At 31.4% G+C, this 72,089-nt stretch overlaps 2 protein-coding genes and 3 long non-coding RNA genes across 23 annotated transcripts in view; 3 read left to right on the top strand and 2 right to left on the bottom strand.

Moving 5' to 3' along the window:
* LOC139906805 (uncharacterized) overlaps positions 1–714 on the top strand; it is a 2,415-nt gene extending 1,701 nt beyond the window's left edge. For all 3 annotated transcript variants that reach the window (XR_011782755.1, XR_011782756.1, XR_011782754.1), the window contains 2 exons: positions 1–15; positions 75–714. The exon at positions 1–15 is cut by the window's left edge and continues 75 nt beyond it. This is a non-coding gene — a long non-coding RNA (uncharacterized lncRNA). The remainder of the gene's footprint in view (positions 16–74) is intronic.
* Positions 715–22,897: 22,183 nt separating this feature from the next.
* On the top strand, positions 22,898–25,452 carry LOC121127258 (uncharacterized). Of its 2 annotated transcripts, XR_011782717.1 has the most exons (4): positions 22,899–23,309; positions 23,367–23,501; positions 23,585–24,679; positions 24,743–25,452. It is a non-coding gene; the product is annotated as an uncharacterized lncRNA (long non-coding RNA). The 2 variants fall into 2 exon arrangements; XR_005867711.2 differs by having other exon boundaries at positions 22,898–23,309; positions 23,367–24,679.
* A 4,376-nt stretch (positions 25,453–29,828) lies between these two features.
* Positions 29,829–61,286, top strand: frc (fringe connection). 15 transcript variants are annotated; one of them, XR_011782716.1, is made up of 6 exons: positions 29,829–30,227; positions 30,282–30,870; positions 30,924–31,131; positions 32,206–32,317; positions 32,377–32,982; positions 33,064–33,830. XR_011782716.1 is itself a non-coding variant. In XM_071892144.1 (4 exons), exons 1-3 carry the CDS (start codon positions 30,003–30,005, stop codon positions 31,088–31,090), a joined length of 981 nt encoding a protein of 326 aa, XP_071748245.1. In that variant the 5' UTR covers positions 29,829–30,002; the 3' UTR covers positions 31,091–31,131; positions 46,782–48,920. The 15 variants fall into 15 exon arrangements, 5 of the variants coding, with proteins under 5 accessions (XP_071748245.1, XP_040578425.1, XP_071748244.1 ...); XR_011782714.1 differs by lacking the exon at positions 32,206–32,317; XR_011782715.1 differs by lacking the exon at positions 32,206–32,317 and having other exon boundaries at positions 32,318–32,982.
* On the bottom strand, positions 59,777–68,209 carry LOC121127114 (uncharacterized). Of its 2 annotated transcripts, none has more exons than XM_040722486.2 (10): positions 67,774–68,209; positions 67,596–67,631; positions 67,396–67,467; positions 67,292–67,342; positions 67,019–67,241; positions 66,839–66,969; positions 60,971–61,024; positions 60,889–60,915; positions 60,800–60,835; positions 59,777–60,742 (listed from the first exon to the last, which is right to left on the bottom strand). In XM_040722486.2, the coding sequence occupies exons 1-10, from the start codon at positions 68,095–68,097 to the stop codon at positions 60,269–60,271; spliced, it is 1,428 nt and encodes a 475-aa protein (XP_040578420.1). In that variant the 5' UTR covers positions 68,098–68,209; the 3' UTR covers positions 59,777–60,268. The 2 variants fall into 2 exon arrangements, with proteins under 2 accessions (XP_040578420.1, XP_040578421.1); XM_040722487.2 differs by having other exon boundaries at positions 66,839–66,960.
* A 1,537-nt stretch (positions 68,210–69,746) lies between these two features.
* On the bottom strand, positions 69,747–70,198 carry LOC139906783 (uncharacterized). The gene is made up of 3 exons (XR_011782718.1): positions 70,089–70,198; positions 69,896–70,035; positions 69,747–69,833 (listed from the first exon to the last, which is right to left on the bottom strand). It is a non-coding gene; the product is annotated as an uncharacterized lncRNA (long non-coding RNA).
* Positions 70,199–72,089: the final 1,891 nt, after the last annotated feature.

The raw sequence follows: 72,089 nt of genomic DNA, 5'->3' as shown, positions 1-72,089 counted from the left end.
GTCACAACAACGGAGGTATTTGTATTGGGTGTAGCATTATAATTAGTAATTGTGTGTATCCTTCATTATAATAGTATGTTGTTATACAAGCATAAATCACCAGGGGTCTTTTTTTGATGCTCTTAATAAGGAGTAATATCGCCGGATATTACTACATAATTTTTATATCTAAGATAAGTAATTAAGGTTTAAAATTTTACTGCATGGATTAACTTTTCTTTTCTTAGATAAACATGAAATAAATGAAAGTGGGATTCTAGAAGCTGTTCGTACTAAGATTGGAAGAAGATATGGATTTAAATCTAACATTATTTTATGATTTTGACATTTACTTTATTATTAATAATTAAGATCTTATCGGTAGAGACTTTTCTATCCTGTGCACAATTGTATATGCAACTTGCACATGAGGAAAAAAGGGTGATGATATTTTTTATTAAACCCCACGTCTGGCTTGTGTTTTGCAACCTAAAGTTATGACATATTGAACTGAATTCCGATGTTAGAACAAGAAAATATTATTTGGATCAATCTATTATTTCAATATTCTGTGTTTATAATTTATTGTTATTATTAGTTAGTATGAATCTAATTGTTTAATTTTGTATATTTAACTTAAATGTATGATGGTTTATTTTTTAGTATGTAGATTATATTTAATTTAAGCCTTCTATTTTAAACTTGGAACTTCAAATATATTTCGAAATACTCTTACTTTGTCGTTTTATTAGTTATTATTCTGAGAATATGGTTCATAATGAATTACAATTTCATAGAATGTGACGTTTTCAAATACACTGTAACGGATAAAAACCGTCTAAGTCAATTATACGTAGTATATTTTTATTAAACATTTTGCTAATAAATTCTTTCGTTATACCCTCAAAAATCATATAATAAAATAATTTATATAAATAATCATAATAGAGCAGGCAGATGATAATCTCATCAGTATTTAAACAATAATACCATATGTCTTCCCCCCTTCTCCTCGCACGCGTTATTCTCTACAATATTATCAACTATATTCATATCTTCCTCAATCTCACCTTTAATGATTTGACTATTAATTATATCATCAAAGTCTTAATAAAATTCAATGTTATCTTCTGAATCTACTAAGTATCTATTTCTTCAATATATGGCAAGGAAGCATGATAATTTTGTTATAAAATTTTCGTTAGCAGTTGATGCATTCTCCAAATACTTAGTAAATTGATATTTTTACATTGGAAGAAGATTCTCAAAGACTAACTAATAAATCTTTATTACAACATGTATTAATGAAGATAATGGAACCGTCTTTGGGCAAAGCAAGAAATGTTACGATAGATCATTTTTTTATGGTAATGTCTCTTGGGAAATGAATAAAAAAAAATAGGACGAGTATTTTTGAAACTATAAATCGTTCTGGCTAATAAATACTTCCTGAACAAAAGGCTAGCAAACAATCACTAAACTCAAGCAAATTTTGTAAATAGTTGCAAAAAATTGACTTCTTATGAAGGAAAAAAGAATAAAGTGTTTCAATTTTGAGCTCTGTTAACAAAAGTGTGAAAGTTTCAGATGAAAAAAAAAAAAGGTTACCTAAATCAATTCAGTATTATAATGAAATTAAGTATGGAGTTGATATTCTAAATCAAATAACAAGACGTTATTCTATTTAAATATATTTTGGCTGATATTTTTTACAAATTTTTCTTATAATAATTTGGATTATGATGGTATTAATGCTAAGTTATCTTGTACAGAGAAGTGACTGGTAAAAATTACTTTTAATTTTAGCAACCACTAAAAGTTACAAATATTAAAAAAAGTGGGTTCATTTTTTTTTTATCCACTGTCGTTTAAGGGGGGGTTGTAACCATCCGGTGTTCTATTGCTAAACCAATTAACGAAACGAGCACGAAAATAAATAAACAGGTGAAAAATGTCTTGGTTGGGTTTTACTTTTTTTTTATCCACCTGGAGCATTATTTGGCTATTATTTCTAAAATAACAACTCTAGCTATGAACCAGAATTTTTATGTGTATTAATAAAGATAGCTAGATTTGAGTCATAAGTGTAAAAAGTATAATACTGAATATATTCAAATTCTAGTATTAATAAATAAAAATTTACAATTGTTTAGTGATTTTAGTAATAAATTATTTGAGGTGATAAGATGAATGTATGGGAGTCGTCCGAGAATAGTAGGCATTGAAAGCTCTCCAACTTGTCCTTCAAGGGAGCAGATGAGCTTTAAACCATATCAAGAATAATTTTAGAGAAGAACTCTGCAAGATAATTGACCCCTACAAGTACTGTAATCCAGTGTAATCCAACTGCTAGAGGATACTTACTGGAACATTAGTCTGTATGGTCCCCATTCCAAAATTTATCATATTCCCCCAAAGTATGGAAACGAGAATGTTCGACGAAGTAGCCAACTTTCAGGAATATAGCCTTACAATCTTTGCAGTTGTAATTATACAAAAAGTTCGACGAAGCTTTTTCGTTCCCTTCAAAATGCATCTTCGCATGATCAAATGATCAAAAAGATCGCGTGCTCCATTGAAGGACACGTTGAAGACTTTACAAATTAAAACATCCGAAGATCCCAAATACGTTATTCTTGTCAGCTGACATAATTTAATTATAATTGAAAAGTAATATAATTAACTAAATAAATAGCTTTTTAAAGACTAGAATATGGTATAATAGAATACAATATAAGATATTGGTAAACAAAAAACGTGTTACCGTCTTCAGTGTAAACAAATGAATGAATTCATAGGAAAAGCAACATCAAGCTAAAAATTACAAAAAATACTGATCATACTATTTTCTTAGGCTAACGGATGCGGATGAGTGCTTGCGTGTTTTGCCAAAATCTGCCTTTCTTGACCAGCAATCAGTACGATACATCAATTTGAAAATTCTAGCAAACAGGATTTCATGATGTTGTAACGTTGTATTTCTGCTAACCTTGATTTCTACGAACGCAGGCCTAAATTAAAGTATTAATTATGAAAAGGGGGTGGATTTTTAGCTCAGGCGATTTTTCATTTATTTGTTAATTTGATGAATGATTTTTTCCCCCTAAGCTGTTGGCATTATTATTTAGTTCCCGAGCAGTAAACTTCCTTTTCTACTACGTTCAATTATATCCAAAACCTAATTGAATATTCGTATGTGCTCATAAAAAAACAGAGTGTAAATTGGACAATTAGTTGCAGAGTTATAATTGTAAGTGATTGTTGGACTCAGAGTCGAATTAAAGATCTACATTGGAGTAATTCTTGGCAATGTCCTTTTTTAGTTCCTCTTCCCCTTAATTGAAAATGGGTCAAGTTTACGGTCTTTAAATCTTCCTAAGAAATTTTAATTTATAAAACATACTTTTTTATACAATGGTAAAATAATTAATCGTTGACAATAGCATGCTCATGACTCCTGATCAATACTTGGATGTATTAGTGGAGGAGGTATAGACTGAGAACATCAATGATAAAATTTTAACTCCAACAAAAGACGAAGATGATAAATCAGAACCTTTGACCACAAAGGGTCAATATGTTCAAACTACTTGTAACAAAGAAGAACTCCTTCGACCTATGTTCTTGTTCCAAACCTTTGTTAATAATCTATCAGGTAGATGAATAAAATACTATGTATCGTTGGATATTCTATAGAAGGATACAAAAGTTGCATTTTAAATCAGCATCAATGATTTTGTAAAAGAAAAATATTGAAACGCATTTTTTTTCTTTTTTAACTATATTTATATTATTTTAAAGGAATATTTATCCATTTTTAAAATATTAATGATCTCTTCTATAGACTATTATGAATTTGACTGTAAAAACTTCAATTTATTTCAGCAATCGCATACTACAAAGGACTGAGTGACTACAGTCACTTCAAATGTTTGTATTTTTCTGTTGGATCGGCTGTTGATCATCTAAACTATAAAAATGAGTCCTTAACTTGAGAGGGCGAATTATTCCTCACATTGATGAAGTTACAACAAAACAAGGATGATATTGAGATTTGCATTATGTTTCGAATGCACCGTATATCTGTCAGAAAGGTTTTAGAAAATGGTTAAGCTTTATGTAATATCACTTTAAAGAAATTGATCGGTTCTTGCACAATTACATCGTAGACCTTTACATGCGAGAAGACTTGAAGTCAAAAACCCCAAATAAAAAAATGATCTAGGATGCCACTGGAGTCAAAATTAACCAACCAAATAATGTTGCAGATCAAAAAGCCACCTGGAGTTCCTACAAGAACATTAATACGAGACAAGACACTATCAGATCAGACTTCCTCCTACCTGTCCTTGTACCTCGTTTGTTCAGTTCTCTCCTGAGCTCCAATAAAGTTCATCTTGAATAATTAGGACAATCCATGGTTTAATAAACTACTTTTCGTCTTCTCGCTTTTATAACTAATAAGCAATAAATAAGCAAGTAGTCAATAACTAGTAATAACTAGTCGTTAACCTGTTTAAAAAAATGATACTTAAAAAAAATAATTTTCATAGCGCCTTCCATGTGATAAATGATAATCATTAATCTTACTTTCAATCGAAGGTTCAAAAATGGTCTTATGAATTTATAATAAAATATTTTAAAAACTGTTATAATCATCATTTTCACTTTCCTGAAGCGCTTCATCTTCCTAAATTATGAAATTGTATAAATAGTATGGAAGTCACTATTTTTTGTACTAATTATCAATAAGATTATAATATTCAAACAAGGGATCAAATAATTTGATATTAGCCTCCAACCAATGGATTCTAAAATTAATAATTACATTTAAACTCCTAACTTAATAAAAACAATTATAAGATAAATACAAAATAAATAAATTGAAATGATTTTGGGATACAAAAATATACTTAAAAGGACCATAAGGATATCATAATGTATGTGTTAAATATGAACAAAAAAAAAGTTGAAGTGAGTATTATCAGTTCTGAGTATCTAATTAAAAAATGCTAGAAAATTTACAACAAAATATTAACACATAGTTATTTTATTCGATTACATATGACACAAACATTTTTATGATTTTAGATTTTTATAAATTGTAGGAAAGTTATCTCGACTTTATGAGAATAAATTTTGTCCTCTTTCCTCAACTTCATGAGAATGAGAAATTCATAAATTGACTATAGTCGTATTATCTTGAAAGATCCTGTTCTAAAAGGATGATAGCTCTTCGTTATCTTTGTGAGTCAGCCCTGGCTTAAATAAATAGATTCCGAGGATTGATTTTATTTCACATTAGCATCAAAATGAGGATGAAGAGAGGTACTCCATACTCATTTAGAAACTCTTTCCGAAGAAAATATCAATTTTTTTGTTGCTTAACCTTGTAATAGTAACATTGACTAATAGATGAATTAGTTTTAATGGACTTACATCCAAATTGTAATTGTTTCTTATTTCTTGAAAAGAGTATATTCCTAAAATTAACTTCTTGAGTTATCCAACTCATCTTTAGAAGAACCACTTTGAGTCAATTATAATTTTAATTTAATTTTCACTTATAAAATCACTCAACATTGTCTGAAGTCTTTCTCTAGCTAGTAGCTAGTATTCGTTGGGCAGATAATCATAACTATTATTCAGGAAGATTTATTATTTTTCCACAATGTGGCGCTACTCTCTGGTGATGTATTTACAAACGAATATAAGTAAACAATACACATGCCCTATTGTCAGGGTTGCCTTGTTGATTTTTTTTATCATGACCAAAATTCACCTTACTTTCATCACGATACACTATTATATTTTGTTTCTTTAATTATCATAATGGTTGGTTGAGTTGTTAATAAGAATGTGGTTATCATTATAAATTATTATGTGCTGCAAAATTGGGAGATAACCCCAATCTGGAAGATCAAAGAAGAATTAAAATCAATTATATTTAACTAATTTGTAAGGATCAACATCGGGATTGTACGTAAGAAGAAAAGGAATCCCTTCTTCATGCATCAACATATTTTATTTTTCTACCAAACAACCGATGCGAACCTATTTAGAGTTTAAAATTTAAATTTAACTCCCTGACCTTTACTCAGGCCGGCGTTGGACATTTCTTTTCGTTTTTTTTTTTTTTTTTTTTGGGGGGTCAATTTTTCTGTAAGTACGGGGCTTAATAATATGATATTAATATGTTGTTATATAAATTCAGTACATTCAGGTTCTGAATCCTTTGTTGGCTCCACTTCCGCCAAAAAATATTTATTCAATTAAAATTGACATTTTTTTTTATCTTATAGCTAATTATTTAGTTTGAACCGGCCTATATAAGTACATGAAACTGTTTTTATTTAAAAGTATATTATTAAAAATTAAGGATCTTCATGACTTATCTTCAGTAAAAAACTATTTTCCTTTAATTAAAGTTGGTTCACTGATGGGCGTAAAGAAGTTTGCAGCTCTCCTCTTTGTTGCTAAGGTTTTTCACTCACCAATTTCTCTATATAATTAACGCAACCTTTCATTTTTATGTTATGTTTTATGACAGGCGCCAAATCAAGGAAATAAGAAAGACAATACATATCTCGTAATACACCGAGATGAGTATTTATATTAAGAAATTGTTTCACACTTCATTCAGTTTCTACATAATGTTGATAACAATCTGTAAAAAGGGTATTTTAAAAAGTAATACGCTCAAAAGAGGTGAGAAAATAATTCATCTTATGGATGAAGAGGATGAAGTTGCTTATTAATGAACAGAGGCATATTTTTCCTATAGTCTGGACAGACGCAAACACTAACATAAGTTTCATCAAAGTAACAATTGAAGATGCCTACTTGGAAGTGTCGTCATCTTTAAAGTTTCTCGTTGAATCATTTCCTTCAATGTAGAGATAACAACTTCCCGAAGTGCCAATGATATAGATAGTATGCTTATTTAGCATGTACTAACATTTTTCAAGATATGAAAGTCCACTTGACAAAACCTGCCCCAGCTGAATAGAACTTCTGTCACCATCACAATTCAATCTTGAATCTCGCTCTCATCCCCGCATTAGCATGATTTACAGTCTGACCATGAGACGCTTCAAAAATTTATGCAAATTCAGAATTTAAGTTGTCGACCTCACCACTATTTATCTCCAAAAAATTACAAGAATAAGATCTTCACACGATATATGTTAAAACAAATAAAATCAAGTTCAACGTTTTGAAAACCATTCAATGTAACAGTGACTAAGTACGAAAAAAATATGGGAATTTTTGCCACTCCAAAAACTTTGACAAATTTTCAGATTTCCCCACCAGGGGCTGTTGACAGATTTATGATATTAATGTCGGCGTCTAAGCCAAATAACCATGAAACAGGCGTAGGCACAATCAACTTGATCATGACATTTTGATAGACTAGACACCGTATAGCACGACAGAAGAATAGAGGAATTGTAAAAAATTTCTGAAATATTCAGCACTTTTGATAACTTCTTGTACCTGTGCAAATTCTTAGCACCTTAACCTTCCTATAAAAATACCGTATGAGGGAGATTTTCTCCATTTTACCAAGAGTATGCATCAGCAGAGTCCATAGATATACCAAGTCAAATTACTTCATTCAACATATGTAGACCTTTTCGAATGTAGTGTCATAGAGCTAATAAAATATCATAAGCTTAAGGTGAGCATTTAAAGCTATATCATCCTCGGAGAAGTTTGACATTTGAAACAGGTCAATTTATAAAAACACAACTGCTTCCTCAAGCACATTACAAACTCGTAGAAAGGATCATCAACACTTTGTTTGTGCTCATTCAAACGAAAACGTTCTCTAAGAATTAACTCAATTACATTAATGCTCCTCACCAAGGCTTAAAATGAATCATCACCCTTGGTGATGCTATTATTTAGGGAATTCTTGCCTTACTGTACATCGGATCCAGCACATTGTAAAATTAAGGACGCTTAAATCTGGGTTCAATGATGTACACGGAGTTTATATTTAAACACAAATCATCTTCCTTTTTTTTTGTAACTCCTCTGCCGTTCTTTACAATAACTACTCTTAGAAGTTGCCTGGAATTTTTAACGGAAGAATCATGAGGAAGTTGCTCAACTGTGAGTTTAAATTTGTACAAATAAATCTGGAAGTATAAATAAAAATATTCCGATTCCATATCCACAAAAACCGTATCATAAATTTTGAAACTGACATATTCAATTATAAACATTGGATAATTTTGGTATTCATGAATGATTGCCTTATTGTAGGGTTGGTCATCAGTCTTTTCATGGAGAGTTGCAAATAGTTCAAAGGAGTATTATGTCATAGGATATCAGTTTCATAAGTTAATTGAAGTAAATAATAATTATATATTATGTAGATTACAGAGCCAAATCCAACAGCAGTAATGAAATTATTTTGACTCGTACATTCTGTTTGTATTTTATACTTTTATCAATATTTGTTGAGATTTTTAAGATGAAGTCATTTTATTGAATATTGACCGGTTTTCTTTTAAATTTGAAAAACATAACAACAAGTTTGAAATGCAATATTTGATGGAAGGATTCGTCCACTTCTATTCATTTGCTCGGCCAAAGTTGTTTTTTCCTCATTACAGGTAAAAGAAATTAAATCTATATGAAATTCTCGTTATTTATAAATGGAAATATGAAACGATGAACAATGAAACTATTTACTAAATGAGTGACTTACATATCCTGAACAAAAATAAATAATAGATTCTTCTATTGATTTCTTAAGACATTAAGAGAAAATTATACTTTTTAATTAGGAAACCATGGGTAAGGAAATTGCTTCTGTGTTTGCATCCATTTTGTCAACATCAAAAGAAAAAATATTTTTTATAGCATTTAATGAAATATCTATTTTAATAACATTTTTTCAATTCTTATGCACTTTTCTGCATCTATGTACTACCTTACGCTCAAATTTATGTTGGTGCTCCATCTTCCTTTATAAAGGCCAAGTCGAGATTCAATGGGATCATAATTTATCCGTCCTAAAGACCACGGTTGATATTGACCTCATCCAGTAATTCTTGAGACATCACATATAGTCAAGTTCATGTTTGTTTAGCTGCTAAAAACGTATCCTTGGTGAGACTTGTTGCCTTGTCTCCGAGTATTTCCCGTTCTTCCAGCCAACATTATAAATTTTTTAAAAAGAGAAGCTGAGAGCAGTCCCTAGCAATTTGTTTTTTTCCATTAGTTTCTATTTTAACTTCCAATTCGTGGGAATCGTGTATTTACAATCATCCACCACGTCCCAAATACTTCCAATAAGTCTGCCGTTAAAAGCAAATCTGTTTATTATTTCTTTCTCCATAAGGTGTAAGTGCAGAGATCGTTGACTCATGAAGTAAACTATCCATAATCTTCAGATCCATTTCTTCGATTGATCTCGGCTTCAATACCCTTTCAATTAGTCTGTGGGCAATTTTAATGGAGTTTCCTAGGTCAAAATTGTAAAGATCTACAATATGCGAAACTTTTTCTTCCATTAATTTTCCTCTGAAGTTGGAGCACACAAAATGAGTTTGGGACATGAAGTTTAAAAAAATGTTCTTATTACCGGAACTGAGTCAAAAAGTAAAGATAGTTCAGATTTTGGAACAAGATTTCCATGACAAAGCACAGAGGAGTAAGTTTTTTCATTTATTTTGTGGGCAAAACAAATTGTAGCACAAAATTTGAATCCAATTTGAGAAACGAATGGGCAAAGTGATCAAAAACATTTTTTTTACAATTTTAGCATTCAATTTGGATATGGGCTGTATCACTATCATGTCTTTATAAGTAGATTGAGGGTTCTTTATCAAAACCCAAAATATTGTTTTCGATATCTCTTCAACTTGTCCTAGCACAATAAACGATCAAACGATTAGAGAAGTACTCTAATGTCTGGTGCAGTACGTTTCTTCCAACATAATACTAATTTTTTATCTTGATGATTTTGAACAGAGTTCAGGCGAGTCTTCAGATATTTAACGGTTGTCTCCGAAAGTCCTGTTTTTAAATTAAGTAACTTTAATTATTCTGAAAGATTAAAGCCTGTATATTCAATAAAATTTCATATTGATTAATAAAATTATTGTCAATGATGTTTTTCAGTAGTTGAAATGAAAGTTCCTTGTCTGTATACCTGAAAAATTGAAATATACCTAATTATTAGAGAGTGTACAATTTAACAGACTAAAATACTTACCACATTCTAATTGATAAGTCTAAATTAACTTTCGTACAAAATCCGATAAAAAAATCATGTGAATCCGAAAATTTAAGATTAAGAAATATCAAAGCCTGATCAATGGAGTCAAAGTGCTCATAGAACCCATCAAGTAAGCGAGTTCTGTCCAGTTTTTAGGTTAGTTATGATATCGAAGAAATATTATCGGTTATTTCGAAATATAAATTTTATTCCTAATATTTACATTTTCTTTTAACATCCGTGTCTGTCCTCTTTACTATTTTGGCTGGCTTTGAAAAGTAGGAGGGCATGTTTGGAAACTGGATTGGAATAGCATCGTTGTTTAATATTTTTATAGAGATATCCTTACGCAGATATTGGTTTGTATCCTCTGATTGAATTTTATTGTCTATTGATAAAAAAAATCAAAGTCACATATAGCAGAATATTTGAAGGCTCCTGCATGTTATAACAGAGAGGTTTGATCCAAAGACTTCGTCGAACATTATCCTTATAAAAAATATGTAAGCGTCTTTTGGCGGAAGAATTATCCTTCTTCTAAGACTTAGACGGTATCCAGGTGCGACACAGAGGTTTCCTATTACTTGGATGAACTTTTACCTTGACAGTGTTGTAAAATTTCTTGTGAAATGAAAACGAATCCTACTTAGTAGATTTGTTTTAAAAGGTTTCACGAGTGCTATTTTCCTTATATAAGAGTTCATTGATTGGAATATTATTTCACGTTCGACATATTTCCATCTATTTGTTTTGTACTTATTTAATTCATCCATTCTAATTAAAACATAATCATAATTGAGGTACTACTTTTATTAGTACTGATTAAACCAAAAGTCATTAAATTATTAACAGGGAAATTAACCATTATTCCTATAATAAACCATTACTCCGATAATAGCATCTGAAGGTTTATCAGTTATTATTATTTTTTTTTAAAGTTATATTCAATAGTTTCTATTACATAATTCGATAAGGACATTCATATTTATTTACTTATAAGTTTGTTTCAATATCGTCATTGCCTCTGTACAATAGATGAATCTTTTTATAAAGATAAATCTATTAAAACATTTCCTGGGAAGAAATTTCTGTGATTATATCTAAAAAAAATGTTATGCATATATTTAAAACTTTTAATTTCTCACTACAGACTAAATGCAATGTAGAAGGGGAAGATGGAGATACCTTTGAGACAAATTATTTAAAGACTAAAGAAAATTTAAATAACTGAAGAGAGGAATGAGGCCGAGCCATTCAGTGGATCTATTTATTTTCCCATTTATGTTTTTTAAAAAGCCAAATGAGACCCAACAAGTATGTAGCTGAGAATATAAGTAAATTTATATTTATTTCATTAAATTTTCTTAATGGTACTCAATTTTGCATTGAATACTTAAAAAAAATTAACTGCAATTTGACAAACAAGATCGAATAAGATCTGTTAATATAGGCTTACATTGTGGTTAATTTATTTGGATTAATAGTCAATTATTGTGATTAATATACATTTGTCGGTATCAAGGCCTTCTACATCAGGAGTTTATAGGAACCATGAGTTACCAATTTATTTTTTAAGGAAGTATTACTTAATCTAAATAAACAATCCATGATGATGTAATTTGATTAAGGGGCTTGGCAAGTAATCGAACGTCGTTTATAAATATTTGGTTCATTCTTCGTAAAAGCATATCAACTTCATAATTAAAAAGCAACTGAAGACAAGAGAAGAAAATTAAGTTTTCGCAATGAGTATCTGAAGATGTGCTGAAGGAAATGATCGTTAGATTTATTTCATCGATAGACCTAGATCTAATATTATCAAAGGAAATGTATACTTTTTGTGCTTCAATCTAGTCAATGGAGGAGAAGGTGAAGGTTATGGATTCAAGACTCATTTTCATCAAAGGTAGACTAGGTAATAATTTTACTCTTACTATCAATTACCTTATTTAGTTCTCTTTCTGTAAAATTTGATTTTAGTCTGCACTGAGAAAATGCAAATAGCGACTTTGCAAATTGTGCAAGAATAGCTCAGTATCCTTAGGGTTAGATTAATAAAACGATATAATTAATTGATGCATAAATATTTATCACTCGTCTGGCAGTACCAACAAGTTCCTGTAAGATTTTCATTTCTAGATATGATCGTCCTCTTTTGGGATGTAAGACCTTATTGCAATATTTACTTAATATTTTTAATATTTCTTCTAACGCATAACGTTTTACAGTTTTACTTAATAATTGATAACATAAATAACATTATGCTACATAATTTTGGGTTGAAGCACACCTGGAATTAAAATTAGACTACGCATATTTATGGATATAATGGAATAGTAATAACAGCCAAAATAGAATTAAACCCATTGACGCCGTAGATACAAAATTATATCAAAATATTAACAAATTTTACTATTCAACTCATTGAAGCAATAGGGTACGAGCAAACTAAAAAATATGGATCATCCGACAGAGGTGTGAATCACTCTCGCTTGAGCTAATATCAGTATGGATTGATTAAGAGCGCTTGTATTTCTTAAAACTACGTCAGTTGTTGTGTAACGCCATATATATTGTTTAGTTATTTTAATAATATTTCATCTTTACAAATTGCAATATTGCGGTTTTGTAAGTTGTAAGATAGTTATTGTTATAGTTAATAGATATAGCATCGTCTTGCGTTATCCCTGGGTGCTCGAGAGAATCATTTCAATACCCTTAAAATGAAGCTACATGTCTTAAATGGTGGATTGCTCTGAGAACAGGAGACGAGAATAGTTCACTCTGGAGGCCATCACCATTCTCTGTATTATGTGAGAATCACTTCAAGCCAGAATATTTCCAAGACCGAAGATCAACTCTAGTATCTTTGGGAGAAACAAATATCGGCATTTGAAACGAGATGCAGTCCCATCTCTTGTTTCTTTGGTCACAAGTAAGTAAAAATCCAATTGAGGAAAATCTTCAATTGATCAACATTGAAAATGGGGCAAGTTTAAGGTCTTTAAATATTCCTAAGAAATTTTAATGTATAAGCCCATACTTTTTAATAGAATGGTAAAATAATTAATATTGTTTACAACAGTATGATCATGACTCCTAATCAATATTTGGATGTGTTAGTGGAGGAGGTGCAGAATGAAAACATAATTGAGGGTATTTTAACTGCTACACAAGACGAAGATGATCCATCAGATCCGTTGACCATAAAGGATCAATATGTTCAAACTACTTGTAACAAAAGAATAACTCCTTCCACCTATATTCTTGATACAAAACTTTGTTAATTATCCCTCAGGTAGATGAATAAAATATTATATATCATGGGATATTCTATAAAAGGATACTAAAGTTGTATTTTAAATCAGCATCTATGGGTTTGAAAAAGTGAAGAAAGTAGTCTCAGACAAACTAGTTGCAAACCATCCAAAGCTACTACCCCCGTTGTTGTGACCATTTAAGCAGTTGTTTTTGCCCTTTACTGAGTTGTGTATCATAATTCTTGATATGTTTAGCTAAAATAGAATCATATTTTATGGTTAGATTTAAAAAAAAATTGAATACTTACTCTGAGATAGTACAAAATTCAGAGTTCCATTTCGATATTCGTAAATACTTTTTACTGATAACTTGATCGTCATTTGGTGTGGATGACTCAAAACATTTTTACATGTATTTCTATATATGACATCAGTAACAACATCCTCCATTAATTTAATGATGGTTTCTCGGGAAGGGATATGTTTACCCTTGTATTTCTCCATAAATTTTTTGAACGTAGATGATTATCAATGGATAAGGTTATATTACATGCAATAAGCATCGTTGTGAGATCAGAGTTAAAGTCTGACTTGATGTATTCATCGTGTTAAATTGATTTTATAGATGAATATCGATACCCTTATTATGAGATGAGGATAATGAGTGGCGTGTAATTCTAGACAGGGTACTAAAGGCACATTTATATCGACAAATCCGACAAACCATCTGTTTCTCATCCGGTAAGTATTTTCCAAATTCCTAGGCCTCCATTTTCAGAAATCCAGACAGAAGGCGACGTTATTTTAGGCATTTTATTCAGTTCTCTATTGACTATCCCCATCTAATATTATTATATTAATATTGAATAATAAAGGCGGGAATGATAACGTTCATGATTGATAGAAGAAGATGTATATTATTTAATCAATGATGCCATAAGTATTTCTTCTTTTCTCCTCGCACGATTTTCTATTCTTACCAAAATTATCACCCTTAATAATCAGTGATGTGTTTCTTTATACCTATTGCATGTAATGTAACCTTATCCATTGCTGATCATCCTACGTTCAAAAAATTTATGGAGAAATACACGGGTAAATTAGTCCCTTCCCGAGGAGCCATAATTAATTAATGGAGGATATCATTTATACAAATACTCCCATTGTAAATTGTGAAGTTAAGTTAATTTTCAGCATGTTTAGGGGTAATCTACACCAAATTAAGAAATGGAACTCTGAATTTTTTACCATCTATCAGTTAAATCTAATCATAAAAATATGATTTTATTTTATATAAAAATATCAAGAATTATGATGCACAACTCATTAAATGGCAAAACCAACTGCTTAAATGGTCACAACAAGGGGGGTAGTTAGATTGGGTGTAGCATTATAATTAGCAATTGTGCGTATCCTTCATGATAATAGTTTGCTATTATACATGCATAAATAATGGGAGGGGGGGAATCTTTTTTTATGCTCATAGTAAGGAGTAATATCGCCGGACATTACTACATAATTAGCTTTTGCACCTAATCTTTAGAATGGATTTAATTCTAACATTTTTTTTATTATTATATTTAGTGTCTAATTTTATGATTTTGACATTTACTTTATTGTTTATAATTATTTAGATCTCATAGGTAGAGATATATCTAACCTGTGCACAATTTTGATTAAACACCAAGCCTTGCTTGTGCTTTTTTTGTGGATTCCAATGTCAGAACAAGAAAATATTATTTGGATCAATCTATTATTTCAATATTCTGTATTTATAATTTATTATAATTATTAGTTATCCGATTCTAACTGTTAAATTTTGTATATTTAATATAAATGGATGATGGTTTATTTTTTAGTATGTAGATTATATTTAATTTAAGCCTTCTTTTTTAAAATAGGAACTATAGACTAGACTAGACTAATAGACTAGCATGAATTTTACTGTAAGCATATCACTTTATTTTAGTAATCACCTACTATACAGGACTGAGTAACTACAGTCCTTCAAATGTTTGTATTTTTCTCTTGGACCGGCTATTGATCATCTAAACTATAAAAATGAGTCCATAACTCAAGAGGGCGAGTTATTCCTCACATTGAGGAAGTACACCAAAACAAGGATGATATTGAAATTGGCATTATGTTTATAATGCACTGTACATCAGTCGGAAAAGTCTTTGGAATACGGTTAAACTTTAATATTATCAATTTCAAGAAATTGATCTGTTCTTGCACAATGACATTTTAGACTTTGACATGCCGGATGACTTTAAGTCGAAATTTTCAAATATGAGAATGATCTTGGATCTTATCAAGTTACAATCAAATATTTAAAAGAACTGTTGTAATCCTCATCGTCACTTTCCTGATTCAGTTGGTCTTCCTATATTATATAATTGTATGCGTAGGATGAAAATCACGCTTTTTTTTACTAATTTGCGATAATATTATAATATTCAAACAAGGGACTAAATAAACTTAAATCAAATAATTTGGTATTAGCCACCACCAATTGACTCTAAATTAAATAGTTACATTTAAACTCCTAACTTAATAAAAACAATTATAAGATAAGTAGTAAATAAATAAATTGAAATGGATTTCAGGATACAAAATATATTTATAAGGCTATCATTATGTATGTATTAAATATTAATATATAAAAGAAAATTTGATGTTTTAATTATCAGTCCTGAGTATCTAATTTAAGAATGCTAGTAAATTTACAACAAAATATAAAAACATAGTTTTTTTCTTTCCATTGCATAAGAGATCACAGGGCTCCGATAAACATACTACTATTTAGATTTTTATAAATTGTATGAAGATAAATTCTTTATAGATGCTGAGTGTTGTTTATTTATTGAAGGAACTAAAAAGTAATCACTCCTTAATAAAAATTATCTTCACTTGCATGAGAAGAACTTTATGAGAATGAGTAATTCATGGATGGACTATATTCGTATTATCTCATATGCATTGTCACACTGATGTTTACAGGGTAATGGTGCCAAGTATTTATTTTCTACATTTCGCTGAGGACTAGGATTATCTAATCTTATAATAGGTGAAGGAGTTATTCTTGGTGTCTCATATTTTACATAACTACGCTTAGGGATTTTGCATCATTTTGTAAGCAAAGATTTAACATACCCGTAATTACAGATGAATCAATAACGAGCTCTGAAGGTATTGAATGTTTACTTTTGTGAGGAATGAAAGAGTCGTTGATGTATATAAAGGAGGAATCTCTCAGCCAAAGTTCCGGAATAATTACGGGACCAGTATTATCAAAAGCTATAGTGGAAGACATATGCAATTGGCTCCGAAGTCTAATAACTTCTAACTTTATATCATAAAAACAGGAAGATGCCTTAGAGGTGATCCAGGAACAATCCTTCGTTTTGCAGACTCTGAGCAACTGTCTTTGAGATTTCGATTTTTGAGTGCAAAATCCAAAACTGAATTAAGTTTTTCTTTGGGTGGCCAGGTTTAAGAAATATTTGAGATTTTTTTTAATACGAGACTATTATCGTTGATAGACATTTTTTATCATTAAGACAATCACCAAATTGAAGTACGATGAATAGAACTGATGTAAAAAAGTATTTTACCATTATAAAAGTATTTTTATTGACTCTGTATTCCCCTCTGAACTCGAAATATTTCCATTTTTATTGTGAAAAATGATGAAAAACGACACTCTTCTTGAGACCATTATAACTTATTCATCATTCATAAGGTAGGTTCACTGAAGTATTTACGCACTTATATAGAACGCATAATTTCTCGCTTTTTCTTATTATTATCCTTGAGTCCATCTTTACTACAATAGCTCAAGGAATACTAAAGCTTTAAACCAAGTAGCGAAACGAGGGCCCACGTGATGAAAAGCTGAAAAATGTCATGGTGGTCATGGTTTTTTTGTCCACTAGAGGGACTGTTTAGTTATTGTTTGGAAAGATAATTAGGGGGGAGTTAATAGGATGTGGAATAGATTTTACTTTTTAGAATATGATCATTGAAGGTTCGGAAGACGGAAATTGAATTGACCTTAATGAGAATGCTTCCTTTTTGGGGAGCTCAAATTGAAGTATCAAGAATTCCTTAACTCGTTTAGTGTTTCATGGTAAGAATGAGCCACTTAGTCTTATCCCTTACTGAAAACGAACTTAGAATTCAAAGAAGTTATTAATGGATCAGTTTCATCAGATTCCTTTATTTATGGGAAGATACTCAAATCACACATCATACATCGCAGGGCCGTACGTCAGTATTGCGCTTTGTCCGCTTCAGTGGACCAAAAAAAAAAAAAAAAACCTTACTCAACCGTCCATTAATCATATAGGTATGTAAATATAGATGAATTAAGTCATAATTAATTATTAAAATCTATTATATATATGTAACTTATGACCAACTCATAATAGTACTGAGTCATTATAATAAAATTACATATTTGTAGCACGTCCACCCCAAAAGGGAGCTAGATAATTTTTCTCAAAATTGAACATGGAACACATTTTCCAACAAATTATAGTTCATTGAAATGAAAAAATGGTTCTGATTAATCCTTTGGAGGCACCACAAATTATACTTAAAGTAGCCAAAGTTCACCGGCACATTTATAGAATTAGTAAATTAATAAATTATATCTCTAAGACAATATTGGGGCCAAATTAAGTCAGATAGATAAAACGGAGGTTTTAAACTACAGTTAACACTCTCGGGTATCTCAATTCATCGCAGAAATTTGAATTCAAATCCTGTAATTTACCGTAATATATCTTTCAAATATTGCCTGTCATTTTATAAATATAAATGATTGAACCTTTGAATATAAAACGCGTTTTCCGCTTCCCGTGATACATTTCTGATAATTAATAAATTACTGCAACAATCCACTCTAAAAAGTACATAACTATTATTTATGTCCCTTTTAAGCGGTAATAATTTAATTTATCTTGTATTCAATGAAACAAATTCTCACGCTCTTAAATATTTCAAGAGTACTCCATACGAAAAATGTTGTGTGCGTCTTTGTTTTTTATTTTTGGCTGTAAAGTACTCTTGAAATAATTGCAGTAATTTATTAATTATCAGAAATGTATCACGGGAAGCGGAAAACGCATTTTAACAGAGAGTTGGTGATTTGTTCTATCTGTCAGAAGGAAATACAGAAGGACAACTTTAATGATCACAAAGTTAAACTCCATAAGAAAGACCCCAGCTGCAAGTATCAAGTGAAAATTGATCATAAGAAGCAGAAAACATTGAACTTTGCTGTTAAGAAAACTTCCTCTGCTACATCCTCATCCTCAGTCACTGCCTCCTTCTTTCCCGATGACCCTGCTCCAGTTGAGGCCTTACTGCCTGAACCAAGATCTGAAAAGTCCGTTTCTGCTGAAGAGAAAGTTACTGCAGACACAGAAAATAATGGCGACTCATCAAATTACCCCAGCGGACGGATTTCTCATGGAATAAGACTTCCTAATCTCGATATCGGACCAATCTTCTCTCCCGAGCAGCTCTCTGTAGTCAACAACAACAATATTCCCTCTGCAGAGGACTCTGAGACTAGCAACAATGTCCAGGGAGGTGAGAAGAGCAAGACTGAGGAGATGGAGTTTGTGAACGGAGGCCCAGAGTACCCTGTCGTCTTCACGAGCCAGCTGGGTGACCCGATACTTACCGGGCGGGAGCCAAAGTGGAAGGACATCCAGACCAGAATCAGAGTGGAGACTGAGGGGGAAACTGTGCCTAAAGTCGAGAGAGATCATCCTCTACAGCCCAAGTTACAAACATACAGTCCCCAGATAGATGACAAATACTCCAGAGACTTTCAATATGATTGGTTCCGTAAGTTCCCGTGGCTAGAACATGACGAGGTTGAAAAGTCAGCCAAGTGTTTCGCCTGTTCCAAATTTTCCATTTCCAACCTTGGGAAATTTGAGTTCAAAACATGGAAGAACAGTTCCTCGTTGAAAGTTCATTCTAACAACAAAAAACACAAATTGTCGATGGAAAAGTGGATCAATTTCCTCACAGCAAAGAGAAAGAACACCTTTAGTCACGAATTTGTTTTCGGTAAGGAAACTGTTGAAGACACACATCTAGCTTGTCAGATGAACTTCAAGGCAGAAAGGTTGACCTAACAAAGGCCCGGAAACACGTCAACCTAGTGATTAGGACTCTTGAAGATCTTAAGAATGAGAAAATCTTTGAATCTATCTGGAAACTTGCTGAGTTGAAGTCGTCTGAGATGAAATCAGTATTTGACCAGGAGAACTCAATTGATTTGGAATTCAAGGAGGCGAAGATTCCAAGGAGAATAAAGTGGAAAGGAACAACTGAATCCTACTTCCGTGAAACACATTTCGATGTTGCAATCAATAAGATTGTGTTAGAGCTTGAGAGCAGATTTGCCACCGACGTTACAAACATCACAATAGATCTCATTGCAATCGTCAATGACAGTGAAGTGGAGACCTGTGTCATTGAGCGTGTCGCCAAGCACTACAGACTTGAACTCGAGCAGCTCCAGTCAGACCATGCAATCTTCCAGCAATTCAAGCTTAATATTATAATGTTTCATTTTGCATTATATGTTTAAAATTTATGTTTCTCTAGGCAGATATTGACACAGAAGACATGGTTTCGTCACAAATTGCTGCGGAGTTAATAAGCTCGGGAGTGTTCCGCCTGATGCCGGAGCTATACAAGGTGATCTTTATCCTGGCATCAATGCCCATCAGCAGCTGTGAGGCGGAGCGGTAATTCTCCTGTCTCAGAAGGCTCAAGAACCACATGAGGACCCCCATGGACCAGGAGAGGCTCTCCTCCCTCACCCTCTTGAACATGGACAGGGTGATGGTGGACAAGGTGCTCCATGAAGACATGGACAGCTTGATTGACACCTTTGCGTGAAGGAAAGAGAGGAAAAACTTCTTCTTCTAATCATGATAAAGAACACATGCATTTTTTTTCTTCATTTTTTTCAAACACATCACCACGTATACATGCGAGTTAAGAACATCAAGACTTGTGAACATAATTTATTTTCTGTCGATGTAACCGTTTCATGGTATATTATAATCTCGTTCATTATCTTCATCCGTTATTATTTTAAAAATATTTAAGGAGGTTTAAATTGTTTGACTTAATTGTATAGTTCAAAAATTTTCTCTCATTCTTGCACCGTGCATTTTATACTCCATTATACTCCTTCCTTTATGAATAGGTCGGCATTGACTTTCCGTCTAGAGTTTTTCCTTTTCATTTTATTTTTCCCAATGTTTGCCTGAAGAAAATAATGGTCAGACAGTCCATTGGACGATATTCTTGAAAGATTTAATCTATGCTGTAGCATTTGCCCTGTTTAAATATCCCACGTTCACCACTGAAAATCAACCGTTCACCCTTGTAAAGCGGACCGAAAAATCTTCCTGACATACAGCACTGCATACATGTATCACCATCGGAGAGAATCGTCTCATGAACAACCCGCATACTATGTACAAGATCTACAACTCATCAATTTCCAATGATAATAAATAAATTAATCGACATTTGTCAATTTTAATTTATTTCTTAAGTGGTTTTAGTTTAATACTAATGCTGATTCATATAGTTTTTATTAATTTGGATATCTCATGCATCACTATTTAGTATTTAGTTGATCTATTATGAATATATGAATATTAAAACATTATACGATCAATATTACGAGCTACTGGTATAATATGCTTAATATGTTGTCTGTAAGGGATACTTTGAGTAAACCATTAATCAAATTCCTGAAGCGCAACGTGGAAAAAGAAACCTAATAATTTGGATCCTCTGTCTGAAACTCTTTTAGACCATGATGATGATCTTTATCTAAACTGAAGGAAAAATTGGATTTGAATTGCCTTCAAAAAGAAATTTCCGTTATTTGGCTTGAAAATGAAGCTCAATTTTTGTTCATAAGTATAAACTATGCAGTAATTATGTCTTGTTATAAATAATAATAGTAAAATTCAAAAATAAAATATATTTATTACTATACATATCAAATATACTATCAAACACAACCAACAAGAAGTTTAAATATATTATAGCTTTTAAAAATTGTATTATCAAAGTATTAAGAAAAAAATCAAAAACCATTAAACTCATTTCTGAAGTCAATAAATTTAAATAACTTTACACCATCCTTTTAAATCTTATTTAGCTTATAATAAACAGTTTATATAATAATTTTATTAGATGTTCAATAATTGGATTCAATTTGATCAATTTAAATTAAAAATTTGAGTATCAAATTTTAAGGTAATGAATAACTTTGGTTCATGTGCTAAAGTATTTTTACTTTTTGAAGTCAAAATATGGAAACAATATATATTAAGTATTTAAAGTTATATTGATATTATAAATGGATTTGCACAAGAAATACAGGAAGACAAGATTTTTTTATAACAGAAAAGCTAAACCTGGCCCCTCTGGATCCAAATCATCTACAACATTCTCATAGTATGATATCAGGTTATTTTCTTTGGTAAAAAAATAAACTCCTACATTATGTGATATATCCCCATATTTCCGTACGCTTATGCTGATAGTGATAACTCTTCCACGAAACCCTCAGCGTGCTTTATTATAGAGATATAGTAGATATATATTGTCGTGACTAGTATATTTTTGGTAAATCCCTCGTATTATGAAATTAGGAAAATTAGTGTCCTAGTAATCTTCGAGTCAAAAAGGTCATTTCAATAGATGAGAGTTCAGTTTGGCGTTTTTCATCTTCCTCTCACGAAAGTTCTTAGTCAAAGAGTGGAATATCTAGCATCCTCCACCCCTATAAGGAAATACACTTACTGTCTCAGAGAAAAATTTGACATCTTGAATCCCACATGACGACAATGAAGTAAATACTAATCCGTCTCGTGATTTGGCGACGAAATAAGGACTCTTGGTGACTTGCTGCTGTTCAGAAATAGACTTATTTAATTTATGCGATTCTCAAATATGGAATTACCTGATGTCCAAAGCATTGCAACAGTAATAATACATACACAATAAACTTTGAGTAACTAAATGAAAAAGGTGAATTCCAGAGGTTTCGTAGATAATGATCATCCATATTACTATATTTAAATTCAAGTAATTCAAACTTTACCGCATTAAGAACTTAGCTGAAGATTAATTTATATTTGTGAGGCTCGGTGGCAGGAAAATGAAAAGCGACATCTTGCGAAAAAAATTGTAACGCTGGACCATTCTTTCTCCTCATGCTAACGGTCACGTTTCGCTACTTGGTTTAATGCTTTAAGGAATACTAGAACTACTGGAAAGGAAACATAAATATCGCGCTCACACAAGAAAGCTGACTCTCTATAACTAGTATGATTTATGAACATAAATTCATCCGACTCGTAACAATTTATGACATTCTTAAATTAATTCATTTCTTAACTTCCTAAATTATATTTATCCTTGAACTTAATAATTTCATTTTATACCCAGAAAAATTAAAACTTAATTTATATAACTTTCGATATTTATTTAGCATATATATATTTTTTACATAAGTATAAAAATAGTTTTTATTTAGTATGTAATAATGAAAATATTATATTGGAAGTACAATCATCTGTTAAGTCGAATGCAGTTTGGCGATGTTTTTGTTGTTGTATTGATGATGACAAATATTTCATTTTCAGTAAGCAACGTAGAATTCTTTACAACAACATTGAAAAGTTTATCGATATTTAAGGAACTTAGGTAAAAAAACAGTGACCAGATTTGTAATTTGTTCATAGTTTTTCATAGGATATTGGATAAAATACAGGGTAAGTACTCAATTACTATTACCTATTAAAAACTATAATAATACTCTCAACAAAAAGGAAAGTGATTCTAGAATATGACTACACATAGTGTAAAAAAACTGTAGACATAATAGGAATCTCTAATCATTGCTAAAAGACTTGAACGTATCTAACTTCTACATAAGTTTCGAAGAAATGTATTTCTAGTTGAAGGTATTATGATAACTAACGGTAGTTGAGTATTTACTTGTATTATTTTCCTGATATAAGTTCATATGATAGTTATATATTTTTAGAGATGTGCAGACATAGCAAGTTTTTGGATTATGATTGTGATATATATCCTACAATATAAATACTATTCCTTTCTCGTATTGAAGATCCTTTAGAGAAAGTTATATAGCAGGGTGACTTCCCCATAATGTTCTCAATTTTCATATATTGATCTAATTTCAGGGATAAGATTTTAGAAATTATGTTTTCTTCGGCTTTGTATGGATCGACTTGAACATGTTGAATTGTGTCTGAAACTATTTACCTTTCAGTTTGGATATTTGTTAAATAAACAATTTTTCAATGAAGTACAACTAAGTATATTCACTAATTTATTTTTGTTGATGTAGGCATCACAGATTGAAAAGACGAGAAGAATTCCCTTTTTTGCAAAAGCTAGAATTTTTTTTTTTAAAGGCAGATATCTTAAATTGATTTATGTACCATGCTAAGTATTTCTTCAACAGGCCATTCTTGTTGTTGTAAATCATAAAACCACTTTATAAGTTTGATTTTCCTTTCCGTAGAATTTTCCATTAGGGTATTAAAAATAATTGTGATATATGGTGGGATTATACTGATTAAACAGGAACTCCACTGTTAAGTTTACCACTGGGATGAGGGCAACAACATTCATGTATTTACCCAAGGCTGACATGATCATGAAAATGAGGACAGTTTGAGAAGTTTGATAATTTGTAGTTCCTACAAATTTTCCTCTAACAAACTTTACTCTTTGGATCAAATAAATCTCGTCAATCATCAGTGTTACATTTTTTTTTCTCTGCTCTTCAAGCCTATAATTCATGCTTTTAAGTACTTTGTGTGGATAAAGGTTATGCTGTTTCTGCGGTAATCACACTGGATACGGTCCCAAGATATCTAGGAGACAGAAGTGACAGAGCATTGGACGGATATATTTGCTCGTAGAGGCCAGAACTGGCATTGTGTCATATCAAAGCAACGGAAAGGAGTCCAGAAGAATATATTTTACGTTTAGGCTGTTCGAAAAACAAAAAACAAAACAACTGCTTAAATGGTCACAACAACGGGGGTAGTAACTTTGGATGGTTGGCAACTAGTTTGTCTGATACTAGTTTCTTCACTTAAAGACTTGGGTATGATAATTAGGTTTTCCAATATTACATAGTCAATAAATATTACTTTTTTTATCACTTAAGGATTAGCTATGGTTGATAGGCTCCAAGAAATGGTGTTCAGAAAACTCCTAAAAGCCAAAAACAACTGCTTAAATATCACAACAATGGGGGTAGTTGCATTGGGTGTAGCATATTAATTAACAATTGTGTATATCCTTCATGATAATAGTATGATGTTATATAAGCATAAATAACAGGGAAAATATCTTTTTTTGATGCTCATAATAAGAAGTAATATCGCCAGACATTACTACATAATTAGCTTTTGCTCTAAATATTTAAGATGGATTTATTTCTAACATTTTTTTTATTAGTATATTTATTTTCTAATTTTATGATTTCGATATTTACTTTATTATTAATAATTAGTTAGATCTTATCGGTAGATATATATCTATCTTGTGCACAATTTTAGAAAGCAACTTCCACATGAAGAAGAGGGGTGATTATCTTTTTGATTAAACTCCACGTATTGCTTGTGTTTTGCAACCTAAAGTTATGATATATTTAACTGGATTCCGATGTCACAACAAGAAAATATTATTTGGATCAATCTATTCTTTCAATATTCTGTATATATAATTTATTGTTATTAGTTATATGATTCCAATTGTTTAATTTTGTATATTTAAGATAAATGTATGATGGTATATTTTTTATTATGTAGATTATATTTAATTAAACCCTTCTTTTTTAAACCTGGAACTTCAAATATATTTCGAAATACTCTACTTTGTCGTTTCATTACCTATTATTCTGAGAATAAGGTTCATAATTAATTACAATTTTATGGAGTGTGACGTTATAAAATCTACTGTAACGTATAAAGAACGTCTAAGGCAATTATTCGTAGTATATCTTCATTTAACATTTTGTAATAAATACTTTCGTTATACCTTCAAAAATCATAATAAAGCAGGCATATGATAATCACCTCAGTGTTTTAAACAATGATACCATATGTATTTTTTTCCCCTTCTCCTTGCACGCGTTTTTCTCTAGAATATTACCAACTTTATCTATACTATAGGTATAGTAGAGCCCATGATATGTTTATCGCTGCTTACGGTACGATTTACCCATTCATGTAAATCCGGTGTGTTTTTAGATGGCTCGTTAATTTGTAATTGGTAGAATAAAGAATGAATTTTATTTTCTTTAGCAGTTGTCATTATTATTTCACAAACATAATTTCCTAAATAGAAACCTATTTGAACGTTTGTGTGTTCATAAAAGATGGAGTGTAACCCTGAGAATTTGTTGCGGAGTTATAATTTTAAGTCCTCGTTGGACTCAAAGTAGAATTAGGGATTGACATCGAAGTAATTCTAGCAAATGGTCTTGTTTATATCCTATTTTCCATCCTCTCTTGTCAAAGCTGATTGTAGCTGATATAATGAAAAATCATGAGCATGAATCTTTCTCTCCACCATAACATTTTTTTAATTTGTTAGGGTTACCATTTTGATTTTTTTTTTAACATGCCCATTCCACACTGGATTTTCACCTTTGTATGTACCCATCTTTTGGGAACAAAATGGCATTACGACACTATTATTGGATATTAAAAAAAAAAAAATTGAAATCCGACGTCCAATAATACCATTCAAATTGAGATTAACAACTATTTCAATATTATTGATAAGAAATTGTACTCAACCATCTACATTGGAACTTTTATCGAACATCTGAAACGAAGAAAATTCAAAAGAAATATATATGAAGTTAACAAAGTTTTTAGTAGTAACTTCTAACTTAGGTAGAAAAATAGTTACTTATCGTAAATTATTCGGTACTTTAAAAATCTTAGTTATCGTTTGGACAATTGCAAAAATAAACAGTACAGATTAGTGGTAAAACTTTACCTATCAATTTGAACAAGATGGTTGTTGGGCCTCTGATTCCTTTTTACATTGCTCTGAAGAACATACAGCCAGCAAAAATACAGAAAAAAATGAACGATAATCTCAAGGTTGACCTCCAATTAGAATAGTACAGAATCGTTTACTTCGTCTAGAAGGCCCATCGATGGGCGATATTCTGGGGGACTCGTGGATAATATTTTGAAACCCTTCATGAATACAAAAGAAAAAAAGTTTCAATGGAGTTTGGAAAAATCTTCTACGCAGCACGTACTAACGGGGTTTCCATACCAATGTTCCTCAACAGTCTTTTTTCGGACTATGTTGCACTTGAACAAATTTGACGATAATTTTACTCTCATAACATTGTTGAGTTGTTGTCAACAAAGAAACATAATTAGCCATTTTTGCTGGACCTGTTGATAGTTCGCTATGCAATATTCCTGTCTATCCTGGTGTCATCAGGGAATAACAAAAAGGAAAATTACACACTGTCAAACATCGACTGTTATCAAGAATATAATGGTTGTTTTACTTGTTTTGCTTGTTTTTTTTAAACAATTTAATTTGCAGAAGCAGTGTCAAAAAAATAACTAACTTTTTAAGTTTATCAATATTTTTAAATGTCATAATTTTTCATAGATAATATAAAAAAATTAAGAATATTCTGTAATTTCCTAACTCATAAAATATTTCACGAAATGTTTTAAATATTATAATTTCTAAATGTATTAAATACAATTAAATGTACAATCAAAGAGTAAAATAAATCGATTAATTAAAATTTTCTTCCAAAAATTACGATCTCTTCTAAATTTTACTCCTATAAAAAGTAACAGAATATACAGGGATGTATGTATATAAAAACATTTTTGTACTAGATGGGAGAACAAAACATTTTTTTTTTAAATTAATAAACTATATGCAGTAATTGAAACTTTAACAGCTCATATCTTACCCATTTAAAAAAAATAATGTAATTTTTTTAAAGAAAGTTTAGCCACTATACAATGATGATTTTAATTTGACACAACTTTTATAATCATCAATTTTATGTCCATCAAACATAGGATATATACAATTTCATTGTTTGTATCCAAACCAATTTCTGGAAATGAGCAAGAGCAAATCAATTTTCTATCATTTCAAAAATCGTAATGCAGTAATAATGCTATTTGTCAATCAAATTACAAAAAAAAACATCAAAATTATTCAACATCTAAGCTTAAAAAAATGTTTCTGAACTGAATTTTCAACTTGATACAAAATAAAAAAGTTTTATAAAAAAATATTCAACTGCTATTTTTTCCCCACAAGTTTTATTTAATTGTTAATTCGTTCCATTTCATCAGTGTGAAAGGGTATATTCTACATAAGGGGGACTATTGAACGTCCGGCACGACTTGTTTGTAGATGCACAGCGTTTGTATCACAGCAAAACTCATCATAATTTTAAATGATAATTATGATTGAAAACATTATGAATTTTGAAAAATCCAAGCTCAAAGCTTTATTACAGATTATTTTTATTTTTTCAACAAAAATGCGTTTTCCTATTAGTGTTTCAAATTTGAGGTCCTGTTAGGTTTTCAACAGATAGAGGAAGCCATAGTGGTTATTCTGGTACATCAAACAGTCCCTATATGTGTTTCACTATAACATTGCATTGAATATTTAAATATGTAATAAATATTCTATGTCATTGAAATGATAATTGTTTAATGATTAAACTTTCTATTAAAAAGATTTTTTTTTTGAAACGGGTTAAAGTTTCAACATACTGTATTTACTTTATTAACATTATTTTGTACTTTTTTTAAAATAAGTAAACGCCAATAAAAAATATAGTTTCAGTAACAATGGAATTTTGTTGCGCACGAGGAGAAAGCGAGAGAGAGAATGAATATGGTACTCTTGAATAAATCAATAATAATTATTATACTCCAAACGAATGTAAATCTGTGTAATCTGTGTAAAGTGTGCATAGATGTTACTACGAAGTTTGAGTTGTCTCTCGTTTGGGAGTTGCCGATTGGAGGACGCTTTAAACAACTCCGCCGGTATTGCTGCGGACGTTCGATGGTCGACCTTTCTAATTAATAAAATGTATGAACAGTCCTTTAGATAACAGTCAGGTCATTTTAAAGGCATCGAAAGGCCTCTGGTGCCGTTCAGGAGGAAAGTCTTGATAGTTTTTGTGACTATTTGGAAATGAAAAACATCACCTAAGGAGCATATAACAACATCAAAGTAATAAAAAAAAATATATTTGCCATCTTCTGAGAAGTGGTTCAAATATTGATTACTTTCAGAAATGTTGGAGGTTGGGGCAAAATTCTTTAACGACCAGAGGAGTATTTGTCCGTTTTGTAATGAAGCAAAAGAAACTACTGACCATCTCTTCTGGAGCTACAGGCTTTTAAGTGTAACATATGAGCGGATCTCATATGGACTGCTAGATAATTTTGGAGCAACAACTGGTAGGATGAATTTTTAGGACACTATTGTGGGAAGGAGGAAGGCAAGGTCAAACGTCATTATTACAAAAATACAACAATAAATATATGGAAAAAGAAACTACTGACCATCTCTTCTGGAGCTACAGGCTTTTAAGTGTAACATATGAGCGGATCTCATATGGACTGCTAGATAATTTTGGAGCAACAACTGGTAGGATGAATTTTTAGGACACTATTGTGGGAAGGAGGAAGGCAAGGTCAAACGTCATTATTACAAAAATACAACAATAAATATATGGAAAAAGGACTAAGAAGGACTTAAACCTTACAGACGTCAAAGTAATTAAAGATATGGACTAGTTTTTAAGTTAAATGAAGACTATGCCACTAACGTTACTTTAATATTTAATTGTTCTTCTGTTTGTTTTTTATCTTTATTTTCAGTTTGATAATTTTCTTGTTTTTACCATTGTTTTTTTTTTTTTTTTTAAGATTAAAACTTTATGTTTTATGTGATTTACTAAGTATTTAGTTTATTTCGTTTCTGAATAAAGTTGTGCCATGTGGCCAAAAAAAATAAATTATTATTATTTAATATCCTTGTTAAAATTAGTTAATTATTATTTATATATTTTTTTTTGAGCGGGATAATAATCAATGATCAGATTAAAGTCCCCTATAAAATATCACAGACGCGGAGGCGCCTTATATGAATTGTCATAATTCGGGAGAGAGTTATGAAATACGAGGCGATTTTTACCATACAGTTGAGAAACAATATGTTCTACGCATTTTCAGTGCTCCCCGTTGTTGTAGTTGAGTGGAAAAAAGGAAAAAAAAAAAGGAAAAAAAAAGGAGAAAAGAAGTGAACTGTTTCAACGTGTATTTGGAAAAATTGTGCTTAAACTGACTTGAAGATAATAGAAAATACAAAGTATCGTTGAATCAACTTCTAGGGATATGAAAAACAAAATAAAAATCATCCCTATTCAGCCTAATTTGGTTGATGATTCCAAGCCAAGAGATTCTACCTCGAAGTTTGATACACCTAGTAGAATATTCGCTGCCCTTTTTTATGGATTAGTATCTATTGCAATTATGCTATTAAACAAGCATATTTTAACCCTTCAGCACTTTCCATCTCCTCATGTCCTTGGTCTTGGTCAAATGTTTGCCACAATATTTGTAATTAAGATTCTTAATGTGTTTTCGGTTATTCAATTTCCTGCTTTATCCAAGGATATATTGGAGAAAATGTTTCCGTTACCGTTATTCTATTTGGCTAATATGTTGTTTGGGCTTGTTGTTACTCAAGAACTTTCGTTACCAATGATAACTGTTCTTAGACGTTTTAGCATTCTTTTTACTATGGTATTACAATATTTGCTACTAAAAAGTCATTTTAACTTTCCTGTTCTTGTCTCTGTTTTTTTTATGATGTTTGGTGCACTTATTGCTGCTTCTCACGACCTATCTTTCAACATGTTTGGATACGTTATAATAATGCTGAATAATCTATCAACAGCGTTGAATAGTGTTATCACAAAAAAGAAATTGAATAATCGTGAAATTGGTCCTTATGGCTTGGCATACTATAATTCCTTATTTATGATAATACCTATGATCATTTTGTGTTTAATAACTCGAAGTTTTGAACTAGTCCTTGGATTCAGTGCTTTATACGATCCCTTTTTCATTTGCCAATATGTATGCAGTTGTTTTCTTGGTTTTTTATTAATTTTTTCATCCAATCTTTGTACCCAAATAAATTCCCCTTTAGATACTAACGTCATTGGCTGTCTAAAAAATATAATTGTTACGTATATTGGTAAGTTACCTTTTATGATTCATATTCAAACAAATTTATAACTTTTATTTCAGGAATGATATTCGGAGGCGACTACATCTTTTCTTGGATTAATTTTGTTGGAGTCAATATAAGTATACTTGGTAGTTTAATCTACTCATACATCAGCTTTTTCAATATAAAGAAGAATATTTTCATCAAAAAAAGTGAATGTATATTAAATGACTGTCAAAAAATATGAAATTTTGCCTTTGATCATTCATCATATGAAGATTATCATAGGTTAGCTTTAAGTTTTCATTATTTTCCCTTAAAAGTACCTCAAATAATAAAGTTTGCTATATGGGGAAATAGTTAGACTTGCTGAAATGATTTGATTGAATCTTTAAAATTGTAGATATATCTTGTTATTCTTTATTAATAGTTAAATGTTCTAGAATTGTAAGTCCATGAATGTAAAGACAATTTGTCAATTTAATTAGCAATATTACTATACAAAAAGTTCCTTTTCCTTTTGATATGTAGCTATTACTAAACTATTATGAGTTTTTTGCTATTTTTATGTATTTTCATATTATTAGGGTATATAATGGCTTACTTTGGAGTATCATATATATGAAACAATGATATTGAGTATATAAATTAAATTATTAAATATCTTATTTCACACACAGTTTCTTGTACTCCCCCTCCCCCTGAAGGTTTCTCAAATTCTATCAGTCTTGTCTTTTTATATGAACGATATTCTATTTTATATTTTGCTTCAAATTTTGACTGCTGTTTAATACACCCTTTTATGATTTGATTTATAGATTTATTGACTTTTGGGAGATTTTTTTACTCATCTTTGTAATAAAATTAGTAGATGTTTTTGAGGTTTAATTGCCTCCATGGTTTCAAAATTGCAATAATTCTACTATGTTATTGTATGATTACACAAAAACCACAGTGGGTGTATCTTTTGCCAATATAATAATTTGTCTAAAGGAAAATTATTAAATTCGTAATTTATAGAAACAGAACATATATTGAAATACCAGTAATAACTTATACTATTTAAATCTCTTAATTACCTACTAATAAAACATGATAATGCTTTTAAAAAGACATACATCGATCTTCCACAAAAATACCCTGTATAATTAAGAATTTCAGGTTCATTTAAATGTTAAGGCACATTTCCATCTATTTAAGCATTACAGTATAATTTTTCAAACTTTTGCTGGGGAAATCATTTTAGAACTATATTTTTATCCACAAAATCAGACACTCCCCTTCTTTTTGCAGAGTAAAATCTATTCCACAAATACATTTTTACCATTACCATATATAATATTTCTCCTTCAAACATTGCAGAGGAATTTACACGCATCTCATTTTTACAATGTCTGGTTTTTTTCTAATATTTTTTTAATATATTTCTCAACCTCAATCCTCGTTATTGATTTGATATTTTTTCAACTATTAGGTAAGTACAAAAAAGATCTTACAATCAATTACGAAACTAAAAGTGGTAACTAATTCCAGCCGGATTGTCCTCGTCAGTATTGAATTTGTCTTTTCTTCGACAACCCAAGTTTCCTTATTGTGAAGTCTTTCGGGAATCCTTTTGGATTTATACAAATAGCCACTGCGCATGCTATTTTAGTTTTAGTTACCTAATTAAATTAAAATATGAAAAGTCAAAAATATTATAACATATTAGTTATTAACATATTTCACGTCTATGCCTTAATAATTTCTGAAATTTTAAAAAGTTACTATTTGACGTTATATTTAGTAAAATAAGGTTTATGAAATATCGAGCAACTCCTCCTATGAGAATGTTAACTTTTTTATTAAATTTTTATTGTTTAAATTTATGTAGTATTTATAACCAAGAGTCCAAATGACATCAACAAAAATAGAATGAGGATATTTACTTAATAAATCTGCTGTGCTTGCCCAACCATTTTCTTATAGCTAATCTTGTTCGTGTAACATTTTTCGCGGTCCCTGTATCGAGTAACATGAGAGCTGATTTTGACAAACAAAGGTTATATTTTTAAGTTACAACACACGATGCCGTACCTCTATTGATACTGGGTGGTCCATTAAAATCAGAACATTTACTAATTCAATTATTAATGAAGGGTGAGTGACGATATTATCGTATTTCGATATATTAAAGCATAAACAATTAGTTATAAAACAAAACAAACTTGAGCTCTCTAGGTTACGTACAAGTAGAGAAAACAACACTTGAACGTGATTGACTAAATTCAATTCGTGCACTCCAAGCAGTTGAGCGTCTCCAAGAGTACCGTTTACACTGTCTGCAAGTCTGGAACGTTGGATAGGAAGAAGGGCTCTGGCAAAAAGACCAAACTGGATTCTGAAAAGTTAAAGGAAACAACCCATTAAGCCCATCAGGGATCATGCAAGAAATAACGAGGTTTCATACCAGACTCTAATGAAATCTATAAAAAAAAAAGTGAGTGGGATGAGCCTTTTGACGGTGGAGAGGCCACTTATGCCACCAGTAAAGAAAGAAAGCCATCTTTTGAATGAGTCTTTTGTGTTCTTTTGAACTCTTTTTTGACTCATTTGCCCCCCCTACAGCCCTGATGCCAACCCCCTTCTACTACACCTTTTGTGTGCTTGTCGAGAAGAAAGCCTGATGTTACTGTCATCCAAACACTGAGGACTTCAAGGTCACTGTCAGCCAGCACTTGGACGCCATAACAGAGGACTACATCTGCAGCGTGTGCCAGGTCTTCTGCCAACCCTGGAAGAGATCGTTGACGCAAAGGGCGGCTACATTAATGATAAATATCACTCAGATACACATCTATTTATAGTATTAATTTTGTTAGAATTCTTGTTTTAGTTAATAAATTAAATCTTGTTGTAGTTTAAAATTTAAATTGATTTTTTTTTTCTACGGCAAGGTCTTAATTTATAAATATTTAGGTGTACAAAAATAAATATATAAAATGAAATTTGCGATTCTATATAAAAAACATCATTTAATATTTTAGAAGAGTACATTCATACCAAAGTGATATTGATGGAAAGTATCTAATTAATTTGGCGGTATAATTCCTGCATGAGTATTGCGATTGTGGAATCCTGCAGCCGATATTAATATAATCCTTAGATTTCTTCTGTCAATCACCATATCTTCTGTGACCTGTTGAGCAATAAAAGCAATTACTGACAACCCCTCTTAATTGTTTTTTCCTCATCTGAACTCTGCTTCCTGTTAGAAAGAATACCAAGTAGCACAAATAATTCCTAATATCTTGCTTAAAAATCTAAAATATACTTGGAGTTAGGTAATATAAAATCCTTTATAATTTTCAAAAGTGGACAGGAAACCAAAGGGTGTTTGACATCGTTATATAATCTTCCAGAGTCTTTAAATATGGAAAAAAATCTAATCAACCTATTGGATAACTGAAATTATGAGTAAGTGGAGGATGCAACTTTACAGATCTCTCCAGAGGATAGTAGAATCTTCCAGTGTTTAGAATCGATTCGTGATCCATACCTTGAAATGCAAGAACGGCTTCGTTGATGGCAATCTTTTTCAGCTCTCTCTGTTGTTTTTGGAAGTCCATAAAGAATGGCTTCTTGTTCGCATTTTGGTGGATAATATCAATTGTACTATTGGAATCAAACACAGGTGATTAACTTCATATAATTTTTTGTTCAGCTTTCCAGTCCATGGAGTGCAATGCCACAGCATCGATGTAATATTCTGTACCGAACATCAACATCTTATAGGTGGAGGATTCTGTGATGAATCTCCTCTATTCTACCTGAGGTCTGCCTTTAAAAATCTCTATATAATTTTGTAGTACAATTTTTGAGAGTAGTACTAGTCCTCCTAGTTGAGATCGAGGTCTCTTCAGGACAGTGACGTATCTCTTATCAAATAATGTATTCATGCACCCTACCTCTTCCTTTAAGAGCCTCTCACCTACCGATGGTAGAGTTATGGCCCCTTAAATCACTTGATAGATTAATTTGGAGTTGGATAGGTCTACTCTCTTTTGCAAGTTAAATCCTCTACAGGCCTCTCATCACTAGTGGGCTTGAGAGTTTAGCTTCACAAAGTTAGATAAAGAAAGTCCATTTATTCCCAAAATCTTAGGCTTTCAGCTACTTTACATCCTCCTATCATTATGGGAGGTCCAACGCACCATTTAATAATAGGAAAATGGAAATCTTTTCTGCATAGATTTTCATCCCCGAAAATAGAGAAAAATTATCAAAATAGGGGAGTAAAATCTCGATTCTTTTCATTACTTGTGTTTCTGAATTTCACTCTACCAACAGTCTAAGGTTATCTGCATTAAAGATCAATCAAATTCTTTTTTTCCTATGGAAAAACCAAAACCTCCATATTTTCGCATTTGAGTACAACTTAATTGTTCCATTCCAGCCTCTAACTAAAACGGAGATACGGGACATCCTTGTCTACAACTTCTTCCTAAGACTATATGGGCACTCCGTAATTCATAAATCACTATAGTTGAAGTTCAATTTAATAGGAGAGTACGGATTGGATTAAAAAACCTTATTAGAAGGTATTTTAGATTACGTAGGATAAAATTATTACATATAGTGTCAAAAGCTTTGCTGAAGTCAATCTCTTGATTGCTCTAATTTTTTTCTCATTTTAACAGAATTAATAGTTGTCTGAATATTTCGGAAAATATCGGCAATATGCCGTTTTTTAAAAACAACCTTTTTGTTTTGAACCGAACTTAGTGTTAAGTATAGGCTCGATTTGTTTTGCTAAAACATCTGTTAAAGTTTTACATGATTCATTATGTATTGTCAAAGCCCTCCAATGACTAAGTGATGTCTCATTATCTTTTTTGGAGATAAGGGAAATCCTACCTCGAGTTAGAGCTGAGGGAAACATACCCCTCTATTCCATCTAAAATAAAAACCTAAGTAAATGGGAATAATATACTCAGTACATAAAGTATATATTTTTCCTTTTATATTATCAGGTTCAGAAACTTTGTCATATCTGCAAAACTTATTGATATAGTCCTATAGATTATCATATGTGAAGATAGAACAAGAGGCCACTTTTTTTGGTCTAGAAAATTTTAGCCACACATTTTCTTCCGTAATTGCTTTTTCAGCTAAGATGGGTAACGAATGAGCTTTGTATAACACCATGGGAACAATGTGGATATTGTAAAAATCAATCCGTCTGAGAATATTAAAAATTCTCCATTCTTTTACTTTTTTGTATGTTGTAGAATTTAGTGACATCCAGTTAGCTTGTGTTTCGCCGTCTCTCTACAATTCAATGTCTAAAACTACAATTTTGTCAGAAATGGGACATTCTTTAATTCAAGTTGATCTATCCGGAGACCACAAACCAATCGGGAGGATGGCTGTCTTATCTTTTTTAATTTTTTTGGCAGATATGTCTGATTATTTCCCAAATGCATTCAGAAGCACTTCAATTCTCCAGATTAGTTGTTCATCTGAGTTTGCTTCAACAAATAGGGTAATATCATCGGCATACGCATCCAGTAAATGGTTATTGGTGTTGAAACAAATTCCAAAACCTCCATATTTTCTTTGTAGGGACTTACAAAATTCTTCGATTGCCGAAATAAAAAGTAAAAGTGACGCATGACATCCTTGTCTACAGCTTATCTAGAGATTAATTGGTTCACCAGCGTGACCGTCGATATTAATAGTGGATGATTCATTATGAAACAAAGCTTTTACTGGATTAAAGAAGCGTTCTGGGATAAACTTTTCAACTGCCCTAAGAATGTGATTGTGTTTTATGGAATCAAACGCCTTATGAAATTCTACGGCAATGATAGCTCCAAATTTATTTTGATCAATTACGGAATCGAGGGATACTCTTATGTTTCGAGAAATGTATTTAATTTTTTGGTTTCTTACAAAATCCTTTTGATGGTGCCAATCTTGGTGTCGAGGATAACTTCTACTTATTTTGTAGTGACTCCCGCCAGAATTATCTATGTTTCATTTAAAATAGTAAAAGGCTTCCAATGTTCAAATTTAGTACCATTTTCTTTCTTGGGGATGGGATTAATTTTGCCAAGAGTTAATTTCCGGGAAAGTTCTCCATATTTCTCCATCGATACTCCCGAACTTCAGAAGATAAAGCATGAATAAATTCCCAAGGGAAAAGTTTTCAATCAAAGGCGTCGACAAACAGTGATACAATTATGGCTACAAAGGATCGTTGTTTCTTCTGTGGGAATGGAAGGCATGTCAGTCCCAACTGCCCTGCTAGGAATGCTACTTGTAGGAAGTGCAATAAACTAGGACATTTGCTTGTATGTGCAAATCTGGTATTCAAATTTACAACCATGTGACACGATAGGCTGAACTGAATGTACAGGTTGAAGCTTCTACATCCTTAAGAAAATTGGAAAAATCAATGGTCAAGATTTGTGTTAATGGTATCGGAGTAAATGCTCTTATAGATTCTGAAAGCTCTGACAGTTTTATTAGTCTCAGTAAAGTCAGAGAGATGAATCTAAAAATGAAAAAGTCAGAAAATTAGTTGGTATGGCTTCTAATGTGTTTCGAAGTAATATCTCGAGTCTAGTTCATGTGCAGGTTACACATAATGCAGAGTTCTATGATCATGTTAAGTTGTGTGTTCTTTCAGAATTATGTACTGACGGGATCATGGGATTGGATTTTTAGGCCTTCATTCAGGAACGCACATACCTTGGGAGGAAAGAGGGAGCCTTTCTCAGTGAGCAATTTGATGTGTATCAAGGATATTTCTTTGCCTCTATTATTTAGAAACCTTCTTCTGGATGTTAACCCTATCATAGCAAAGTCACGAAAACATTCAGAAGAGGATAGAGAGTTTAATCATCAAGAAGTGAAGAGATTAATGGACGAGGAAATTATGGAGCCCAGTACGTCATCATGGAGGGCCCAAGTGCTGATAACTGAAAATGATAGAAGGAAAAAAAGGAATGGCAATGGACTATTGACAAACTATCCATATATTTACCTTGTTAGATGCCAATCATCTTCCACAAATTGAAGAAGTACTGCATAAAGTGGCCGTTAACAAAGTTTTCACAACGTTGGATATTAAAATTGCTTATCATCAGGTTGGGATTAAAGAAAGTGAAATAGAATATACTGCTTTTGAAGCCTTTGGTCGATTATATCAATTTCATCGTAAACCATTTGGGGTCACTAATGAAGTTTCTAGTTTTCAACGTGTAATAGATTTCATAATAGGCGAAGAGTATCTGATAAAGACGTATGCATATATTGATGATGTTACTATCTGTGGAAAATATCCAAATGAGCACGATAAGAATTTAAAATCTTTCATGAAAGCGGTAGATAAGTATGGGTTGACAATAAATTAGAGTAAATGCGAATATTCAACTGCAAAAATAAATCTTTTGGGATGTCCGATAGAAAATGGTATGATGAAACCGGATCCAGATGGACTGGAGTCACTTATGAGAATTCCAGAACGTAGGAATGAGAAAGAGTTACAACGTATTTTTGGGGTTCTTTCGATGGATACCCTCTTTCTCAAAGATGTTACAGTCTATGGTACGCCCTCAAGATTACCCTTGGAATGCAGAATCGAAAGAGGCTTTTGCAAAAATGAAGAAAGACATTGGAAATGTAGTCATCATGGTTATTGATCCAATGGAAAGATTAACAGTAGAGACGGATGCTTCGGAGAGTCCCATTGGGACCTTCTTGAGTCAATGTGGAAACCCGGTTGCTTTCTTTTCGAGATCGTTGAATAAGTCTGAAAGACATCATTCTGCAGAAGAAAAGGAAGCTTATGCAATTGTAGAAGTTTTACGAACTTTGAGGCATTTTCTAATAAGAAAACAATTCTCGCTTCTTACAGATCAGAAAGCTTTGAGTTTCGTGTTCAACCAAAAACATTCTCTTAATATCAAAAATGAGAAAATTTCTAGATGGAGATTGGAATTGTCGTGTTTTTCTTTCGACATCCAATATAGACATGGAGGCAAAAATGTGGTTACAGATCAATTTTCAAGAATGTGTGGAATAATGTTTGATACCTTATCTGATAAACTGCTGAGTATTCATAAGAAATTATGCCATCCTGGGATTACACGAATATTCCAATACGTTAGATTCTATAATCTCCCATTTTCCATTGAAGATGTCAAGAAGGTGAGCTCCACTTGCGAGGAATGCTGAGAACTGAAACCTTAATTTATAAGGAATGACGGTAAGAAATTAATTAAAGCTACTAAGCCTCTTGAAAGGGTGAGCCTTGATTTTAAGGGACCCTTACCTTCAAATAGCACAAATAAATATATCCTTACCTTAGTAGATGAATATTCCAGATTTCCTTTCGCTTATCCATGTGTAGACCTCTCCTCTAAATCAGTGATTAAATGTCTTTGGGATTTTGGTGCCATTTTCAGGTTGCCGGAATATATTCACTCGGATTGAGGGTCTGCTTTTATGTCGAAAGACTTATCTAACTGTAAGAGGAGTCCTAGAAGTCGTACAACGCCTTACAATCCTCAGAAGAACAGACAGGTAGAACGATATAACGGCATTGTTTGGAAAGCTGTGGCATTAGCTCGCAAGCCTGGGGAGCTGGCAATAGAAGAATGGGAATTAGTACTCAATGAAGTTCTAAGATCTATAAGAGGCTGACTTTGGTCTGCTACTAATCAGACTCCGCACGAAAGGATGTATCGTTGTCAACAGAAGATGGGCCTACATTAGACAATTCCGACATGGCTATTAGAAGCAGAGATTGTACTCCTTAAAAATTATATGAGAAACAATATGAACGATCCTTTAGTTGAAGAGGTTGACTTAATAGAATTAAATTTCTACGTATGCTAATGTCTTCTTCGAAAATGGAAGAGAAACAACAGTGTCGCTAAAGCATTTACCTCCAGGATCAGAAGTAGTAGATAGAGGAGATGAGAATACATTAAAAGAAGTAGATGACAACAGAACCATTGAGCACTGTTGTGGAGAATAATAATACGGAGCTCAGGAGATCTAATAGAGATAGACGGTATCCCTCCTTTTTGGGAATTGATAATTAAATAAAAATAAAACAATAGACACTGTGACGTATTAAATTAAGGGGACGAGAATGTGGTAATATAATTACATATCTATCATTTGTAGTTGTTGATCTTATTTATGTTGTTGATATTGCGTTTGTTGCAAAAGTATTTATGTATATAAAGATTCTTTAGTTGGATCTTACTTGTTGTATAATTAAGTCAAATAAAGTCATATTCTAGGTTACAACACAGAACTCTCTTTATATTTTGATATTTTTTCTATTGGCTTCACAGATATTTTTTTTATATAAGGGTTTCTTTCTAATCAAGTTGTTTTAAAAGCTCAGCCCATCTTTAAAAAAAATATTTGAACAAGTTTTAGCAAAATATCCAGTCTTGTAACATTTTGTACAAGTTTTTAGGGAGCTCAGTATAGCAAATTCTTGTCTTGAACCCTGGTATTGGTAAGAAACCTGGCAATTCAAGTTTAAGGGTCAAGCATAAATTAAATTTCCCATTTCTAAGAACTTTTTGTGTACCATCCATAAAGACACTACCTTTAGCATGGTTGACGATAGCTCCATACTTTTCAAAAAAAAAATCTATTTCATCTTCCTTCACATCTTCATGAGGAGAATGGATTGTTATTTTTTTCTCACATGTATTATTGGATTACCGGACGTATCCTTCTTTAGAGCTTTCAGATTCCAAACATTTATGTTTATGTGATTACAATTTTCTCCCGCACTTTCTTATAATAAGTTTATCTTCGACACGAGAGAAAGCCACTCCAATGTCAAGATCTTTATTCTAAAATAAATACAATACTTTGAGAGCCTGGGTTTACATGGCTTCCTTGAAGAATAAAATAATAAAGTTTGAGCGTTCGAAAGATTAAATTTTCTACTTCTATGTCTGTAGCGTGCATTGGCAAACTATCTCCATCTACTGACTTAAGATCAATTATAATTTTACTCTTTATTGTTATTGCAGCAAGATCTCTTTTTAAGAGTCAAGATAGTTAAATTGTGATTTATTCCCACTTGAAGATTCGTTCATTATTGTCTGATAATTTATAAAAGAAAGAAGGTGTGGGTCTTCAAGGCTATTTTAGTGTTGCGCTCAGGTGAAAGATGCTTAATGTAGAAGGAGAGCGATTGAAGAAAAAAGATGGAGGAACAGAAACAAAGAAGCAAGAAGGAAATGAGTTCTTCATTCACGATCTCCAGATGATGAAAATCACTAATTAATATCTAGGATCAGCACTTCCAAAATGCGTTTAAACAAGCACCTATTGTTTCACAAAGGAATAGAGAAGGTTTTTGATATTAAAAACAAAATCTATTCCAACTTTTACTAATTTTTTTATGAAGAGAGGAAGACAGACACGTCTTCACTATATTAATACATAAAGCCGAAAGAGTTATAAATTATTAGTAACTAAATAATGAAGCAGCTGAGTATTTTTCATTTTTAAAAGTTTTATGCATACAGAAATATAAATCTATTACTTTTTTAAGAGTTCAATGGGGCATAAGGCTTCCAAACTAATTAATTCACTTTTCAACAGTGAAAATAACTTATATCGTATTTGTAGAATGATAAAAAAGATAGCCTTTAAAAATTTTATACATAGATGTAAATGAATTAAAGTTATTCTTATAAAATACATTGATGTCGAGTAAATTTAGATAGTGTTTTGTCTTTTCTTATTCGGGACTGAAGACTGTAATCCAGCTCAGTCCGGTCCAATCTAGTCCTACTTATCAGTGCAATAACTTATAAAGTCTGGTGCTTGATGACGTCACTTAACTTAATTTTTTTTTTTTTAATCAGTTTTAGTACGGACAGCTTGCAGGACAAACAGTCCTAGGACTGTACTTGACCGAATAAATAAGGATTGACACAACACAACATTGAGATATTTAAGCAATTAGTTTACAGATCCTTGGGAAAAGACATGGACTCCTCCGGGGTGCTTCACTAGGTCCTCTGAAGGTTTTCTCATGGTACTTTGGTCAACTTTGAACCTACGTTTGATCGTTGTTTCTCCAGATATTCACGGCTCAAATTGATATTATCTGATTTCGTTATATTTTCTGTCTGAATACCCGGATGTGTTTATCGCTGTAGAGGTTTTATGACTACAGATCTTAATCTTGTAATATCACATATATTTGAAATTATTTCTGATAGTATTTACTCCTTATATTTTTGGATCGTTTATGTCTATATTTGCGTTCCTTTTTGAACTAAATACAGTTTGGGAGTGACACCGTGATAGGGATTAAACTTGGGTGATTCCGTTCATAGTCTTAAGGAATATCTTAGCTGTCCATGCTTCTCCTTTAAGGTCCCACAAATTCTAAATATATATACATATTTAAAAGAAGGAAAAACAGAATATCTGGTTTTAAAAAAGACAGCGAAAAAACATTTTTATTTTAACCATAATCTTTCACTAGAAACGTTGTGAGAAACGTATAATGCCTGAGAGAAAATAGCTCACAACAAACAGTTGATTATGGGGATAAAACTTGGGACTCTGCAAATTTAAGGAGAAACCAGTATAAAATTTTACATTTTAAAATACAAATGTCTTCGTTTTCTTCATTCATTGATTGATGTCTCTCGTAAGATAGAGCAGGACATCTATTGATGAGACGGTATGCACTTTGCATTTCTTCCATACATACATTACACGTTGAGCTTGTGTCCTTACACTTGCTTAGGTGGGCTAGAAAAGGGCCATTTTCAGTGTAGGCTTGTACAATGAGTCACAATTTTTCTCTTCCGAGCTTAATACACTTCGACTTCGGCTTATTAAACATGGTATGTGTTTGTCTGATAGGGAGTTTGATCTTATTATTACATTGTTTAGTGTTTTTTCGTACTTGAGAAGAGCTTCTACACCTTGTGTTAAGGCGAACCCCTCTGCTTGAAACAAAGAAGCGTCTTTATTCAATGATAACATTGAATGACAAATTGATGCATCACCTTTGGTGAAGGTTCATCCAGTGCCAGAGTTGATATCTTCGTCCTTAGAACCATTTGTGTTGATGATTGCGTCAGGATTCTTAATCTGAATATTATTTATCCAAATACGATTACTTTTTATGTAGTCACTTGGTTGATCCATTCCAACTTGTATAGGTATTTATTACTATTGAACCGATGCCCACGACGTTTTGGAAGATTACCTATTCCATCCCAGATATCGCGTAAGAAATGCGTTGTTCTTTATCTTGATTTCGTTTCCTGTTCCTTAATGTATATGTTCATAGGAGTAATACCCAAAGCTGCCTCCACTCCTGCGGTTGGTGTCGATCGAAATTTAGGAGTCATTCCTAAGTGTGTTTTCCTTTAATTGGTGTTTAACATTTTCCTTGCACTTTACTTTGTAGTGATTGCATGCCCCCATACTAGACACCCATAGGAGATAACAGGTCTGAGCATAACTTCATAAAACCAAAGAACCTTGTCTGTGGTCAGTCCAAATTTTAGTTCTATGATTGCCTTGGCCATATTCCAAATCTGAGAACACTTGAAGGTTTTATATTTCAAACGGTCTTTCCAGGTGAGTCCTTGATCAAAAGTCTCATCTAGGTACTTCATATGTGTGACATATTCCAACACTTTGCCATCCATTTCTAATTGTGGAGGTATTTTGATCTAAGTTTATAAGCTTTCGAAAAGACAATAGCTCTTGGTTTTGATGGGTTAAAGGTAGGATTATTTTCTTCTCCCCATTCAATAACAGTATTGATTACCCTTTGCATTGCATTGACTAGGGTGTGGGGATGTTTTCCACTAATTAAAAGGAGGATCTCGTCTGCATAGCCAACGACCTTGATTGTTCCTTTTTTAAATGTATTAGGTAATCTATCCATAATCAAATTCCAAACGACCGGAGATAGAACGCCCCTTATGGGTTCCCACGGGTTGGATTGACATAAACTTCTTCACGTTTAAGCTTAGCTGTGATCGTAGGTTACTTATTAAATTTTTATACCAGGATCTGAATACTCTGGAGACCGAGTTTTTCCATTTCTGCATCAGCTGAATCAAATGCACCTGTGCAATCAAAACTGAAAACAAGTTTGCATTGTTGTTGATAGATGTATTTTTCAATAGTATCGGTCACTTGTGAAATAGGCATGTTGTGAGTGGGGTGTACGAATGATTTCTTTAACTTCCTAGTGTCAAATCCGCGCAAGTCCTTTCAGCATAAAGTCGGATATAGTTCTTGTTCTGAACAATTTGGCGAGGCAGTAATCTTTTTTACCTGGTTTTGGCAGAAAAGTTACTTTCATTTCTCTACAGCATCTTGGTGTATAATCAGTGATGAAGATGACCTTATAAAGTCCTCAGATATAGGCGATGATGCTATCCCAATGTTGTTGCAGTACAACTGGTTTCAGTTCATCCTGTCCCAAGCTTTTGTATGAGCCAAAGGAGTTAAAGGATTTCCTGACCTTGCTTGCTATCCAAGAAGTCAATATTCAAACCATTTACTTGCATGAATGTTCCAGAAGACGTACTGAGTCTACATTGTGGGAAATGAGTTTCCATCAGTATTTTTAGTGATTCAGCAGGTGATTGCATGTAGCCCTGATCGGGTTTAAGAAGACCAATAGAGTTGTACGTCGTTTTTTGAAATCTTATAAGTTTAGCAATATCTTTTATACATTCCGCTTTGCTGCAGAAACTCCTCCATGATTCTCTCTGCTCTTTTCTTAGTGCTGAACGATAAACATTCTTTGCGATAAGGTGTTCATCTCTGTGGGAACTATGATGACGCTTTGGTTCGAGTTTGCTGAGCTTATACCTTACGCTGGCAAGATTTTTGGTTCACCAGGGAATTGATTTTGTTCTGACAGTTTTTATTTTTTGACACCCAATATGTAATGCCATGTTTATAGCCTTGTTAAGCGATTCAGCGCAATCATCAATAACAATTGGAATTGAACCCATAACTGGTGATAACGCTGATACTGTGCGGGACCTGAAGATGTCCGAGTTAGCTTTTCTAAAATGTCTTAATTATTCCGCGATTGGCATGTATTTGCCGAAATCAAAGAATATATATCTATGGTCAGCCATGGTTTTTATGAAATTATCTTATGCCTGATATTTACACTTGCTACAATTGAGACAATATTCCAACCCTATAAATTAAAATTTGCATTCAGTGAATATCTTTGAGACTAGTCAACACTACTACTTGATTCAAATTGGAACTTAAAAAAGTAGTAAATAATTTTATTGTCGAACTTGTTTAGAGTAGATAATGTGAGCTTGAACCTTTAACTTTGAAAATGGTTAGAAATTATAACGTGAATAACAAATCCATTAATATAAAATTTTGGTAAAATCAAAATATGTTTCAGTTATACCAATAGAAAATGTCTGTATTAATATAAAGCTTTTAATATTTTAGTCTTATTTTTATAAAAAGTTCCACGTATTCACATTTGAAAGGAGGACAAGTAACGGATAATTGTACATCTTCAACACTTCAAGCTTCACTTCCTATTAATACTCGTAAGAATATTTTGCCTTTAGAAAATAAGTGTAAGATTATTTTAGACTCTCAACGATGATATACTACTCTTTTCTCTCTTGTCATTATTCATTTATGGTATTACATATAAGTAGTTATTGGGAACTTTTAATTGACAATGTGATTTAAAACATATTAGTGACTTCTTAATTTTCATATTGGAATATATTAATGTCGTTGTAATTCCCAAACTTATTGACTCAGAAATCTTCTTTTAAACAGCTAAATTGCTTGTTAGTATATTGGAATATTACTCTCTTGACGATCTTGGATCTTTACAAAAATAAATAAATTACTGAATGTGTGACATACGAGCTAATTTTTAGTTATTTGATAGAAGGCAATGCAGTTTAAATGTATCAAAATAGTAATACGATTGTTTGAGTATTAATTGAACAAATAAAAATTTAAATTCCCTATTTATGTGTTCTTCGTTATTTTATTGTTTTATCTTATTGATCCATTCGGTTGTATTTTTTACATATGCATGCTATTTTGTTAATAAAATTGAGACAAAACGGAGTTTTGCACTATATCGCGAGATGCCCATCTTTTTTGTTTATAATTAATGTTAATTAAGAGAATCTAAATGAAAAGAATACTCGTCTGCAAGATGTAATTCATTAACAGATATCCAAAAGAGGGTTGTTCTCTTCTGGAATAATAAAAGTTAGACTAATATAAAATCCTTATTGATTTATTTATATGGTTTTATTTTACAGAGGCAACTAAACAAATAATCTTCATCTTAAATTACATAGAAGGTTGGTTGTTCTGATGAATAAATTATTGAACCCTTCCCCCCTCCTGCAACGTGAAAAGAAAGCGTGAGTCTTTCATGAGTCTAGAATTACATGCCTATACGTATAAATTTTTAACGAAGTTGGCCTACCGGTGGCGTGACCTCTGAAGTACAAATTAACTAATTATTCATGGAATATATTAAATTTATCACCAAAGGTATAAAAACTTGATCAATATGGCGAAAAAAAAAAATCATGGTAAAATTTAATTAAATGAGCATTTATAAAAAAAGTCATTTCGGTTTTTTTGTCTGCTTTTTTTTGGGGGGGGATCGAAAATTATAAATTATCTGGGGTGCTTAGAATATGTTTTTGCATTCGAAAATTAGAGCTCAAATAGAATTTGATTTTAACACTCTTCCTTAGTTATATCTGGTTTGATATTAGATATGCATCGCACTAGTTTATCTAAGATGTATTATCTTCATGTAAATATAAAATATTTTGTGTGATTTACATATGTATTATTCTAGAATAAAGTTAGTTGTATAATGAGAGTTCAATTCATTGTAGGTGATCGGAACACAGTATGTTGCATTTGAGTGCTAACTAAGAATACGTGGAACCCTAAAGTAAGAAAGAAAATTAAATTAAGTAATTATTTAATTAAAAGTGACGATCATAAATTGCGTGGAAAAGTTACAACGCAAGATGCCTACTAAAAAAGATCAAATCAGAAGAATGGAACAGATGTCAAATGTCAATATGAAGATTCAACAATGATATTGGTTAAAATGCTTATGGAAGAACAGAAACGAACCCGGGACGACACCATCAGAAGGGACGAAGAACAACGTCAACTCATAGAAAAAATGATGAATGATCATAATGGCCATGGTAAAAATCAAAAGATACAACGATCTTCTACTATTTATAAGGAAGTCAAAATTCACATAAATCCACCACTTCAATAAGATGATGGTATAGAATATCAAGATTTTATTAATTCGAAGGCATCATGGAATAATTATGTGATTTCAATGGGAATGACTGACCAAGATGATATTAAAATAAAGGAGGGTTTAAATCATTTGGTGGTCCAGACATGCTTAATAAAATTGAAGATGCAATGTCTTTTGAAATAAAAGACAACGGTCAGATGGTGAAATTGATTATCGAACAGATAGGAGTTTACCTACGAAATCACACAAATATCGCTTTGGAACGACTCAAATTAGTGAAAAGAAAACAAGGGGAGAATGAAAATTTTGATTCATTTTATACGTCGCTTTGTTATCAAGCCAAATATGCAGGACGGAGAGAAATGAAAATTGAAGATTGGATGTCTTGTAGTTTCTGAGCTTTTTTTCAGCCTCATTATCATCCAAGTTAGGTTCTGGGTAACAATTAATGACTTCAGAAAATCACCCTATCTATGCCCCAAGTTTTTTTAATCAACCCTTTTAAAGTTGTTGACCGCAGTAATTTTATATTTTTTCCTGATATCGAGTTCAATAATATGTCTTTTATCTTCATGCATACAGCGTGCTTGAGTATCGGGTATTTCATCCTCCGTAAAACCAAAATGAACAGCAGCATTGTACACTTCTACAGGTTTCATTTTAACATTAATAGATATACGATCGTTATCTTCTTCAGTTAAGGAGATAATAAACGTTTCCCACATAAACGTAGAGCTTAGATGAACTCTTTTGACGACATCGTTAATATTCTTCTCGCTTTTTGTTAAAGCTTTTGCATACGACATTTTAGTCTTAATTAAAGTGACGATGTTGTCAGGAGGTCGGCCAGTAGGATTCTCATTGATAATAATTGTCTATCACTACTTTCCTCCTCAATAAATAGACAAGAAATATAATAAGGATATTAATATTAGAAAAGAAGAGAAAACCCCTCACTAACTATTGACACACAGAACTAATTGTGGATAAAGTCTTTAACACAACCTTGCAGGTAGGGCAAAGGTGGATAACAGAAGGAAAAGATACAAAACATCCAGAAATGCAGATCCTATAGTCAAAGATCCAACGTCACACAGATATTTATATATTTTCCATGACAAGCTTTGTCTAACGACTGAAAAGATACAATGAAACACTTCCAAATCGGGCTATGTCCCTTGATACTGTATTTGAAATCTTAAGAACACTCAAAACTATTTATGTAAAGAAGTTCTTCTATGAGAATGATAAAAAATAATATTTAGAAATATATGTAGTTCTTTTGTTCAATTGTTAGAGCAAAATGAACTTTTTACATAAGAATATTATGTAACGCTCTTCAAGCTCAAACTCTTTTCTAACTCAATCCCTCTTTCTACCCCAAACTCTCCTTCAACCTTGAATCCGTTCCCTAATTCGAGTATTTACTATTTACCTATGTAGGAGTAATAAACCACTTATTAATTATAATTATCGTCGCCGAATGGGGTAAGCTCAAAAAGGAAGCAGGCACGCTAGTGACACACGAAGGAGCATGAGGGATTCCCAAAGGAAAACACAGGAATACCAAATCAAGGATAATAGACAATGATTAAAGGTCTTATTACATTAGATTCCCATCTACAACTGATTACGAATTACTTTATTCTAATATATATATTTACAATGTACATAAAGGAACCAGTAAATAAGTGAGGGTAAAAACGACTACTTAAGTAATAAATTATATAATTGTTTAATCTTTTTGTTACTTCCTCTGATTATTTTTTTATTATTGTTATCCCCTTCAATCCTACCATAAGACTTAAAGCTGTGAACGTGGTTATATATGTACTTTGACAAAACTGTTTGTTCTTCTGTTCGTCCAGATGTAGTAAAGTATGTAAATATTCCACTATTCCTGTTTGAAGCCATCGAAGGTTATACTTTATACTTGTTAGTATAAATAAATTGTTTATACTGGTTTTTCTATTATAGTTTTATATTGTAATATAGTCTATGCGAGAGAATGGAAGGAGAAAAAAAAACCTTCGTCATTAAATTTTACGAATTACTTTATTATTCTACTTTATAGATTTGATTTTTTGTGAAAAAAAATTCTAAACATTTGTTTAAATTATATAATTTTATGGAAGTCATTTCCATTTTGTAGAATTGGATCTGTATATCACACAATGATACGGAAAACCCCGTGTCGGTTCATTTGAGCTACATTTATTTCAACAAGTATCATCTTAGCAATATTCATTTGAGAAAATATTTATTTGGGTGACCTTCTTTTCAGCGTCTTTCATTTTAGGGACATTTTTATAAAGAAAACATTATAACATAAATTACATCATTATTAAACGTCATCAGCCACTAATTTGACTTTTAAAATCAAATGGGAGAAGTCTGACTGGAGCAACTGAGGCTCTTATTAGATTTTTTCTCAACTCTGTAAGCTTCTGTGGAGGAATGAATTTACAAAACATATTCAGTGTTATGGTATTCAAACACCTCAATTGATGGGTCCCCTTGGAGAAGAATCTTTAGGAAAGGATGCCCATTATTCGATCATTTTCGTTGTTCAATGTTATGGCAGTAAACCCATGATTCATGAACCATTTTTGACTTCATTCAAAACTATATATATTTTGTTTTTATTAGGAGAAGCCTTCACCTGAGTTGGACGGATATTTTGGGCACTCCTTCATCACACTGTTAGCTTAATTGAATTTAGAAATATTCAGCCTTATTCAAGGACAAAATAAACCATAGATTCTCCCAACCATTAATGATAAATATATACACTTTTAGATTACTCTCATTACATTATGTATCGAAAACTTGTCAAATACCTAAATGAAACTATCTATGTATAGTTTCATTTATCCCCTTCTATTACTATTATCTATTCTTTACCAAAACAGACGAACATAATTATTATCAATAAATAAGAAAATAAGTTCATATAAATAATAAAATATGGGAAAATCGGTAACCTGTGAAAGAACTAGATGAAATGATCTAAGTAGGATTTTTTTATAACTTTTTAAGAAATCTTTTGTTCGTGTATGATAGTTCATGATTTTCCCAAATGATGATTTCCTATAACTAACTATTTTTTTATGGGCTTTATTTAAAAAAAATTTATAACAAACATTCATAACATAAATAAATTAAGAGGGAATGCAATATAAAAATCATATATAACCATTCTTGTTTAAAATTATTGCCCTCAATTATAGCCCATCATCCCATTTGTATTTCTCTGAAACATAAAACACCAAAAACCATTTTAATAAAGAATATAAAAATATTGAGAGAGCTAAAACAAACACGTACATAATTATTCAAATTACTTGTTAAAATAAAAAATTCACATACAATGGAGTAACCGCTGCCCATTTAGCAGAAAAATTACATTTGTAAAAACGAGTCTATCTACTTTTCTTACAATTAATTTCGGACAACTTAGACAACATAGAAAACCAACTTTCACGTCGTACAATTTCCCAGAAAGAGGTAACGCATTGAAGCTTTGACAGAGCTTTAAAGATGAACAAAGCTGTTGGAAACCATACATTCCTGGTATCGGAGCTATTATAAATGTTCCCGTCAGATCGCTTAAAATGGTAATAGCAGGGACGTTGAAGAAACGGCTACCTAATTGTGATGGTGCTTTTGACGACTCCGTTCTCAATAACGTAAAACATGTCTTAAATAGACCCTTCATAAACTCATATAAGAAGCTGTTTTAATACCGACAGGAGAGCGACGGGCTCTCTCTTTACAAATTCCAAATACACCGTGGTAGGATAATTTTTTTTTTTGAAAAGACAAAGTAGAAACATCCTCTCACCTCTTCTTGGGTTGCCAGGAGTTATCGGAGCTACGCGGCATGTTCGAGAAAAGGGTTAAGAAAGACTATGGATAACCACTGAAGGAGAGGGACTGGCTTTTCTTCATGTCTCCAGAAGCTGAAGAAGACATGAAAATCGAGAAACTTATTACAGTTTTCTTTTTAATTTTTACAGAAATAAATCCCCTCCACCTGGATTGCAATTCATTGGATCTGCATTCATCCCTAAGAGTTCATATTTTTTCTTTAGATATCCTTGCCACACGCCTTTTGATCCTTTTCCTTATTATAACTAATGCAGGTATTAATTCCCGAAGTAAAAAATTGGTTTCTATACGTGTAGTAAAATTCAATACGAGTTTAGTTTTGTTTTACCAGATTATTTTACATCTTTAAATATTGACTTAGTCAATTCAAAAAGAGCAGTCACTATTTTGATCAAAAATATCAGGTCTCCAAATGTAGAATTTTAGAACAAAGACAGTAACTTCATAAAGGCACCATGTAAATTTTTGGACACTCAAATTGATATAGAAATATATTGTCCGAATAATGAGAATCCTGAATTTTTTGATTCCAAACTCATATCCATAATATAAAGCAGACCTACTATAATAGCAGGGTATTTTAATATCAAGCTCAAAGTCTCTAGGGATTCAACAACGCGTACTCGAAACTGTAATTCTAGAGCTACTAAAGCTCTTTATTCAATCATTGCATCCTATGGGTTTCTTGGCCATGGTAGCCAAATCGGGAATTAAAAACTTCCTTTCTTCTCCTTAGACAAATTTTTAAAGGCAGTATCATCTCGTATAGATCTTGTTCTATTCAAAAATTTCTTAAAAGAATAATTTAAGTATACAGGGTGCTAGAAACACAACAATCTAACCATATAGGGATTTCTGTCCAAATTGACACTTCTTCAAAGGAGATTAAAATATACAATCATGGAAGAAAGATTCTATCTTATTAGATGACACTTGTGTTAATAACGAAAATGTAAAATAATTGAATGCACGAAGGCAATTATACACAATAAAGTAGATATTTTTTCTGAGTTTGAGAAAATGTTTTTTTTAAATGTCGAAAAGCTTGATTCGGAAGATCACAAGAATTAATTGGACGTCTAAATACTTTGGAGAACATAGCTAATGAATAAAGGACTATACAAGAAAAAAAACAGCTTGATCTTATGTTAAGAGAAAAAGACTTCTTGTATAGAGTAATGCCTAATTTATCAACATTGAAGACTTATCATACTATTTCCTAGTTTTACATATGACAGATAAATTGTTCTAACTTCATAAGCCAAGAAGGTCCTAGATATTTTGATAACCTGCATCCTTCAACAATGCAAAATGCAATATAAAAAATCTTTTCCTATATTGTTGCTAGTAACTTTAGTAAAGTGATAAAAAAAAGTTGTGCCTTCTACCCAGTGTGGCTTCATTAAATGTAAAATAATGGAAAATGTGCCTTTTTCTAAACAAACCCTACTAGAATCTGAAATAATATATCGCTAATGGCAATTGTATTCGCTAAAACATTTGATGTCCTACCTCACAAATATATAATCCAGAGGCTTTACAGGAAGGGGTTTGGAGAATTCATTATTGAAATTATTGGTATTATACTGTCAAAAACATAAACGTGGTTGCAATATGGAAAACAAAGTTGCTTATTTTACAACAAAAGAGGCGTACCCCAAGGAAACCCTTCTTCTGCAATACTTATTATTTTATGCATCGACCTTTTGATACCAAATATCTATTAAAATGAAAAAATCAATGGTTTTAATTCTTCATCTTCTATTTTAAAATTATGTTATGTCGAGGACTTGACTTTAATTTTTACTGGTAATCCACTTCAGACTTTAATATCTTATAAAATTGTTACAAAAACCTTAAAACATTCTCTTTAAGCTCTGGACTTGAAATTAATGCAGAAAAGACGGAAGTTTGAAGTTCATACAAATACCTTTTTCAAAAAAAATGACCCCTTTGTAATAAACTGGGAAAATAAACTGCTAAGGTCATGGATAGCACAAAAAAATAATGAAATAAATCAGGATAATATCATTTTTAAACTGATGAATGCTGTAAACATTTTTAATTAATTTACTTAAATATGTGGGATAAGGCAGTAGCAAGAGATACCCACATTGTACATAAAGTTATACATATTTTACGTTTTACTCCCTTTCAAGCTGATATTTTAACGAAAATTTGTGATATTGAAAGTAATTTTTTCCAATTAAGTAAAAAAAAGAGATTTATCCTCAAAAAGAAGACGCAACAGCAAGAAATTTGGTGGCCTCTCAGTTAACGATTTTTCAGCTATATGGAGGTCATTGAATCTCTTTTAGATATGTCAACTTTGGAATAATGATCATTTTTGGAGCGCTAATCAGAGGAAGTTTATTTTTAAACAAGGCCAAAATTATAAAAGTAATCCCTGCAAGGGAGTGTCAAAATTTTAAAGACATTTTCCACGTACTCCGCAAGACCAGAGGGACCTGCGAAGGCTCAAAAGAAATCATCAAGTGTTATGAACTATCTTTGGAATGGGAAATGCCGGCGAAGGAATCTTTATATTCAATAGAAGTTTGAACCCATGATATGTGTATTGTTGTTGACACTGCTATATTCCCATCTTTTATAAACAAAATAGCTTTACGACACTATAAATGTATATTTCCCGAGAAAATTGAAGTTCAAAGACCAATTATACCGTTCAAATTGTGTTAGCTACGATTTCAGTATCGTTGTTGAGGAAGTGTACTCAATCCCCTACACTAAACCCTTTTATTGTATATCTGAAACGAAGAAAAATCAAAAGAAACACACACGAAATTAGTATTAAACTTCTGACTTCGGTAGAAAAATGGTTTATTTATCGTAAAATATCTGGTATCCTGGAAGTTGGAACTTAATTTTATAAAGATAAACGTAGAATATGCCCTTTTTGCAGCATAATGGAGACTACCAAACAAATCTTATTGTAAAATTGATTATACTGTCAGTTTTAAATAACTCCTTTTTGTGCAAGCTCCTGAGAGATGACTTTTTAACCTTTCTCAATGGGTCTGACAGTCAAAAAATTAATGTTGCCCTTACAAAAGCCCATCATATTTTGTATGTCTTAAGTTCAAGGAAAGAAAAATACACAGGTGGAGTTTTATACATTGTGAAGCTATACACGAGTGTTTTAAAATATTTATAATATATAGTATATTATAATATAGTTGTCATTATTATATTTTCCCCTTTAGTTAAGTCATCAAATGACTAAATACTTTGCTAATTTTTAAAAGATTTGGAAATCCTTCTAAAGCTTCGATCAACAGGGAACTTAAAATGATTATCTACTAGAAAATGAGCAAAGATTTTATCCTCTTCCCCCTTTATTACAATGTATGGTAAAAGGAAAATGATAATACATCTCTTGTTCTGACCTCAGAATTGCAATGAAAAATAAATGGCAGACATAAATATTATGAACAGAAATCACCCACCCACAGTTGTCGCATTGAATTTCAATTTGAGGAGCTACACAATAATCTAATATTTCATGCTATAAAAGTGATGCAGTACAATTAGAACCTTTCTTGAAAGTTTCCTGTAAAAGGTAGACAGGAAGTAAGAATATATAATTTTTTTAAATTAAATTAAAAGGTATAACTTTATATGTGAGATGTAACTGTTCTTTCATCTTCGACAAAAAGTGAAATATTTTTATATCAATTTAGGAAGTGAGTATCCTCTCAATGAATAGAATAGATGTATATGAAAAGTACGTAGCCTCCAAAAAAGTCCATTTTGAACAATTGAACTTTGTCAATATTATCTAAACCATCACTGACTTGTGTTTTCTAGACTCTTTTTCATTTTAACACAATCTAAATGATTTTTATTTTTTATCTCCAATCTTTAAAAAAAAAAAAAAAAAATTAGTTTCAATGCTTTATAGATTTATTTTTATTACAATTTATTTCTTAAGCAGCATCCTGGGAGAATTAAACTTATTCTTGGTATATTATCTCTTTATTCCAATGACTTGGAAAAGGAACAGCCTTGAAGACTGAATGAGCAGGTCAACTTCCACGAATACCAATACAATGTTCATTTATAAAGTTTTCAAGAAAAAACTTGATACTTTCCCTTCGCTCATGAACTATTTGAAAGGTTTTTTAATGCTTTGCCAATAAATCTATATGTTTCTTGAGGGCCTATTTTGAATATTTACAAAAATTGCTAACCATCTCTTGTTCTTCTTCTACCACAAAACAAAGTGTCACTTCAAGGTGGAAAGGTCGAATATTGACTTAGAACGCGGAAGAAATGCTGTTGGATAGAATTAATATAATAACTAATAAAGCTTAGAATGTTAATAAAAATGTGTCTAATTGTAATAGTCAACAACCATAATTTATTTATAAATAATATTGAAAAAACACATATAATATTATTTCTTTTTGAGTAAAGCTCTGCTGTATAAACTCGTTTTATTCTTATAACAACTCCGATTTAATATTTATCGAAGCCAATTAATATGATAAATTACATTTGAGGGTTAAAAACGTAGTCAATTAAGGTAACATGAATTGATTGAAGGCTCTAAATTATATCTAATATATCAGGTATGCCCCTATGAAATGAGACATTTTTTAAACAAATTGAATGTTTATTGTGAAAAAATAAATACAAATTTAATTTTAAAAGTATGTGCATTCACTAGTCACACATCTTTCAGACAATTTATGTACGCCTTTCCAAAAAAAAAAGTTGTTTGTCTTTGGCTGCAAACCAACCATCGATCCATTTTTTGGCTTCAGCGGGAAAATCGAAGCGTGAATCATTGAGTGCGTGGCCCATCTATGCAAACAAGGGATATTCGGACGGCTCCAGGTCTGGTGAGTAAGCCACTTGAGAATGAGGTTCCCAGTTGTACGATTCAACAAGCTGGTGTGTGGCTATAGAGCACTGCAGTGGTGCGTTGCCATTTAATTGAATAAAACTATTGAAACAATGATTTAAATATTGTTGACACATGTCAAAATGAGCATTTAGATTTTTGATCTGCTTTATAATGTCTAACTGGTGACACCTATGGACCAATAGCCGAATGTCTCATTTCATTGGCACATACCTAGTACTTGAATATCTCATTGCATCCCACAAATTAGAACATAAATCCCATAATGGACCAATGGACTATTAAATAGGGGGGTGTTGACGGTTTCAACTGTTTTAGATGAATGAAGATGTGTAATCATTTTAATTTATTTTATGCAGGGACCCATTTGGCAGTTATTTCTTATCCTAAATAAATATCCATTCTAATTTCATGTAAGAATTTGCATCATACAATGTATGGTAAACCTACGCTTTACACTATTAGAGATCGTGTTTACCATGGTGTTGATATACAATATAAATATTGGCTTATGGGTATGTCCAAATGACCTATAGCCATAAGCTGGTTGTTTCTGGATCATTTTAACATTGTGTGAGTTTGTTTTAGTTCCTGACCCGGATATGCTTTGAACTAGTTCTCCTCATCCATTATGTCAATACTTGGGCTTTCTGTGTTCTATAAGCTTTCAAACCGATTTGAATCTCGATTTCTGAATTTAAATGCAGGTTAAGTTGTTTCAACGCTAAGATTGCTTAAACAATGATGTCACGACTCGGGCATTGCACCGAGTAAAAAGTAAGCCTTTCACGAAAAGAAAAGTGTTCCAAGAACACGGCCATGTCTTCAAAAACATATTTGTTTCCTTCCTTGCTTGCTACATCATATAAAAGATCACCAGATGTAGGGATCGCAGATAACTTTCTAAAAATGTCACTTATCCCCTCATAGGCCCCCATAATGGGTTAAGAAGAAAATCTAAAATCCTTGAATTGCAGTTACGAGTCGATAGTTGTGGCACTACCTCCATGCGCTTAACTTCCGGATTTCTATCCGAATAGCCAGTTGTTAATCGACATAATCCGTTAATGTATAAAATTCATCAAATTTTGAGTGTGTGTCAAATGTCTTCACTGATGATGATTTAATTTAACGATTTATACGTCTTGACTCTTAAAGGGTAGAAACAGAAAGAGGTAAGAGAAGTAACAGATGTCGTAGAGGTTTTTAGATTCAGGTTGAGCAGATTCTTATTGTAAAATTTTAGTGTCTGTTTCTAAGATAGCTAGTATAGAACGGAATTACAAATGTATAGCGACGCTATGATATAAAATATAATTTTATAATATTTTTCCCGTACGGATACAACGTTTGTTGACAGACCAACGGAACTGTCAACGGCTTAAAATAGCACATGTAACCTGAAGAAATACCTTGAGAGAGTGTACGGTAACCGTGTGCTCATGGATAAACGACCTCTCGCCAATGGGTCGGTGGAAGATGGTGTTGCAAGCGAATTAAAACAATAAAAGTTAAATTTCTCCAGTCTAGTAGTGAAGAAGTCCAGGAGAATTGAGAAGGCTGGTTGCTGAGTACATCGTTGAGGATGCGCTACATGGCACTACAGTGGAGTCGCCGGTGCGGAAAAAACTTATCAAGAAAATCCCTGTTCGACCAAGTGACAAGGTAAAAACAAATTTCTAGTGATATAGTCCTATTGTTAATATATAATCAAATTTCCACAGATAGTTCATTTAAGATGAGACACTATAGGTGATGTAAGTGGTGATTCAATGATTAAAAATGGTTTTAGTCTGTTAAGGGGAATTCTAATCTCAGATTACTTTTAAGTTAAGTTAAACATTAAATAATAGAAATCGTATGTTTTATAATGTGTGGTAACCTCACTAAAAAATTATGGATATAAATATATAAACAAATTTGCATTCATAGTCAGAACATTATTTTGGATATTTTCTTTCGATTAATCAGAACGACTTATATTGACATCAAAAATGCTCACTGTTCAAAATTGATTAGTGCATGATTTGAGTACACAATGTTTGTACTGTCTTGCCTCCTGATATTTAGAGCGCCAATAACAAAAGTATCATGGGAGTGACTATTCATTGCATCGATGTAGGTTCCTTAAAAAGACAAAAAGCAGCAATAGTTAGTAAAAGATTCAAGGGCAGATACACATACAATGAAGTTGTAACAGAGCTGAAGGACATCTTTTCCACATATGGACTTAACAACAAAGTGACTTCATGTGTGACAGATAATGGAAGTATCTTTGTGAAGGTGTTCAAGGAGTTTCAACAAGCACAACCTGAGTCTGATGATGAGCAGGAGGAAGAAGCTAGTAAGATACATTTACATACCAGCTCAATGTGCTCACCACCGCCACTGATGTTGATGATGGTCATATCATTTGTGATCCGCCTCCCCACCATAGATATATAGCCCATACACTAAATCTAACTGCAACCAATGAAGTTGAATAACGGCTGGCATCTAATCCAGACTCAATGTCTGTTTACCATAGTTCTACAGGATAATGTGTAGCACTGGGGATGAAGGCTAGCTGCTCTACTGTTGCATCATAATACCTGGAAGAATTCAGTGAAAAAAAGCTAATCGTTCCCATAGTAACTCGTTGTAACTCCTTCTACGTATAATTGAAATGGCCCTTTTCAACATCAATAAGCTATGCACATAGCTTAACATAAATGCATGAATCACAGTTTCTCAAAGAATACTGTTTGATCATGAAACCTTTCACAATAGCACTTGACATTTTGCAGGGTCAGGACACTTGTTTTTACAGTAATGTGAATACGCAGAACGTTTTATAAAAATAAGAATAAAATGCTACAAGCTTCATACTAATAAGGACATTTCTTATTGCTATAACTGAAATATATTTTTATTTTACCAAAATTTATATAAACGCATTTGTTATTCACGTTATAATTTCTAACCATTTTCATATTTTAAGGTTCAGGCTCACATTATCTACTCCAAACAAGTTCGAAAATAAAATTATTTTACTACTTTTTTAAGTTCCAATTTGACTCAAGTAGTTGTGTTGACTAGTCTCAAAGCTATTCATTGAATGCAAACTTTAATTTATAGGGATATAATATTGTCTAAACTGTAGCGAGTATAAATATCACGCATAAGAGAATGACATAAATAATAAGATAATTTTGAGGGACAACATATATGTTGATAAATACCATTATAAACTATAGTGCTTCTTGTTTCCTAATACTTCATAATTTTTAAAATAGGATGGAACACCTAATAGAATAATTCATATATTTAGAGTTGTAGAAAATATGACCTACAGATTTGGTGAATAAAGAAACCAAAAAAATGACATGATAAATTTGGCATTTTGAAGAATGTTTATTGAAAAGAAGTTTAGCTTTCATGAAGTCTAATTACATTAGTCATAACATTAAGAAAACATGAACAAATCTCAGTCTGTAATTACTAGGTCATAGGCAGGAATTAATCCAATATTTATCCTCAATTCTAGTCTGAATCCAACAATGATGTTTATTTATAACTTCCGCACAAATCATCAGTATCTCTCTCCGTCTTTTACACACACTTTATATTTTCTCTCATCAATAATGAAAACAGCTTAGAAAATATATAAAAAATACTACTCAGGTTGCATCTACAAAATAGATGTCATATTTTCTACGACTTTATATATATTGCTCTTGCCAACATAAATTTATTTTAAAATTATGCTCTTGCAATTTAAATAGTATTCACATCCCTACTAATATTTCACTAAAAACTTAACCGATTAACAATATTTAGCCCTTTAATTAATCACAAACAATTATATTTTCATATAAAAAAAAGGATTCAAGTAATACTTGAATTTCATAGAAAAGATACTGTACATGAAAAAAATTACTCCAAGGGTGTAAATTCAGAAAATTCTTAAAATTAGGCGAACGCGCCCACCTTACAGAATTGTAGCTAATGCAACATTCATAAATTGTGCTGCAACATACTCTTAAAAAAATGCTTGAAAATATAAGTATATCAAAATATTTAATTGACAACTAGTCTCTTCTATTTGAGGATCATTTTTATCCTCGTTGAAAAAACGTGGACAATTTTAATAGTAATCGATAAATACATTCAAAGCCAGTTTTTGACTTAATTAGTACAGTCTGTATGTATACATTAAAATATTGATATGTTATTTCATTAAAATGGTTAATGTTTGAGTTGAAATACATAAATTAAATTATCCATTTCAAAAGCACTAACAAGGCAATACAATTTTCAATTTTACTACGTTAATAGATTCAAATTGAATTGATGTTCATATCATCAAAATTTGGAGTTGTATCTTTGTATGGATTTTGAATCCAATCAGTTTGAGATCCCCATTGATTAGAATCATCATCATATGTATTCCACGGATTCCAATTTTTATCTTTCACATCCTTTAAATCGTCATCATAATCATGCCATTTATCGTAAGATGAAGATGGGGCATAATATGAAGGAGAGCCATAATTCTTGTTATTCGTTTCTAATGTATTCAAACTTGCTGGCTTGTACTGTGAATGAGAAGAAATTGTATGTTCATCAACACTTAGTTGTGAAGTTGATTTAAATAAGAAATCAGTATTTTGTCCTTCAATTCCTCCACCCCAACCACATCCAGGCATTGGAAGTCCGTCGGGTCCTAAAGGACAAGGTGCATCAAGACCAGGAGGACCTGAGGAACCTAGTTCTCCCTTTTCTCCTTTTTTACCTCTTTTCCCACGTTCTCCCTATATATATTGTATAAGTTATATTGTATTTATAGCTAAATCAAATAAATTACTTACATTTTTACCTGACTCACCATTGTCTCCTTTTTGTCCCTAAAATTTCAATGTTCTAAAATATTTATTAAAGGAAATATTTAATTAAGTACCTTAGATCCAGGAAGTCCTGGGATACCCTAATTAGATGGGATAGCTAATATTAATATAATCAAATATAAAGATTTAATTTACTGTTTTTCCAGGGTCTCCAGGATTTCCTTTCATTGCTGCTTGACCAGGATATCCCTATTAAAATTATACTTATAGCTCCTTATCTGAATTAATAGGATTTATATCCTTAAACATGTTTAATTTTATAAAATTTAATTTATGTATACATTATCCCTATAATAAAATTTATTTATACTTTTTCAGTAATATTAATAAGACTTTTTATATAATACATATAAGGACTTTCTTCCTCCAAGTGCTCCCTTGGAACGTTTAAAAATATGTAATTATTAGAGATAAAAAAGTTATTCAATAAGACAATTTTACTTTTCCAAAATCTTTTCAATTCTGTATTCAATACACGTAGTACTTGACACGCAGATTACGAATCTGCCATTAGTTTTTTCATTTCGGCTCTGGTTAATCGAGAATTTTCACTTGGATTTTTAAGTATTTTTACCGTTTTTATAGGTTTGGACAAACTTTTGAGTTATACAAATTCAGTAGTTTACATGAAAATTTAGGTTGATTTGAAATGTGTACTATAATTTACAAGCAACTATTCAATCCTGAGAAAATACAATTTAAAAGTTAAAATATATACTGAGCTATAAAAATAGAATTTTACGAATAATATGAAGTATAAACTTCATTACAGTAAAATTTTCGAATAACGATTGAGTTTTTATTTCCAAAAAAAAAAAAATAATAATACAAATAATAAGTACCAAATAAATTTTCTATTTAAAACTTTTGTTTTAAAATAAATAAAGCCTTGAATTTTAATTGTGCTTACGTTTTTAGGAGTTAATTTGAAGTGTAACGAATTAGGGTTTCATTTAGCAAAGTATTTGGTTCTAAAAAAGGTCTAGTTATCTGTAATATTGGTTTGTTTCTATTTTTATTGAGAAAAAATCAATAAGAAGTTGATATCATAATATATAAAAATCTATTTTATATCTATTCATATTTCGATGTGTTTTTTTCTTCGATTTATAAAAAAATCAAGCACTAAACATTGAGAAGTTTCTGCTTCAAACAAATTAAAATCTTATCGATATTTCAACTGAACTAGAAGATGGGTTGTTATGACTCCTAAATACTAACTTTAATCAGCCCTCTGATTAAAGATTGATTATGTCTATAAAATTGGATAGGATGAAGTTTTTTTATTTATGACCAATCACTCATCTACAACGTCTGTTTTTTGTTTTTTTGAGTATTCCATAAGTTTAGAGTTCCATGGCTAAATACATCATTTGTCTCACTCAAGTCCCTACACTCCCGGTCTAGTGAATGTGTAAAGGTAGATAATGGTCCTTTGCCTCCCCTGCATGGACTCGTGACTGCCAGATGGATGTTTGTGCACCACTAGAGAATGTGAAACCTTCTACAAGGGACGAGTAGGGTGCTTGTAAGGGTATACTCTATAAGACAGCAAGGAGTGGATTTCTCCTTTCTCACGTTTTCGTTCTGAGGGCATTACACTCCCGTGAAGATAGCCCTTTGAAAAAGAAAATTTATTCTTCAGATTAACACCCGATTTTCATCACTAGCTATATGTTTCCCGTATGTAATAATATTTTATGTGACCTGGTTTGTCTGCGCCTGGGCATGGATGTAACATATCTCTGTGCCAGTTTTTATGAAGAGCAACTTGGCAATGACCTGCACAGGTTTGGTGAATTATTTTGTAACCTACGAATATTACGAATATATATATATTATTACTCTGCGTCTCTCTTTTATTCTCTTGGTCGTTTCTTGATTTTATTTAATAGTTCAGAGACAACACAATAGTCAGACACAACAAATACGATTTTTATATATGAAGAAAACACAAACATAAGATATTGCCTCTTGGCCAACAAGTATAAATACACCTTGCTCTTCCTATGGTGTTATCCATAGAGATAAAATACATAGTGATGATACTGAACAATAAGATAATTTTTTTTATATTGTGAAAGCATACCAGAAAAAAAAATAGTTCACTAAAACAATCGAAAGCATATTATTGTCCACTATAAGCTCTAAAATTTGTTGTACAAAATATCGTCACTGAGAAAAATAATTAGACCTTTCAACCTATTAATGATCATGTCTTTCATTCATCTTCTTAATCCAAACATATACAAACACTTATTAAATCTATTTGAAAATGTAATGGATGCATAAAATTATATTATTTGGGAAAATGTGAAAGTAAGAGGGTTCAAGGGAACAAAGTACGGAGAGTATTCACAAATCTGATTCAATTTAAGAGAATATAAATATTTATTCTATAATAAGTTAGTTATTATAATTATAGTTCTAATAATCTGCCAAATCCAGCATTTATCTTTTGAAAAGCTAAAAAGATTGTTATCTTATATTTTAGTGTAAGGTAAAATGGCAAAAAAAAAAAAAAAAAAAAAAAGGAATAAATCAAAAAAATGGCACAATTCTTTTAACTGACATAGGCTATTCGAAAAATTAAATTTTATCGTGCGATAGAACAAATACAGATGTGGTCATCCTTATTTTTCTTCCGTATCCCTAGTTTTTATTTTGAGAAAAAACAGCAATGAAGTTAGCAGTTTCTATTTTAAACTATTGTATTATCTGTTACATCTTAAATATGTTATATCGTGGGATCAATATTGGTCGGAACAGTAAAAATCAATTTGGAATTTTTAAATAGTAAAATAAAAAAATATTTAATCTAATAAGAATTAATCATGGGGTCTTATTTAATGATGAGGCAACTGGGGTGTTGACCACCAGCTTCCTGTATTACAAATGTAGACAAAAAGAAATCCCCACATTCCTGGTTTTCATTTATGGTTAAACAGATAAAAATGTACATTATGTTTAAATACATACATATTATATTTCATTAAGGTCTCGATAAATAGCACTTCTTTATAACCTATATGAGTCATCTAAATAGATACTACAACTTATCTTAAGTTGAGACCTTAGATATGGAATCACAGTTTTCAATAGTTAAGTAAAAATTACCATGGCTAATGTCAAACAAAAATATAAAACATTACATCGGTAACCTTTATTTCTTCATTGAAATTTGAAAAAAAAACGATGGTCAGGAAAGATTTTAAAAGAAAATTATACATCAAACAGATGTAAAGAGCATAAAAAATAGTCTTGGTATGCCCAGCCAAAATCTTAATCAACCAATTGATTCTAATTTAAATTAAAAATAAACTTATTAAAAGCCTTGTGATTTACCATTACTCTCCATCGAGAGTTATCTTTCATAGTAACAGTGAATATTCCGAAAATGAAGGAAGCAAACAAATCCCTGTATGCTCCGAGAAACAACATTTCCGTAACCTCTTTATCTATTCCTTGTTTAACCTCAGAACATAAATAAGGATCACATACCACATTAGAAAGAGCTTAAAGAATAATTCTGGTTCATAACCACATTCAATAATATTAAGTATAAAATTTACTTTTAGTTAGAATTCCACAATTATGTAAACATAAACTAGTCCTAAACCCTGTGGGTAGACGGATGGAAAAAATTATCAGACGGGAAGTTAAACTCCAAATTTTAAAGTATTTGAATTACTTTATCCAGAGTCTCAAAATCAAAAATATTCCGAAATGAGTAATAAATGACGGAGGTGTACTCTCCTCTTGGAGTTCCCATAAATTCCTTTAGGAAGAATGTTGACCATAAGGTAAGATTAGGGTTCGAAGGCATGTATGCCGTTTTCTACCCAGAAGCTATCTTTCGCATAGAATTGGACAATCCTCGGTTATTCCAATCATTGTCCAACATAATCTTGATTGATGAAGTACCAAACATATGATGGCTTCGAGCCAAGCCTTGTTATTCCCCTCCAGTATTGATGTTTTCAGGGGCTCTTTTGAAGCAGAGACAAAAAGTATTTTTCCAGTGTCCATAAGGAACGATTTCATTTGCATCGTTATATCGACTGATTTTTCCCTCATGCTTATTCATTTTAATTTAACTATTTATATTTTTACGTCTTGACTCTTAAAGGGTAAAAACAGAAAAAAGTAAGAGAACTAACAGATTTCGTAGAGGTTTTTAGATTCAGGTTGAGCAGATTCTCATTGTAAGGTTTTGGTGTCTGTTTCTAAGATAGCTAGTGTAGAACGGAATTACAAATGTATAGCGACGCTATGATTTGAAATATAATTTTATAATATTTTTCCCGTACGGATGCACATTTAAGTGTTGAAGGTTATCCTCTCTATAGCAGTAATACATTTTCTCCTCGAAAATCATACTATAGGCAGCTGATATTAAAAAAGTATAAATTTAGTAATATTATAAGTAAGGCTGGGTAGTAGTTATCGATAAATATTGTTTTGAGAGTAGAAAAGGAAAAATAATTGTTGCGTGTGCTCATTTTCTTTTTTGCCAAATTAGTCACGTCTCCCTCTAATAAAAATATATAGCTTGCCACCTAGCTTAGTGCAATATAAGTAATATAATTAATGAAATGCCTGAAGAAAGTCTTTCTACTTCTGAAATATAATTTATGGGATTTGACTTCGTGAATCATTGTCTCTATGCTCAAGAAAAAATAAATTGCTGCAAATATTCTTTGGAATAATTGTATACTTCTACTGACGAGGAATTAGTTCAAATTTAAAGAAACAGATTTAATTAATAGTCTTAGTATCATTGGAGGTTATACTGACTGAAAGGGAAATCACATCAGTGTGGAATGTGAATATATTGATAATCTTATGTAATTTTTCGAAACCAGGCAGGTTCTTAATGGTATTGGTTAAGTCCTAATGAATCCGACATGGTAGTACTTTGTAACTGTTCTATAGGTGACCCTAAATATCCAACTATATTGCTGCTGTAAATGGAGATGGCCTTGGAAGTGACCAAACTGAATAATCTATCCGTAGAAAATTTTTCACCGACTAGAGTGAATATAAGTTCAAGGTTGAGACAGACTTAGCCTATGATGATTGATTGAAAAATGTTGTTGTAGAATTTTCCACATGGCATGTTTATGTGAAATTAAAATTATAATTTTAATATACAATATTTTAGATAAAATGTTGGGAACAAAATTTTTATCAATTTTACATTTTTAGGGAGCTCAAAGCAACATAATTTAGTCAAACATAATGTTTCTATGGATGTATTTAAAAATTTGATAGTTTGAATTGGTTAAAGTCTGATTAAAAATTCCCCTGAATAAGTTTAAAAGTAATATAGTTTGTGAATATAAAAAAAACGCAGTAGAATTGTGAGTATGATAAAAAATGTAGAACCAAAATCGTATATTTCTTGTTCAGATGGTTTAGCAAGATTTGAGTCATTTGAGTCAACTATGCATAAAATTATTGGTACTTTGAACTATTAAAATGAAGTTACAAATGTAACTGACATTTGAAAAAAAAAATCCTTGGTATGGTGTTATGTATTGACAAGCTCTGCGCTTCATAAATATAATCAAATCTAACATTTGAAATATGTAACATAGAGTTTTTTTATTTTTTATTTTATTTTAGTAATCATTGTTTTGATTTACTAATACACATGTATCTTAATCTTATTTCAGTCTTTACTGACATGCTCTTTAATATTTTGTTCCTTAAGGAGTAGTACTATGACATATCTAGATATTTATAACGTGATTTTTTTAATTATACAAGTATCTTTTACTATTTTAAGTTTTCTTATAAAAAGAAAACAGGTAATTTACTATTTACAGTCCCTATACTATTTCTTTCTAAAGTTCATTGGCCTACAAAGATTCATGATGTAAATAATATTTAAATATGTATTCAACCAATTCAGAAAATTTAAGAAGTGATATTAAACCTAGAGTGATTTTTTTTAAATAGTGACCGAATATTTGAGAAAGAAAGATATTTTGTGTATACTTTTTCTCCTTTTCCAGGAGGGCCATCTCTTCCTCTTTTACCACGTTTTCCAGGAGATCCGGGAATACCGTTTTTTCCAGGAATACCAAGTTTTCCCGGTTTACCATCATTACCATTAACTCCTGGAGATCCTATTAAATTTAAATTCTAAAAGAGACACTTTTTATTTTATATTTTTACCCTTTGGTCCCGGGGCCCCCGGTGGACCTTCGATAATAGCTGAAGGGAAATCTCCTCCTCCGACAGATAAAACGTAACCGTTATTTCCTTTCATCCCTGCTTTCCCTATTTCTCCTTTTTTTCCAGGCTCCCCAGGTCTACCTTGTATTCCATCATAACCTGGCAACCCAGGCTCTCCCTGAGGGCCTTTTGGACCAGGTTTTCCAATTAACCCTGGTTCTCCCTTTTAAAGTCAATACCTTATTGAGTATATTTTATGATTAATTTTAATACCTTTAACATAAGTACTTGATTGGAATCAATACTGAAACCTAAGCTCAACAACTAAAAAGGAAAAGAAATAGTAACAAATCAGCACTTAAATAATAATATCTTGCCTTTTTTTTATCTATGATCTTATAACCTGGACTACCCATTTCTCCCTTTGGTCCTGGGAATCCTGTATTGCCCTGAATAATATTTATAAATATTGAATTAATACAAAAATATTGATATTTTATGAAAAACCATCTTTCTATATATTTTGCATCACACTGAAGAAATTAAGCTTTTACAAAATATTTTTAAAAAAACTAACCTTTTCTCCTTTAGGTCCATCGATTCCAAAAGGACCCTATAAATTATTTTATATTCAGTTATTTAGAACATTAATAGAATAAATATATTGATAACGAAGTAACAAGTAATATTCAATGTTTATATGTAATAATAGTAAGACATAAAACTTATCATTTTACATTAAAAGTAGTCATTACCGGAAATCCATTTTTCCCAGGTAATCCAGAAGCTCCTGTTTTACCTCTTTTTCCTTTTTTTCCTGGAGTTCCTTTTGGTCCAGGTGGACAAAGACAATTATCTTCTGGAGATCTTTTCTTTAATTTAATAGAATTTTTCCACTCTAGTGTTGAAATTCGTTCGTCAAAATCTGATAGCTCTTCAATTAATGTTACATTTTGCTTATACATTAATGATAAAGAATAAATTGAAATGATGAAACTAATAAGTATGAATGCATTTATAAAGTAAATTAACAATAGTTTAGTGGCTTTAATGTCAATATTTTTAAATATTTTATTCATTTTGTACACTTCTTGTTAAATTTACAAAACTGATTCAAGTTCCATTAAGTTTTAGTATAAATGTATAATAGATGTATTTTTTTGAAGCGGAAATAACGAGAAACTTATTTATTAGTTACAATCAATTAATATATATCTTACATAACAGTTAACGGACGCTCACTTTTTTTTCTAAAATGAAATAAAACATTGTCATACTTCAATAAATATTAGTACTAAAATAGCTTTATATTTATAATTATTGTAGGTATATTAGGAGAAATACATTGAACAGTACAATATTTATAAAGATAGTTTATAAAAATAAGACTTATTATGTGTGACTAGAACCTTGAACCACTACAACTGTATAAAAACTGATTTTCAAAAAAATTTAACATTATTTTTTTATAAGAATAATTCTTAAACAGGAATTACTTAAGTCCGAATGACTTAAATCTTCCATACATATTTAAAAATAAAATAAAACAGGATGACGCTTTTTGGAACGCAGGTACCTCTGGAGTTCAACAAACAAATTTTGAAGTTTTTTTTTAAAATATGGTCGCTTATTTTGTAAAATTTCCTTTTCTTCCCAAATAAATTATTTTACCGTATCTTATAAAAAAATTTTAAAGGAGACCAGTTTGAGCAGTTTGTCAAAAAAATGAATTACTCCTTAACTGATTGAAAAGGAGAGTGCGTGCAACTCAGTGGAGTGTGTGTTCGTAAGGGAAGGCATAAGTATAGTTGATATTATTGTAGAGAAAAACGCGTGCAAGGAGGAGGGGGGGAAAAAAGACATATGGTATCATTGTTTAAAATACTGATGTGATTATCATCTACCTGCTTTATTATGATTTTTGAGGGTATAACGAATGTATTTATTAGCAAAATGTTTAATGAAGATATACTACGTATAATTGACTTCGACGTTTTTTATCCGTTACAGTAGATTTGAAAACGTCACACTCCATGAAATTGTAATTCATTATTAACCTTATTCTCAGAATAATAGCTAATGAAACAACAAAGTAGAGTATTTGAAATATATTTGAAGCTCAAAGTTTAAAAAAGAAGGCTTTAATTAAATATAATCTACATACTAAAAAACAAACCATTAAACATTTAAGTTAAATATACATAATTAGACAATTAAAATCATATAACTATTAATAATAATAAATTATAAATACAGAATATTGAAATAATAGATTTATCCAGATAATTTTTTCATGTTCTAACATCGGAATTCCGTTAAATATGTCATAACTTTAGGTTGCAATACACAAGCGAGACGTGGAGTTTAATCAAAAAGATAATTACCCCTCTTCTTCATGTGGAAGTTGCTATATACAATTGTGCACAAGATAGATATATCTCTACCGATGAGATCGAACTAATTATTAATAATAAAGTAAATGTCAAAATCATAAAATTAAACAATAAATATACTAATAAAAAAATGTTAGAAATAAATTCATCGTAAAGATTTAGAGCAAAAGCTAATTATGTAGTAATGTCCGGCGATATTACTCCCTATTAAGAGCATCAAAAAGATTTTCCCCCGTTATTTAGGTATGCTTATATAACAACATACTATTATCATGAAGGATATACACAATTGTTAATTATAATGCAACACCCAATGTAACTACCCTCGTTGTTGTTCGTTGTTGTGACCATTTAAACAGTTGTTTTGTCTTTTATGAGTTTTCTGAACACCACTTCTTGGAGCCCATCAACCATAGCTAAGCCTTAAGTGATAAAAAAGTAATATTTATTAACTATGTAATATTGGAAAACCTAATTATCATACCCAAGTCTTAAAGCGAAGTAAGTAGTCTCAGACAAACTAGTTGCAAACCATCCAAAACTACTACCCCCGTTGTTGTGACCATTTAAGCAGTTGTTTTTGCCCTTTACTGAGTTGTGTATCATAATTCTTGATATGTTTAGCTAAAATAGAATCATATTTTATGGTTAGATTTAAAAAAAAATTGAATACTTACTCTGAGATAGTACAAAATTCAGAGTTCCATTTCGATATTCGTAAATACTTTTTACTGATAACTTGATCGTCATTTGGTGTGGATGACTCAAAACATTTTTACATGTATTTCTATATTATGACATCAGTAACAACATCCTCCATTAATTTAATGATGGTTTCTCGGGAAGGGATATGTTTACCCTTGTATTTCTCCATAAATTTTTTGAACGTAGATGATTATCAATGGATAAGGTTATATTACATGCAATAAGCATCGTTGTGAGATCAGAGTTAAAGTCTGACTTGATGTATTCATCGTGTTAAATTGATTTTATAGATGAATATCGATACCCTTATTATGAGATGAGGATAATGAGTGGCGTGTAATTCTAGACAGGGTACTAAGGCACATTTATATCGACAAATCCGACAAACCATCTGTTTCTCATCCGGCAAGTATTTTCCAAATTCCTAGGCCTCCATTTTCAGAAATCCAGACAGAAGGCGACGTTATTTTTAACATTTTATTCAGTTCTCTATCGACTATCCCCATCTAATATTATTATATTAATATTGAATAATAAAGGCGGGAATGATAACGTTCATGTTTGATAGAAGATGTATATTATTTAATCAATGATGCCATAAGTATTTCTTCTCTTCTCCTCGCACACTTTTGTATTCTTACCAAAATTATCACCCTTAGGCATAAGATAACTATTATATGTTAAAACTATTTACCATTGAATTTGCCGAAGGAATTATCTTGGAGCGTAGAATTCCAAACGTATCTCAGTTTTTTTTCTTCACTCCTCGGGTTTCTGAGATTCCTGAGATTATATTAATTCTATCTTATTCCCTAAAGTTTTGCATGGAAATTTTCCGTGTCTGAAAATACACGGAATTTTGCAACCCTATTTTTGAAAAGATTTATAAATAATTTTGAGAATTAGTGTTCATTTATTGTAATTTTCTTGTAAAAAATAAAAAAAAGTGTATCACAAATTGCTAATACACTTTTGCAATTACTTCATGATTCCTTTATGTAATAAATTTTATTTTGATATTAACAGCACATTACAATTTAGTAAATAAAGATGCACGAATATATAGAACAGAGTCCTATCATAATAATTTATCATTTGTTTTGTGTTTGGCTGGATATGTAACTGAAAATTGGATAAATTATTTGTGGATTTTTTACGATCAAGAATGAGTAGATTTGACACAAAGTAAGGACATAAATGATTGTTTTAATTTCCATCTTTGACCTAAAATGTAGGTTACCACAGCTATCCTGCGTGTACACTAACATTTTACTTTTTACATCAAATATATGCAAAATTATTCTTATTTTCTGAGGTATAAACTTACTAAATTTACTAATAACTTTAATTTTGGACATTGAATATAGCTGTTGCAAGTGCAATTTAGCTTTATTGTTGAAATTTTCAAAAATGTCAAAAAGTTTCTAGATATTACGTCATAGTTTTTATTGTAGCTACTTAGAAGTTCCAGCTATTGTATTGAAAATCCTACGGAATATAAGTTAATAAAATTTTCTTGAATATAAAAGTAAATAAATAAATACTTCCGAAAATTTTAAATATTTTTAATGCAGAAACATAGATATTTTGTATGCTTGGAGAATACATCATATGATATGTAATTAGTGCCATAGGGTCTGCTATATTGAAGACAGGAGGTGCAGATCTTGATGACTTAGTTATTTCTATATTCACTAGAATATTAAATAAAATACATATACACCATAATTGGTGCTAAAGTTACATGAATGGCTTCACAATAAATATGGAGATTACTCTGTCTCTGGTTCTCCATAATATGAAGAAGGGAAACTTCTTGTCCACCCTTGATAGATAGTTCCACTAGAATGTAACAGTGTAATGTTACATTGGATATGATGGAAACATAGGCACTCACAGACAACATTGTCTTCATAGTACATGAACCACAGCAAGAAACAGAGTCATCAATATTGGTGCAGCAAAGCTAATTT

Source organism: Lepeophtheirus salmonis, chromosome 12, assembly GCF_016086655.4.
Source record: "Lepeophtheirus salmonis chromosome 12, UVic_Lsal_1.4, whole genome shotgun sequence".
In the NCBI taxonomy this organism is placed as follows: domain Eukaryota; kingdom Metazoa; phylum Arthropoda; class Copepoda; order Siphonostomatoida; family Caligidae; genus Lepeophtheirus; species Lepeophtheirus salmonis.
The sequence above is the reverse complement of the archived record's forward strand: the minus strand, read 5'-3'. Positions and strand labels throughout refer to the sequence as shown.

Coding starts and splice junctions, on each gene's coding strand:
- LOC121127114 (XM_040722486.2), bottom strand. CDS start 68,097: ATGAATAAAATATTTAAAAATATTGACATTAAAGCCACTAAACTATTG. Junction 60,916..60,970: donor CTGGAGACCCTGGAAAAACA/GTAAATTAAATC, acceptor CCATCTAATTAG/GGTATCCCAGGACTTCCTGG. Junction 60,743..60,799: donor ATGGTGAGTCAGGTAAAAAT/GTAAGTAATTTA, acceptor CAATATATATAG/GGAGAACGTGGGAAAAGAGG.
- frc (XM_040722488.2), top strand. CDS start 30,003: ATGAAAAACAAAATAAAAATCATCCCTATTCAGCCTAATTTGGTTGAT. Junction 30,871..30,923: donor TATAATTGTTACGTATATTG/GTAAGTTACCTT, acceptor CTTTTATTTCAG/GAATGATATTCGGAGGCGAC.